The 62990-nt window shown below is 39.1% G+C and overlaps 1 protein-coding gene and 1 long non-coding RNA gene across 3 annotated transcripts; one reads left to right on the top strand and one right to left on the bottom strand.

Annotated features, from left to right (window-relative positions):
• Positions 1–13403: 13403 nt before the first annotated feature.
• Rp2 (RP2 activator of ARL3 GTPase) lies at positions 13404–61534 on the bottom strand. Its single transcript, XM_038317422.1, has 5 exons — positions 61271–61534; positions 46914–47579; positions 42067–42181; positions 15938–16023; positions 13404–15595 (listed from the first exon to the last, which is right to left on the bottom strand). The coding sequence occupies exons 1-5, from the start codon at positions 61370–61372 to the stop codon at positions 15512–15514; spliced, it is 1053 nt and encodes a 350-aa protein (XP_038173350.1). The 5' UTR covers positions 61373–61534; the 3' UTR covers positions 13404–15511.
• Positions 39613–51741, top strand: LOC119805455. 2 transcript variants are annotated; one of them, XR_005283905.1, is made up of 4 exons: positions 39613–40037; positions 47522–47635; positions 48065–48176; positions 51687–51741. It is a non-coding gene; the product is annotated as an uncharacterized LOC119805455 (long non-coding RNA). The 2 variants fall into 2 exon arrangements; XR_005283906.1 differs by having other exon boundaries at positions 48061–48176.
• Positions 61535–62990: the final 1456 nt, after the last annotated feature.

Below are 62990 nucleotides of genomic sequence, written 5' to 3'. Positions count from 1 at the left end.
ACCCAAACATAGAATATGGGCTTTGACCTTACATCTTAATAGACCCACCCCTATTATCCAATTTCAAATATGTGAAACTGAACAAAGAGGGTATTTGACCTAAGTTTCACTTTCTTCATTTGTCAAAATGGAACCAATCATATAGACTTTACACAGTTGATGTAAAGGTTAAGTGACAATGTGTGCAAAACACTAACACAGTGCCTAGCTACCATACAGGTACTCAATAAAAAGGTGTTATGTTACCGCTATTGCTGAGTACAGTATAATGTTTGAAAGTAGAGGCTTTGGAGTTAGACTGTTCCCTCTTTGACCTTGGTCCAGAACTGGTTGAGCATTTTTGTTTTGCCACTGGTAAATTAACTAACCCCAGTTTCCTTAATCATAAAAACATGTTTAAGTAGAACATCTTATTTATGCAGATTTCATTTGTAAGGTGCTTACCACTAAGCCCAACGTCTAAGTAGCTCCTGTACCTTAAATGCACTTTAAAACCCAAACCCAACTACACTTAGATGATTTCTGCTCCTTCAGTTAAAGTAGGTGGTACCTCTGCATATATTTTTTTTATAGCAATTTACCCAAAAAAATGCATGTGCAGTATGGTACATTTGAAATGTGTTGAGAGTAAATCTCATGTTGTATTTTTTCCTCAAAATTTAAAATCTGTACTCATGGAAGAGTTTTTATAAGGTATCATTCTGAGCATGACATGTCCTGAGGCTTATATTTTTATTTGTCTTTAACATTAACATACAAATCAGAATAGCACCTATACATAGTGCTGTCTATCAGATGCAGTGTGAGCAGTACCATATTGGACTCAAATACTGCCCTATCGAGACAGCACTGCTCTAACCTTTGATCATATATTTCCTCTATGAATACATGTGAACACGAAAAAATTTACTATGCGCCTGACTAAAGACGTGTAAAGGATGGTAAGCATTTTTTTTCCTTTTGAACAGCTGAGTCCTGGCTCAAGTCAGAAACATCTGACTCCAGATATAACCACTGCATTTGTGCACATGGTTCTCTTTTCTTTCTGTATTATGCTGTTTTTAAAATAGTAATCAGAAAAGGGTGATCATATGCCTTGTGGATCCTGGTCTATTACCACTGACTAAATGTAAGCACTTTTAAATAAAGCCCAAGACTCAGATAAAGACATAAATGTATTTATACTAAGTAATGGGAAGAAAAACTATCAAAATAAATAGAAGTAAATTATAAGTTTGGGACTTTAGTTTTCTTTTAATGTTTAGACTTACAGCTAAACCTTCACTCTAAGAAAAAAACAAGGCCACAAATATGGAAACACTGAGCTTTCCTGGACAATCATACATATTTTACAAATGCCTAAGCTCCTATCTGAACATCTGAAGTGGAAAGATGTTAAAAGATACAGAGAGTGACAGAGCTGAGGGTACCAAGTAATTAACTTCTCCCTTAAGTCCAAAGCCAATAGCTGTTCTTTAATTCAGCCCAGCATCAAGAAATCACCTAAGCTTCAACATAAAAACACATCAGATAAAAAATTAAGTCAGAAATGTCTGTGATCTTGTTTCTAGTGAACATCACTGATATTCTTAAAGTGTCCCAGGAACCTCTGTGAGCAGAGATGGTAGTTACTACTTTAACACAAAACAAACAAAACAAGTTTAATATTGAAAAGTGTTTTTAATTTCCAAGCCAAGGAGAGTACATGAAGAGAAGAATTAATTACACAAGAAACTAAAATTGCATAATAGATGGTGGATAATCTAATCAAAAACACTTATTAAGCACAGATCACAATATTGAATACTAATGTACTCCCTATGAACATAATGACTTCTGAGCTTTGATTCTAGAGCTTGGGGTCAAATAATACAGAATTAGTTTCTCATATATTAGTATAAATGCACATAAACACCTGAATTGCCTGAATAATATACTCATAGATGTTTAGTGAACAGATCTAGAGTGGGGCTTATTCTAACCAGTTCCCAGGTGATCAAGATGCTAGACTAGAAATACAAATAGCCAGACAGGCATAGAAATGGGTTCTTGGAAATCTGAATGGAGCATTGTATGAGCATCAAGCAGGGACCAGGCCTTTGTGTGATTGTTGGAAAAGGCTTCACATAGGAGGTTGGAGTAAGTCTTGTTCCTCTAGTAACCACAAGAGGACAGCAAAGAGGGCTACACTGCAGTTCAGTGATTGAGCTGGTATGAGCTGGATAGGCCATCCAAACTTTCTGACCCTGTTTCCTTTTTCACCTGTAAAATAAAAAACTGAGAATATTAGATTCTTCACAGCCCTGAAACTAAGACTAATGAGAAATAAGGATGGCATGTAGCTCAGTGGTAGAGCATTTGCCTAACATATGCAAGGTCCTGGGCTTCATCCTCAACACTTAAAACTATCTGTAAATCACTATCTGCTTATAAGTTAAAGAAAAATAGTATAAAATGTTCTATTAATGAGACTAACAAAGCACACTTTACAATGGAAAGTGTGACATGCTGTAACAAAACAGCACTTAAGTCCTAAGTGCCACTTATCCTTTTCTCCCCTACTCAACTGCCTAGTTATGGTGAGGTGTATGGCCCTTACCACTAAACTATTTTAAAAAGCATCACATCCACTTTGTTCAGCACAATGATACCTAACGTTTATAAATTACTTTTCACTTCCAATGGACACCACAAGCATCAGTTAATTAGTTGTCACACAACTGAAGTTAGTTTTTCATTAGTTTAATTACAAGTGGGCCAGATTAAACTGAAGCAGGGAAGGCAGGTGACAGGAGGATCAGAGCCCGGGTGAGAATGCTGAGGGCTCTACCAATTATGTTCGCCATTTGTAGGTAAAAACAAACCTTTACCAAAGTACAAAATCACTAAAAAAGGAAAAAAATTTAGTTTCTGAACATCTTCCTACTAAGAGCCACAGTGTCATATAAGGAAAGAGATGAACTACAATGGCTTATCTCTACTCCTCCCCAACTTTCTGTATATACCAAATAACAAAAACAAGTCAATAAACAGTGAAGTAAGTATTTCACTTATCAAAAAGGTTTTCACTATTAAGATTTATGGTGCTCTTCCAAATACCTGAGAAAAACCAACTTTTAAGAAGGAAACTTTATTTCAGTTCGTGTTCTCAAAGGTTTCAGTACATGGTCAACCGATTCATTGCTTCCAGGCCTGTGGCGAGACATCTTGGCATGGAACTGGAAATATAGCAAAGCTGTTTACCTAATAGTGCTTGGGAAGCATAAAGAGAGAGGGAAGTGTTGCTGCTCCAAATATCCCTTTGAAGGGCATACCAGTAATGACCTTCACTAGACCTTGTTTCCTCAAAGTTCCAACATCTCCTGGTAGCACCATGGGCTGGTGACCAAACACATGGACTTTAAAAAATTATGTATAGCTGGGGGGTGGTGGTGCACACCTTTAATCCTAGCACTCAGCAGGCAGAGACAGGTGGATCTCTCAGAGTTCGAGGCCAACCTGGTGTACAAAGTGAGCTCTAGGACAGCCAGGGCTGTCACACAGAGATACCCTGTCTCAGAAAACAAACAAAATATTCTTTTGTAATTAATACAATGTATTTAGATCATATTCACCTCCCAATTCCTCCCAGGCCTCCCATCATATCCCCTTTTCAACAGTTAGGGGTAGTCTCAGAACCTTACCCTTATCTATGTTGGAGTGTTGACCCGACTTGGCTGATCTTGTGCAAGTATCAGGCAGGCAATCACAGTGTTGGAGAGTTGATTGGCTTGATCTTCTGCAAATGCTGGGCAGGCAACTACAGTTGCTCAGTTTAGGAGTGTAAGGACTCTGTTATGTTCAGAAGACACTACTTCATAGTAGTCTTCCCTGACTTCTGGTTCTTACAATCTTTCTGCCCCCTTCCTCAATGTTCCCTATGCCTTGGGGGAAAATATAATACAGATGTTCCAAATATGGACCTTCTAAAACTTTTATTATTGTGAGAGGCCTCACATGTCATGGCACATGTGTGGAGGTTAGAGGACAACTATGTGTAACTGATTCTTTACTTCTACCTTTATGTGGGTTCAAACATAGGTTGCCAGTCTTGTACAGCAAACCCCCCCCCTTTTTTTTTTCTTCTCATGGTTTATTTTTTTATATTGAAAAATTTCCATCTCCTTCCCTCCTCCTCCCCCCTCCCTCCCCTCCTCCTCCCCCTTCCCTCCCCTCCTTCTCCCCCTTCCCTCCCCTCCCCTCCACCCATACCTCCCCTCCCTCCCTCTCAAGGCCAAGGAGCCATCAGGGTTCCCCACTCTATGCTAAGACCAAGGTCTTCCCAACTCCCCCCAGGTCCAGGAAGGTGATCGACCAAGCTGAGAAGGCTCCCACAGAGCCCGTCCATGCAGAAGAATCAGAGCCCAGAGCCACTGTCCTTTGCTTCTCAGTCAGCCCCCGCTGTTGGCCACATTCAGAGAGACAGGTTTGGTCGCATGCTCCATCAGTCCCATTCCAACTGGAGTTGGTGATCTCCCATTAGTTCTGTCCCACCGTCTCCATGAGTGAACGCACCCCTCTCGTTCCTGACTTTCTCCCTCATGTTCTCGCTCCTTCTGCTCCTCATCAGGACCTTGGGAGCTCAGTCCAGTGCTCCAATGTGGGGCTCAGTCACCTTCCCCATCTGTCGCCAGCTGGAGGTTCCCTCACGGTCCTGACTTTCTTTCTCATGTTCTCTCTCCTTCTGCTCCTCATCAGGACCTTGGGAGCTCAGTCCGGTGCTCCAATGTGGGGCTCTGTCATTTTCTTCATCTGTCGTCAGGTGGAGGTTCTATGGTGATATGCAAGAAATTCATCAGTATGGCTATAGGAACTGGCCTTTTCAGGCTCCCTCTCCTCAGCTGCCCAAGGAACTAACTGGGGGCGTTTCCCTGGAAACCTGGGAACCCCTCTAGGGTCAAGTCTCTTGACAACCCTCAGGTAGCTCCTTAAATTAAGATATATGCTTCCCTGCTCCCATATCCACCCTTCCTATATCCCAAGCACTCCATTCCTCCGAGCTCCCCCCGTTCTCCCCTTCACACTTTTCTCTCCCCATCTTCCCTTGGCCCAGTCTTCCCCAACCCTCAAGTTCCCAATTTTGCCTGGCGATCGTGTCTACTTTCAATATCCAGGAGGATTACTATATCTTTTTTTGGGGAGTTCACCTTCTTATTATCTTCTCAAGGATCCCAAATTTATAGGCTCGATGTCCTTTAATTATGGCTAGAAACCGATTATGAGTGAGTACATCCCATGTTCATCTTTTTGGGTCTGGGTTACCTCACTCAGAATAGTGTTTTCTATTTCCATCCATTTGCCTGCAAAATTCAAGATGTCATTGTTTTTTACCGCTGAGTAGTATTCTAGCATGTATATATTCCACAGTTTCTTCATCCATTCTTCCACTGAAGGACATCTAGGTTGATTCCAGGATCTGGCTATCACAAACAATGCTGCTATGAACATAGATGAGCATATGCTTTTGTTGTATGATTGGGCATCTCTTGGGTAGATTCCCAATAGTGGAATTGCTTGGTCCTGGGGTAGGTTGATCCCGAATTTCCTGAGAAACCGCCACAGTGCTTTCCAAAGTGGCTGCACAAGTTTGCATTCCCACCAGCAATGGATGAGTGTACCCCTTACCCCACAACCTCTCCAGCAAAGGTTATTATTGGTGTTTTGGATTTTAGCCAATCTGACAGGTGTGAGATGATATCTCAAAGTTGTTTTGATTTGCATTTCCCTGATAGCTAGGGAGGTTGAGCATGACCTTAAGTGTCTTTTGGCCATTCGAACTTCTTCTGTTGAGAATTCTCTGTTCAGTTCAGCGCCCCATTTTTTAATTGGGTTAATTGGCATTTTACCGTCTAGTCTCTTGAGTTCCTTATATATTTTAGAGATCAGACCTTTGTCAGTTGCAGGGTTGGTGAAGATCTTTTCCCAGTCAGTAGGCTGCCTTTGTGTCTTAGTGACAATGTCCTTTGCTTTACAGAAGCTGCTCAACTTCAGGAGGTCCCATTTATTCAATGTTGCCCTTAAAGTCTGTGCAGCTGGGGTTATGCGTAGGAAACGGTTCCCTGTGCCCATTTGTTGTAGAGTACTTCCCACTTTCTCCTCTATCAAGCTCAATGTGTTCAAATTAATATTGAGGTCTTTAATCCATTTGGACTTGAGTTTTGTGCATGGTGATAGATATGGATCTACTTTCATTCTTCTACAGGTTGACATCCAGTTATGCCAGCACCATTTGTTGAAGATGCCCTCTTTCTTCCATTGTGTACTTTTGGCTCCTTTATCAAAAATCAGGTGTTCATAGGTTTGTGGTTTAAGATCCGGGTCTTCTATACGATTCCATTGGTCAACTTCTCTGTTTTTATGCCAATACCAAGCTGTTTTCAATACTGTAGCTTTGTAATAGAGTTTGAAGTCAGGGATGGTAATGCCTCCAGAAGAACCTTTATTGTATAAGATTTTTTTGGCTATCCTGGGTTTCTTGTTTTTCCATATAAAGTTGATTATTGTCCTCTCAAGATCTGTGAAGAATTTTGATGGGACCTTGATGGTGATTGCATTGAATCTATAGATTGCTTTTGGTAGAATTGCCATTTTTACTATGTTGATCCTCCCAATCCACGAGCAGGGGAGATCCTTCCATTTTCTGGTATCCTCTTCAATTTCTTTCTTCAAAGACTTAAAGTTCTTGTCAAATAAATCCTTCACTTCCTTGGTTAGAGATACTCCCAGATATCTTATGCTATTTGTGGCTATTGTGAAAGGTGATACTTCTCTGATTTCCCTCTCTGCTTCCTTATCCTTGTGTATAGGAGGGCGACTGATTTTTTGGAGTTGATCTTGTAACCTGCCACGTTACTGAAGGAGTTTATCAGCTGTAGGAGTTCTTTGGTGGAGTTTTTGGGGTCACTTATGTATACAATCATATCATCTGCAAATAATGAAAGTTTAACTTCTTCATTTCCAAATTGAATTCCCTTGATTCCCTTATGTTGTCTTATTGCTATTGCTAGAACTTCAAGCACTATATTGAAGAGATAAGGAGAGAGTGGACAGCCTTGTCGTGTTCCTGAATTTAGTGGGATAGCCTTGAGTTTCTCTCCGTTTAATTTGATGTTAGCTGTCGGCTTGCTGTAAATAGCTTTTATTATATTTAGGAATGACCCTTGTATCCCTAATCTCTCCAAAACTTTTATCATAAAATGGTGCTGAATTTTGTCAAATGCTTTTTCAGCATCTAATGAGATGACCATATGGTTTTTTTCCTTTAGTTTATTTATATGATGGATTACATTGATAGATTTTCGTATGTTGAACCAGCCCTGCATCTCTGGGATGAAGCCTACTTGATCGTAATGGATAATTTTTCTAATGTGTTCTTGGATTCGGTTTGCCAGTATTTTATTGAGAATTTTTGCGTCAATGTTCATGAGTGAGATTGGCCTGTAATTCTCTTTCTTGGTTGAGTCTTTGTGTGGTTTAGGTATCAGGGTAACTGTAGCTTCATAGAAGGAATTTGGCAGTGACTCTTGTGTTTCTATATTATGAAATACCTTAAGGAGTATAGGTATTAGGTCTTCTTGGAAGTTCTGGTAGAACTCCGCATTGAAACCATCTGGTCCTGGGCTCTTTTTGGTAGGGAGGTTTCTGATAACAGTTTCTAATTCTTCGCGACTAACAGGACGATTTAGAGCATTTACCTGGTCCTGGTTTAACTTTGGTACATGGTATTTATCTAAAAAACTGTCGATTTCTTTTACATTTTCCAATTTTGTGGCATACAGGCTTTTGTAGTAAGATCTAATGATTTTCTGAATTTCCTCTGTGTCTGTGGTTATGTCCCCCTTTTCATTTCTGATCTTATTAATTTGCGTGTTCTCCCTCTGCCGTTTGATTAGTTTGGCTAAGGGTTTGTCAATCTTGTTGATTTTCTCCAAGAACCAGCTTCTTGTTTCATTGATTCTTTGGATTGTTTTCTGTGTTTCTATTTTGTTGATTTCTGCCCTCAATTTGATTATTTCCAGTCTTCTACTTCTCCTAGGTGAGTCTGCTTCTTTTTTTTCCAGAGCTTTCAGGTGTGCTGTTAAGTCACCAATGAGTGCTTTCTCCGTTTTCTTTAAGTGGGCACTTAGTGCTATGAACTTTCCTCTTAGCACTGCTTTCATTGTGTCCCATAGGTTTGAGTATGTTGTGTCTTTGTTTTCATTAAATTCAAGAAAGACTTTAATTTCTTTCTTTATTTCTTCCTTGACCCAGGTGTGGGTCAGTAGTTGACTGTTCAGTTTCCATGGGTTTGTGGGCTTTCTGGGGGTAGCATTGTTGTTGAATTCTAATTTTAATCCATGGTGATCCGATAAGACACTGGTGGTTACTAATATTTTTTTGTAACTGTGGAAGTTTGCTTTGTTACCAAGTATATGGTCAATTTTCGAAAAGGTTCCATGAGCCGCAGAGAAGAAGGTATATTCTTTCCTATTTGGGTGGAATGTTCTATAGATGTCTGTTAAGTCCATTTGGTTCATTACCTCCATTAAGTCTTTCAATTCTCTGTTAGGTTTCTGTCTGATTGACCTGTCCATTGGTGAGAGAGGAGTGTTGAAGTCTCCAACTATTAGTGTGTGTGGTTTGATGGCTGCCTTGAGTTCTAGAAGTGTTTCTTTTACATAAGTGGGAGCTTTTATATTAGGGGCATAGATATTCAGGATTGAGACTTCATTCTGATGGATTTTTCCTGTTATGAGTATAAAGTGTCCCTTTCCATCTCTTCTGATTGATTTTAGTTTGAAGTCAACTTTGTTGGAAATTAGTATGGCCACACCCGCTTGTTTCTTAGGGCCATTTGCTTGATAAACCTTTTCCCAACCCTTTACTCTGAGTAGGTGCCTGTCTTTGTGGTTGAGGTGTGTTTCTTGTAAACAGCAAAATGTTGGATTCTGTTTTCGTATCCAGTCTCTTAGCCTGTGCCTTTTTATAGGTGAATTGAGTCCATTGATATTAAGTGATACTAATGACCAGTGGTTGTTAACTTCAGTCATTTTTAGTAGTAGAGTTTGTGTGTTTCCCTTCTTCTAGTTGTGCTGGTGAAGGGTCGCTAGATGCCTGAGTTATTGTGAGCGTTGTTGGACTCCTTGGTTTGTGATTTTCCTTCTATTACTTTCTGCAAGGCTGGATTTGTGGCTGCGTATTGTTTAAATCTGTTTTTGTCCTGGAATATCTTGTTTTCTCCATCAATGGTGAATGCAAGCTTTGCTGGGTATAATAGTCTAGGCTTGCATCCATGTTCCCTTAGTGTCTGTAGCACATCTATCCAAGCTCTTCTGGCTTTCATGGTTTCCATTGAGAAATCAGGTGTAATTCTGATAGGTTTCCCTTTATATGTTACTTGACCTTTTTCCTTTGCAGCTCTTAATATCTGTTCTTTATTCTGTATGTTTTGTGTTTTGATTATTATATGGCGTGGGGATGCTTTCTTTTGATCCAGTCTATTTGGTGTTCTGTAGGCTTCTTGTACCTTCATAGGAACATCCTTCTTTAGGTTGGGGAAGTTTTCTTCTATAATTTTGTTGAATTTGTTTTCTGGGCCTTTGAGTTGTAATTCTTCTCCTTCTTCTACCCCAATTATTCTTAGGTTTGGTCTTTTCATGGTGTCCCAGATTTCCTGGATGTTTTGTGTTAAGAATTTGTTAGATTTGTTTAGTTCTTTAATCTGTGAGTTTATTTCCTCTATAGTATCTTCAGAGTCCGAGATTCTTTCTTCCATCTCTTGTATTCGGTTGGAAATACTTGTCTCTGAAGTTTCTGTTCGTTTACTCAGAGTTTCCATTTCCAGTCGTCCCTCAGATTGTGTTTTCTTCATTACCTCCATTTCATTTATCAGGTCTTGTACTGTTTCCCTTACCTGTTTGATTGCTTTTTCTTGATTTTCTTGGGTATCTTTGAGAGATTTATTTATTTCGTCTACCTTTTTGTTTGTCATCTCCATTTCTTTATGGCAGTTTTTTACCTCCTGTTTAAGGTCCTCTATTATTTTCATAAAGTACTGTTTAAGGTCGGTTTCTTCTAAATCTTCTGGGGTAGGGTGTTCAATTCTTTTTGTTTCGTGATGTCTGGCTTGTGGTGATGTCATGTTGCCTTTCATGTTGTTGGAGGAGTTCCTGCATTGGCGCCTGCCCATCTCTTCCTTCAAAAGGAGCCCGGAGGCGTTTGGTGTCCTAGACCAATCTTTGCTGTGACTGAAACTGGTTGGATCTCCCCAGTGCCAGAGGAGGACCTATTCCTTGTGTCACAATCTGAAGGAGCCCGCACTTCCTTGCAGGAATCCTCAGACCTGCCTGGAGGCCAGAGTCTGACTCCTCTGGGTGAATGGCCTTAGAACAGGAGCAGGACACCTGAGAACACTAGGGAAAGCTTGGGAGACACAGGGACGGGAGAAACCGACACAAGCCTGCAGAGGGAAGTGGGGGTAGGGGGTCTGTGCTCTCTTCCAGGGCAGGTTGCCCCAGGGTCCGCATTCACTCACCAGTTCAGATGGAATGTCAGGGCACAGGATCAGGGATTCCAGGCAGCCCAGGGTCGCAGCCCAGACAAAAGGGCCAAGGTGGGGGCAGGGCGGGATGGAATACCACACAGCGAACCTGGCAGCACAATCTGAAGGAGCCCGCACTCCCTTGCAGGAATCCTCAGACCTGCCTGGAGGCCAGAGTCTGACTCCTCTGGGTGGATGGCCTTAGAACAGGAGCAGTACACCTGAGAACACTAGGGAAAGCTTGGGAGACACAGGGACGGGAGAAACCGACACAAGCCTGCAGAGGGAAGTGGGGGTAGGGGGTCTGTGCTCTCTTCCAGGGCAGGTTGCCCCAGGGTCCGCATTCACTCACCAGTTCAGATGGAATGTCAGGGCACAGGATCAGGGATTCCAGGAAGCCCAGGGTCGCAGCCCAGACAAAAGGGCCAAGGTGGGGACATGGCGGGATGAAATACCACACAGCGAACCTGGCAGCACAATCTGAAGGAGCCCGCACCCCTCCGCAGGAATCCTCAGACCTGCCTGGAGGCCAGAGTCTGACCCCTTTGGGTGGATGGCCTTAGAACAGGAGCAGGACACCTGAGAACACTAGGGAAAGCTTGGGAGACACTGGGACGGGAGAAACCGACACAAGCCTGTAGAGGGAAGTGGGGGTAGGGGGTCTGTGCTCTCTTCCAGGGCAGGTTGCTCCAGGGTCTGCATTCACTCACCAGTTCAGATGGAATGTCAGGGCACAGGATCAGGGATTCCAGGCAGCCCAGGGTCGCAGCCCAGACAAAAAAAAAAAAAAAAAAAAAGCCAGCAAACCCCTTTATCGCCTAACACATGGACCTTTGAAAGATACTTCAGACTGAAGTTATAGTACATGACCATCATTCACATGACAGCTGGCTTTTTCAGTGTTGTACTTTAAACAAAACTGTTTTAAGGATCCTGTGCTGTTTTTGAAGTAGTACAGTATTTATGGACACAACAGAGAAATCAGAAGATTGCAGGAAACACAATACCAATTCATACATCTACATACCTCCTGCATCTATCTTTTAAACATTCATTCTCTGGGAATTTCATGTGACACATTTTGAACATATTTACCGTTTTCATTAAACTCCTCCCATAACTACCTTCTCTATCCTCTCATTCCTTCTCATGCAGTTTTGAGATTTGTTTTTCTTCCATCAAGTACAGTTTGTGTTGTTAGCTAGTCTGGAAGTGTGGCCTGTCAGAGCCTATGGTCAACCTACCAAGGATCATGTCATTAAAGAATCCTGATTCTCTCTCAGCAGTCATCAAATGCCAGTAGCGTCTTAGCTAGTGGTGGGATTTTGTGCCTCCTTTCCCCTTCTGTGCTGTGATTTTTTTTTTTTATCTGACTGGAGCCTGCACAAGTCTTGTGCATGGGGTTACAATCACTCTAAGTTCATGTGTACAACTGCCCGTTTGTATCCAGATTATAGTTCCCTTGATGTGATCCACCACCTCTGGATCTTTCCAAGTCCTCTTCCAAAAGATCCCTGTGCTTTGTAGGGATCAGTGTGATGCAGATATCCCATTTAGGGCCGAGAACTCACCAGTCTATACTCTGCACATTAATTGCCATCAACTGCAAAGGAGATGCTTTTCAAAGATATAATGTTTTCTAGAGTGGGTTTTTAAAAAAAGATTTATTTATTATATATACAGTGTTCTGCATGTGTGTATGCCTGCATACCAGAAAAGGGCACCAGATCTCATTATAAATGGCTGTGGGTCACCATGTGGTTCCTGGGAATTGAACTCAGGTCCTCTGGAAGAGCAGTCAATGCTCTTAACCTCTGGTCCATCTCTCCAGCACTACAATGGGTTTTGAAGGCATCTTGATTCTAGAGCTTGGAGAACTAACAGTATAGAATGAGCTTCTCAAATTTTAATGTGCATCAAAATCACATTCCCTTTTATATAGAAAACCTAAATATATCTTTTATGAGAAAAATGAAGTTTAGACATGAAGAATTATTCAACAGGAAGTAATTTTATTATTGTGTTGTCATTTCTGCTTGTTCCCAATGCTCCGAATGTTCTTATTGTGTTTGCAGAACCTTTATAAGTGGAAATAAACATAATGTTATATCTTTTAAAACTAACTTGCACTTTCAGTATTTGTTTTATGAGCTAGGAAAGGAGTATAAAAACTGGCAAATTTGACAATTAAAAATATCATCTACTTTTATAAATCTAAAAGAAAGTTTATCACAATTCTTTATTTTTTGAGAGGCTCTCACTATGTAGCCCAGGTCTGCCTGGAACTCAATGCATAACCTACGCTGGCCTTGAATTTCCAAGTGCTGGGATTATAACTGTATATGCTACACACAGCTTTTTTTTAATATTGAAGAGAAAGATGCCTAATCTTAGCAAATAGTCATAATAAAATATGACTATTTTACCAAAGAAAACATTATGATAGAAATTCCTTATATTAAAATATGTTGCTTCCTTTTCATTTCTTCAGAGTACCTTGCATATATACATCAAACACATATACACTCACTCAGCATACAGTTCGTTTCTCATTAATATGACACATAGATTAGACCACTTTATTTTGTTTTTAAAATTAAAAATTGTGTAACAAAACACCCAAAAGGAAAATAAAAACTGTATCAAATTTTGATGCATGTATAAAAATATAGAAGTACTCTTCAAAAAGTTAGTGTTGAACCATTTTAATTTTAACATTTATTGCAAAGCACATTTTATAAACACTAGATAAATTTACATATAAAATCTACACATAAATATACAGACCCAAAAGAAAAATAGCAAGTAAACTAACAAGATGTTTAAACAAATATGACAATAAAAATAATTTTCAATGCTATTTATTTTTCATAAATTTAAAAACTACTCAGAAATGAAATGTATATCATGAATACTATCAAAGTTTAGAATTACAGAAACAACACAGAACTACTTATTTTAAAAATCTTTCAAATATTCAATAGCCAACTGACAATTATTAATATCCGTAAACAGTCAACATCAGTAAAAGTTCTTATCTAACTGGATAGAAAATTTTAGGCTTTGGTTAACAGGCTAAATTTGGTGGAAAAATCTTAATGTCTTCTTTACATTATATTCCTGAGTTTTTGCACAACGTTACAGATAAGATAAAAACTTAATGTATAGCTTTGTATAACGTTGCATTTTAGTTCTGAAAAAACAAGTATTGAGATTATTTTAAATGTGAATAATAACATTTAATAACCAAGACAGAAAAGAATGCATTTACTTTAGCTTAGCTCAGGGAAATGTTAATGCCTCTGACCACAATTTGTAAAGATCATTTGTAAAATATGACAGAAATTCTATTATACCTGCCAGAAGTTTTTATTTGTACCTCATGAGATCATATTGACTTTGTAGAACACAATGTTTTTATAAAAGAAATGCTCAAATGATGACAGTCAGCACAAGGGTAGGCACAGTGTAGGTGTTCGGTATTATTAATTTAGCATAACAAAGTATTATTTCTACACATTAACAGTTCAACAGGTAGTTGTAAGTTGATTTAAAGCATTTTAAACATGAAAATACACTTTTAGTAACAACCATAAGAGGAATTTTTACAAGTGGTCATTTTCAGTCTTAGTTTTATAAAAATAGAGTTTCAGATTCCTTTAAATAGGCCTAAGAAAGCTGCCCCTGTTTGCTGCTAAATGTGCTAAGACCAACCTATTAACACCTTCAGAACTGATTAGATGACAACCCTCCCTAAAGCAGTTTCCCTTGAAAACAATCTGTGCATCTGAAGACTGGACCCACCAATGTGTATTTCTGAACAATTCCCATACCTCCTGGAAAATTACTATGATTAAATGGATTTGAGAAATAATGATTTCAGGTTACCAAAATTTTTATCATACTTGAACATTACTTTACATGAGTAAAAAAAAATGTATGGAGATCTTGAATAACCTGCCTATTTTATCATCAGACCTTACCCAAAAGTATTTCTTATCTAAAAGTCACAGGTTTTGCTCTAGGTCTCTGGCTAGTCACAAGAGCTATCAGACAGTGATCACTTCTGTCAAATCTGCTGGTGATTGTTGTTCTATAGTTTTATATTGCATAGGCTTTTTATTACTAGGAAACAGAAGAATCATCTGGCAGTTGTATTTTAAACAGAGCAATACAACTTATGAAGAAGTTAGTTCTTAAAATGGCAATGTCAGCATCAATAAGAAGTATTTGCAAAGCTGATTATCAAATATCTTAGTTTTTTCTTTCTTTTAAAATAGGGTCTCACTATGTTGTCAAGGACAGTTTTGAACTCCTGAGCTCCAGAGCTTCTTCCACTTTAGCATCCCAAGTAGCCTGGGACTACAGACGGCACTACCACATTCAGCTTTCAAATTCCTATTTCTTTAAAAATTTTCAATTTACAAAATAGTATGTTGACTCCATGTACAAAATCTCATTAGTCATATAATGCAAGAAGAAAATAATTATTTAACTGGATATGCATTTAAAAAGTACATAAGTTTATTTAGTTATTACCTAGTAACAAATTCCTCTAAATAAAAAGAGAAAGTAACAAAACATACTATCAAATGAATTCCATAGAGCACTAAGGAAAGTTTAAATTATCAGAGATTTGAAAGCATTTTTAATTAATATTAAAATTGTGAACTGGTAGCCACTTCTGTTTTCTAATAAGAGTATTATATAAAAAGAAAACTGAAAGCTCATTGAAAAGGTTAAATAGTTTATAAGATGACTAAAATTACTTAATTTAAATGAACTATTTTAGATCTTCAAGTAAATGATATGGTATTCAAAGAGTTATTTAAAAATAGCCTTTAACAATTTTAGAATTAGTAAAAATTACTAATGGCTTAAGACTAATATACATAAGTATTTTATCAAACTCTCTATATAAAGATTAGAAAGGGCTTAATACCACAGTCTGCTTCAAATCCCCATCTGTATCTCAGCAAAGTTATAGAAGCTGTCAACATCTCCAGATGCTGTCTCCTTCTTTTCTGATACAAACATCTATTTAAAATACAAAACAAACACAAGATTAGTTCTGTGGTCCTTAAATACCAAAGGCCACATATTTATAGAACAAAGTCATAAGCTTAGGGTTTTATCTTTAAGAAGTTTTTAGATTTACTTTTTATGTGTATGAATGTTTTGCCTGCATGTGTGTATGTGTACCATGCACATGCTTGGTTTCTTCAGAGGTCAGAAGAGGGTACTGGACCTCTGAAACTGGAGTTACATATGGTTGTGAGCCTATGGGTTAAAGAATATACTATAGATACAAGTACTATTTGGTTGTAAGGGAAAGGAGATAAAATGGAAAATTAGATTAAGATATAGTAAGATCTATACCTTTGTCCCGTTGAATATCTCGTTTACGATAAGGTGACATCCTTCTACAGCACCATCTCCATTAAATTCCAAGGCAATCACAGGACCTAAAATGAACCCCAAGAAGGTTTTTTCTCACCACGAATATAAATATATTGTAAAGCTTATTCTTGAATTTCTTTTTAGATTTTTGACATAGTTCACTATGTAGCCCTGAAATACACTACGTAGACTAGTCTGCCCTTGAACTTTTCTCCATCCTTCTGCCTTTACAGGTATGTATTAAACCCAGCATTCATTTTTTTGATTCTTCTCTGAGAAATTTCCAGTATCTTCATCAGGTGAGAAAGAAGGATGGAGATAAAAGGGCACATCATTTCAACTTTTCCCTATCCCTATCATACCCTATCATAAAACAAATAAGCTCTGAGTCTCATCCTGGATGACAGCTCCCGTACTATTACACAACTGTGTCACATTTTTAAAAATTATGTATGTGTGTGGGTATGTGTGCATGTGGAGTGCAAGTGCCTTGTGGAGGACAGAGAGGTCATTGGACTCCCTGTAGCTGGAGTTATGGACAGTTGTTTTATGAGCATCCAGGTTTGGGTCCTGGTATCTGAATTCCACTCTTTTGCAAGAACAGCAAGCATTCTTTAACTGCTAAGCCATCTTTCCAACCCTTACTGTCACGCTTTCAACTGTTGAAAATTGTCTGGTTTCTTTGGCTTTTATTTTTCTTTTTAAAACAAAACAAACAAACAAAATCAAAGAATCTCCACTAATTTAGCAGTACAAAGACTAGTGGGCAAAATACCAAACAAGATAAAAACAATCCAAGTCAACACACAAGTCTTACCAGGCAGCCTGCCCTCCTTCCAGCTCTCCTACTTAACCAGCCAAGTTCTAGTTCACCAACTATGGAAATAAATCAAAAGGGAATTGTGGCCAGGCACCAAAGCAATGCCTCTTTGAAAGAATTTTCCTTGAGTGTGTTTTAAAGTTACATTCTAAAAGTAAATATCAAACTTTTATTTTTAATCCTCTGAATAGAAAGATTTGTGCCTCCTTTCCCATCCATTAATTTGAATGCTTTTAAGACCCCCTCTGACTTACATTTTAAGTTAAATATTCATGATTTAATCTTTGGTAAACCTGGAATGTAGCATAGATTTGTTGGCAAGCATGACCAAGGCCAATGAGACCAAAAATATGTGTGCTTCAATTAATGTGTATTCAGCTATCAGTATAAAACAGATCAGCATTTTATTTCCGATCATGATGGAGAAATTTTGACCTCAAGGAGTTTACAAATGAGTCTCAAAAATAGATATAAACTGATTAAACAAACATAAAACAATATAGAATAATGGAGTACTACATCTGAAAAACCAAGGTAAACAAATATGAATGCTAAGCTTAATGTAGTTCTGAGTCCTGGACAAAGCACAAAAATGAGAAAGATCTCATTATATTTGGCACTGAAATAACTGGAAGGTTGAAATTTAATACAGAAACACACAGGAAAGGCAAGTAATAAAACAGACAACTGTACCCTCACATAGACCTAGTGAACAAGCTAAACTAGGAGTTTACAGCACATAGTATCTATAGATTATGATAAGTACTGAGTCAAAGAAGAGGCAACTACTTACATTTTCTTATTCTTGGCAAAAAGGCTCTGTGGAAAATGTGGCTGATAAGAAGAGGAAAGAGGGTCATGTAGTAGCATGGATGCAGGTGAAAATTGTCTCAATGTACCCTTTTATATAACTTGATATTGGAAAGCATGTCAGTATCTCAAAGCCAAAAGTAAATGTGGGGGAAAAAGCAGTTCTAAAAGTTAAAAGCAAACTAAAATAAATGAGTCTATCAAGTTAGTGATATGACCATACAAAGACTTAATCTAAGCAACCTTAGAAGGCAATGCCTTATCTGTATACCTTCAGTGGTATATGGCCTAAGTATAAAAATATAGAAGGTGAGCCGGGCGGTGGTGGCGCACGCCTTTAATCCCAGCACTCGGGAGGCAGAGGCAGGCGGATCTCTGTGAGTTCGAGGCCAGCCTGGTCTATAAGAGCTAGTTCCAGGACAGCCTCTTAAAAAGCTGCAGAGAAACCCTGTCTCGAAAAACCAAAAAAAAAAAAAAAAAAAAAAAAAATTGGAGGTGATCAAAAGCCAGTAACCTAGGCCAAAGTAGGCCTGAGGCAATGAACTCCACCTTGGGCCAAGCAGGATTGAGGCAACAAATTCCACAGGAGTGAGACTGAACCAGCTACCTAGGCTGTAGTGAACCTGAGGAAGCAAGCTCCATGGGAGCAGGAGCTGTGAGCCAGTCCAGTCCTGGGACACAGGTGGACCAGGATTGAACCAGGGTCCTGGTCCAGAGACAGCACACTCCACCAGAACAGGTACAGGGGAGTAACTGCTGAGTGAGTGAGCCAGAACCAGAGACTATTGAGGGTCCGGATGTGAATTTGGGGCCTTCAAGGGAGTAGACCTAAGCCAGGATCCCTGTGGGTCTAGGACCTCCCAGGAACTAGGCCTGAGCCAGGACCTCTGCCAGTCTGGGCGTGAATCTGGGACCTCCGAGGGTGTAGGCAGGAACCAGAGATCTCTGTGGGGCCAGGTGTGAGTCTGGGACCTCTGAAGGAGTAGGCCTGAGCCAGGTCCTCTGTGGGTCCTGGCATTGGTCTGGAACATCAAAGGGAATAGGCAGGAACCTGGAACCTCTGTGGATCCTAGTGTGAGTCTGGGACCTCCGAGGGAGTAAGCCTCTGCGGTTCTGGGGGCACCTGAGCCTGGGACCTCCAAGGCAGTAGACCAGAGCCAGAGACCTTTGCAGGACCAACTCCATGCCAAGGACCTTTGCAGGAGTGGATCCAGACCAGGGTTTACAGAAACAGGTCAAAGCCAGTAACCTAGGCCAAAGTAGGCCTGAGGCAACAAACTCCACCTTGGGCCAAGCAGGATTGAGGCAACAAATTCTACAGGAGTGGGACTGAACCAGCTACCTAGGCTGGAGTGGGCCTGAGGAAGCAAGCTCCACAGGTGCGGGAGCTGGGAGCCAATCTAGTCCCAGGACACTTGTGGACCAGGATTGAGCCAGAGACCTGGTCCAGAGACAGCGAACTTCACCGGAACAGGTACTTGGAAGTAACTGCTGAGCGAGTGAGCCAGAGCCAGAGACCACTGAGGGTCCAGATGTGAATCTAGGACCTTTAAGAAAATAGACCTAAGCCAGGACCCCTGTGGGTCCAGGCGTGAGTCTAGGACCTCCCAGGAACTAGGCCTGAGCCAGGACCTCTGCCAGTCTGGGCATGAATCTGGGACCTCTGAGGGAGTAGGCAGGAACCAGAGATCTCTGCAGGGCCAGGCATGAGTCTGAGACCTTTGAGGGAGAAAGCCTGAATCAGATCTTCTGCAGTTCTGGGCACACTTGAGCCTGGGAACTCCGAGGCAGTAGACTGGAGCCAGAGACATTTACAGGACCAAATCCAAGCCATGGACTTCTGCAGGAGGGGATCCAGACCAAGATTTTCACAAACAGGTCAAAGCCAATAACCTAGGTGAGACAGCAAACTCCAAGGGAGTGGAGCAAAGCCCAGGAACACGGAGTAACAAATGGGGTAACTGGAACTGTGGCACTGACAGTACCATGAGGAACAACCATCTGAGCTTTGGATTCACTGGCACCTAGAAGATTATTCAACAGAATCTCAGACAGCCCCAACCACACCTATTAGAGGAAAAGATGAGTAGAAAAGGTTGCAACACTGCAAAGAGCAACACAACACCAGTAAAACTTACCAACAAACACATGGAAATTAAACTATGCTCACCTGAATCATCAATGGGTCAAGGAAGAAATAAAGGGAGAAATTAAAGACTTCCCAAAATTCAATGAAAATGACCAGACAACGTACCCAAATTTGAAGGACACAATGAAAGCAATGTTAAGAGGAAAGTTCATAGCACTAAATGCCTACGTAAAGAAGCTGGAAAAATCCCACACTAGTGAATTAACACAACATTTGAAAACTTTAGAACAAAAAGAAGCAAACTCACCTAAGAGAACTAGATGGCAGGAAAAAAATCAAATTGAGAGCTGAAATTAACAAAACTGAAACCAAGAAAACAATACAAAGAATCAATGAGAGAAAGAGTTGGTTCTTCAAGAAAATCACAAAATAGACAAACCTTTATCCAAACTAACCAAAAGGCAGAGAGAGAATATCCAAATTAACAAGATCAGAAATGAAAAGGGGAACATAACAACAGACACAGAGGTAGTACAGAGAATCATCAGCTCATATTTTGAAAACCTGTGCCACCTCACCACGCTCTTCAGTCTACTTTTGTTTTTCCCCAAGACAGGGCTTTTCTGTATAACACCTCTGGCTGTATTGGAACTCACTCTGTAGACCAGGCTGGCTTTGAACTAACAGAGATCTGCCTGCCTCTGTCTCTTGAGTGCTGAGATTAAAGGCATGAACTACTACTGCCAAGCACTTCTGTCTTTTTTGTATGTAAAAATTTTCCCATTAAAATAAAAGATCTGAGAGGTGTAGTTAACACATGCCTATAATCTTATCACTCAGGAAGTAGAGGCAGGAAGATCGGGAGTTTAAGGCCAGTCTCAGCTACATAGTGAATTTGAAGCCAATGTTTTGTCATATAGTCCAGAATGGCTAGCAACTCACAGTCCCTCTGCCACTGGTGTAGGAGGTCCTTCTGTTTGTGTGTTGCTTTCATTGGTTAATTAATAAAGAAACTGCATGGCCTGATAGGGCAGAACTTAGGTAGGCGGAGAAGACAGAACTGAATTCTGGGAGGAAGAAAGGAGAGGAGAACCGCCATGGAGCTGCTAGAATCAGACATGCTAAATCTTTCCTGGTAAACCACGATCCCGTGGTGAACACAGGTTAATAGAAATGGGTTAAATCAAGATGTGAGAGTTAGCTAATAGGAGGCTAAAGCTAATGGCCAAGCAGTGTTTTAATTAATACAGTTTCTGTGTGATTATTTTGGGTGTAAGCTAGCCGGGCAGGATGGAACAAGGGGCTCTGCGCTCTCTACAACATGCTGAACATTGGGATTACAAATGTGCACCATCATTCCCAGCCAAAATAGCTTACTGAGCCAAAAAGCACTGAAATTATCCAAGGCCAAGAGAATGTGTTAAAAGAATACAGAAGACAGCCTGAAGGGCTTACCAATAGCTAAACATGAGATATGGTGAAATCAGAAGAAATAATTACATCTTATTAAAACACACTGAATATATATATATATAAATACCATTCATAATAACATTTAGACAAAAAAGGAACAAAACTCACTAGACACTACTTGGAGTTGCTAGGGTACCAATTCATTACTCTGAAAATTGATGCTTATTTTTCCTCTTTATTCTGCTTTTCTGATATGAAAGATAGTTCAAGTCAACCAAACAGTGCTGTGTACAAGGTGTTCTCATAACATCTACTAATAAATGTAGAGGTGGTGATATCATCAGAAAGTAATCATTTTGCACGTCTTATTAAAATAATTGGTTCAGGCAAAACTCCTGTGGTTTTGGAATCCTACAGGGAACTCACATTGCAAACATAATTGCCACCTAAATCTGCTGATGAATCTTAGCATGATTAAAAATACTAGTCAAGTCAGGTGGTGGTGGTGCATGCCTTTAATCCTATCACTTGGGAGGCAGAGGCAGGAAGATCTCTGAGTTTGAGGCCAGCCTGGTCTACAAGAGCAAGTTCCAGGACAGCCAGCAGTGTTACACAGAGAAATCCAAAAACAAACAAGCAAACAAACAAAAAAATCCTAATCAGACATCATGGGTATTTGCATTTAAAGCAACAAGAGACAGTGCCACCTATGAAGTATTCTTGCCAAAGGGAAAAAAAAGCCTAAATGTAAACAAGGTTTTTCTTAACTCCTACAAGAAACATAGTGGAACAAGTTAATTCCATGAACACTAAAGGACAACTGACCAAACTTCATTCATAAGACAGAGGCATGAAACAAAAGTGGGGGAAAATGCCTGTTCTTAAATTATGAGATACAAGATATAAAAAAAACAAATTACAACAAGTGGGCCAACTTTTAGACCTGGATTAAATTAACTACAAAAGGACATTAAGAACTTGACAAGCCGGGCGGTGGTGGCGCACGCCTTTAATCCCAGCACTCGGGAGGCAGAGGCAGGCGGATCTCTGTGAGTTCGAGACCAGCCTGGTCTACAAGAGCTAGTTCCAGGATAGGCTTCAAAGCTACAGAGAAACCCTGTCTCGAAAAACCAAAAAAAAAAAAGAACTTGACAATGAAGATAATTTGCATGTGAGTACATATTAAAGTATCTTTAAGAAACTACTGCTAACAGTTAGGTCTTACAATGCAGTTTGGTTACTCAAAAAAGTATGTTGTAAATTTTGCTTTATTTGAGATACAAAAATATTTGGGAATGAAATGTCAAGACAAAATAAAATTGTATTAGAATATTGTAGTAAAAAGGGAACCTAAAGGTTTTTTGTTTGTTTGTTGTTTTGAGACAGTTTTAACTCTATAACCCTGGCTAGCCTTGAACTCACCGTAGAACCCAGGCTGCCCTGAACTTTGTGGAAATATTATTTTCTCTCACCTTCCAAATGCTGAGATTACAAGCACAAGTCACCATACCTAGCAAGACATTTTAAAAGTCTGACAAAAGTTGAAGAAAATGGAGAATGGAACACATGGGTTCATTAAATTTTATACTTATTTTAATGAGTATTTTGCATGTTTGTATGAGATGAGGGTGCCAGATCTTCTGGAACTGGAGTTATGGATGATTGTGAGCCAACATGTGGGTGCTAGGAACCAAGTTGCAGTTATTTGCAAGAACAAGTGCTGTTAACCACTGAGCCATTTCTCCAGCCCCAAATTCTACCTTTGATAAGGTAGTATGTATAGAAATCTACAGAAGATAATTTTATTATTCTCCCTTATTTTTGGTATTGGACATTGAATCCAGAGCCCTGGGATTGTAAGACAAGCATTCTACCACTGAGATGTGTCCCTAGTCTCTGCTCCTCTTATATGAGGGATTTATTATTGACAATTCCTGTTTTTGGCTAAGAGAATATAATCTAAAATTTTGAGAGAACTTATTAACTCAGCAGGTATGTTGGTTGATATTCTTTACTAGATTATTGTGAACTTCCAATAAGTGGCTTAATAATTTTTAGGACAATAATAGCAATAAAACAGGTATGTAAATGCATCAGTTTACACTAGGATAATCCTAAATGTAAGAAAATACAATAATGACAGTGTATTCCTTAATTATCCCTATTTGTCTAATGATGCTTACTAAAATTACTGTGATTATTTTAAAGTGAAGTTTGAGGTCAACATGGATACTGGTCATGTTTTAGTGTTTCAATGTGAACTTCATATTCAAATACTCCAAAATAGCTTTAAATCTAGGCATCTCAGCTGTCATGAACAATTAGACTAGAGCCTCAATTAGATTAGAGCAATATACTATCTAGTCTCTCTGCTTGCCCCCTACAATAATAGAGTAATAATAATAATTGCATTTTAAAAGGACTATGGCATTCCTCTGTTCTAACACAGCCAAGTAAATATGATCTCTATTTTTCTTATTTTATATTGCTCTACAAATACGTGACAATTTAAAGCAATTACATTAATAATCCATTATAACATGCATCATAATAAACATAATAGTAAAAGAAATGATAAAAGACACAAGATGGGAAAGGAGATCTGAAAATATGTTAGCAGGTTTTTATACTATAAGTGAAGTTGGATAATAGTAGACAGTAGATGCAAATTATCTACATTATAATTTACTTCTATGAAACTAAGTTTTAGAAAAACATATACAACTAACAAGTCACTAGAAGGGTAAGTGGAATTGTAAAAATATTCAGTTACATGGAAAAAGGTAACAAAAATGTAACAGAAAAAGCTAGCAAGATGATAGACTTTGATCCAACTATATCAATAATTCTCTTTTAGAATGGTCTAAACACAGAAGTTAAAGGAAAGACTGAACTGAAATACAGAAATCAACTATATGCTAAGAAAAATTTTTTACCTTGATTATATAGACTTGATAAAGAAAACCTGACTCTAGAAAAATTCCCAGGAAGCCACAAGGATGACCCCAGCTAAGACCCTAAGCAATAGAGAGGGTGCCTGATCTGGCCTTGCCCTGTAGTCAGACTGATGATTATCTTAAAATATCACCATAGAACCTTCGTCCAACAACAGATGGAGACAGAGACAGAGACCCACATTGGAGCACTGGACTGAGCTCCCAAGGTCCAGTTGAAGAGCGGAAGGAGGGAGAGTATGAGCAAGGAAGTCAAGACCATAAGGGGTTCACCCACTGAGACAGTTTGCCTGATCTAATGGGAGCTCACCAACTCTAACTTGACTGGGAATGAACAAGCATGGGATCAAACTAGTCCCTCTGAATGTGGTTGACAGTTGGGGCAGACTGAGGGGCCAATGACAATGGCACTGGGATTTGTCTCTACTGCATGCACTGGCTTTTTGGGATCCTATTCTCTTTTGATGTATACCTTGTTCTACCTAGATGTAGTGGGGAGGTACCTTGCCCTCTCTTAAGATTGGAGGGGGTGGGGGAGAGGAGGTGTGGTAGGGAAGTGGGAGGAGGGGAGGAAGTGGAAATTTCGATTGATATTATTTTTTAAAGTAATAAAAATAATAAAAATTTTAAAAAGATACAGAATGAAATATTAACCAAATTAAAAAACAGTAACCTTATTAATTTCAGATAAAATTGACTTTAAAATTGATTTTAAAACAGGGAAGATAATCAGAGCTAGATGGCGTTATTATATAACCAAGGGTTTTCCAAAGGAAAAAAATCTATCAATTGTAATGCATATGCCATTAATAGACCTTCAAAGTATACAAGGTGAAGCCTCAATAATTAGAAAAGAGAAATACAAATCCTCAGTGACACCTATAGAGTTCAACATTTCTCTCATTAATGTATCGAATAAGTAGGCAGAAAATAAAGGAGAGAGATGACTTGCACATTATTATCAATTAAGTTGGCGTAGTAGATATTTATATAGCATTTTATCAAGCAACAGATTTTACATTATTCCCACATGAGCATGAAATATAAACAAAACAGACTGAGGCCTGTGTCATAAAAACAAGTTTAACTAACTGTAGAAAACAGCAAGTTTGTCTTTTTTAGGGTATATGCACTTGAGTGTAAGTGACCATGGAAGTCACCAGAGGATGCACTAGAGCTTGAGTCATAGGCATTTCTGAGCCACCCAACATGGGGTACTGGGAATTGAACTCTAGTTCTCTGGAAGAGTAGCAAGTGATCCTAATGACTGAGCCATCTCTCCAATCTCCAATTTTTTGTTTTTCTTTTCTTTTTCTTTCTTTTTTTTTTTGAGACAGTATTCCAATAGGTAACCCAAGTTGATCTTGAACTCACATATAGCCTATGCTGGCCTGATACTCATGATCGTGTCTCAGGAATGTGCCACTATACTGGCTTTAAAAATACTTTTCAGGGGGCTGAGAGATGGTTCAGAGGTTAAGTTCAATTCCCAGTACCCCATGTTGGGTGGCTCAGAAATGCCTATAACTCAAGCTCTAGTGCATCCTCTGGTGACTTCCATGGTCACTTACACTCAAGTGCATACGATTGTTCTTCCAGAGGTCCTGAGTTCAATTCCCAGCAACCACATTGTGGCTCACAACCATCTGGTGCCCTCTTCTGGTCTGTAGGGATACATGCAGGCAGATGCTGTATAAATAATTAATAAATAAATCTTTAAAAAAATAAAAATACTTTTCACTAAATTAAATATTAAGTTACTTTCTCTATGAAGGACTGGATAAAAAGTATTTTAGCCCTTGTGGACTATACATTGCCTGCCATGAAACAAATCTTTGGTGTGGTTAAAAAAAACCCAGCAGAATAGATAGAAGAATGAATATGACCATAATCCCATACAACTTCATTTTGTTTTGTTGGTTTCAGGAGACAGGGTTTCTCTGTGTAGCTTTGGAGCCTGTCCTGGAATTAGCTCTTGTATACCAGGCTGGCCCCAAGCTCACATAGATCCACTTGCTTCTGTCTCCCAATTAAAGACATGTGCCACTACCACCCAGTCAAAACTTCATTTTCTAATGCAGGTTGTGGGCTATATTTTGCCAAATCTTGAATTGAATAAATATGAAATACAATGTGTTGAAAGTTGCATGATATGGCTAAAGTCATATGTATAGGGAAAAAAATCAGTATTAAATATATATGCAGTAGATCCTTATTTGCATACTTGTTAAAATTCTCCTGTAACTACCTCTACACTTAGGTGTGTACTAGTCCTCTCCCCATCAATACTTGGCTCTACTTTTGTAGCTATTCTCAGACATGCTTGTTCATGTTCCTAGATAAGTGAAGTTAGCCTTCTTGTTTTATTCCTCTTATATATGCAAATATCCTTTCCACCATCTGAATTGTGCCTTATTTTTCATATTTCTGAGATCCCTATTGATTTTGGTGTTGACATAGCCCCCAAACTTGGTGTCCATTGTACCTAACTGAGGAAGGCTATTCTGTGCTTCATGAGAACATGTGTGTACATATGCTTCACGCAGGCATGCTGTTAGCTGTAGTTCTCAGATCAATGTCAAAAATCATACTTAAATCTGTAACTTATGCTCAAACTTTAAGAAACTAGAGAAAGAACAAATCATACCTAATGTTAGTGAAAGTAAGGAAATAATAAATACGAGAATAGAAACCTAATGAATTGAAAAGAAAATTGAAATACAAAGCACTTCTTTGAAACTATCAGTAAAATTAGAAACATCACATGAAAAGGTACTGAATGTCACTAATCAAGAAAATGCAAATCAAACTCATGATGAGATAGCAACTTCACATACATGTTAGGCTATTATCACAAAGAGAAATGTGTTGCTGAAGATGTGAAGCAAGAAGAACAAGAACCCTTGTGCACCACTAGTGGGAATTTAATTGTTATATATAGTCATTATGATAATACTTCTTCAAAAAAATTGAAAATAGAGCTGCCATATAATCCAGCAATCCCACTTCTGGGTATATATTCAAAAGAAATCAAATCACTACCCAGAAAGAATTCCTACATTATTGAGGCATTATTCACCCTAACCAAGAAATGGAATCAAATTTAGGGGTCTTGTTGACAACTGAGTGGACAAAAAAAGTATGGTATGGACTACTCTTGGTGGCATATGTCTTTAATCCTAGAATGTGGAAGGCAGAGACAGGCAGATCTCTGTGAGTTCCAGGTCATCCAGGGTTATGTAGTAAAGCCTTATCTCAAAAAAGTCTCAGTCTCCTTTCTCTCTCCTTGTCTCTGTCTATCTCCCTGTTTGTCTGTCTCCCTCTCTCTGTCTCTGTTTCTGTCTGTCTGTCTCTCTGTGTCTCTCTGTCTGTCTGTCTGTCTCTGTCTGTCTCTCTCTCTCTCTCTCTCTCACACACACACACACACACACACACACATACACACACACTCACACTCACATCTATTCTGCCAAAAAAGATCTTGCCATTTGTAACAACATGGGTGAGCCACAAGGCAGCATGATTAGTAAAATAAAGATAGATACTGTATAATTTCACTTATATGTGTAATCTTGAAAATTTGAATCCACACAAATAAGATAACATGGTGGATCCTAGGGCTGAGAGGCTGGAGAAACTGCAAGATGCTGGTTACATTATATAAATTTGTGTAGTTATATGATTAGCAAGTTGGGGCTGCATATATAGACTGAGCTACCTCCTGTTTAAAATGCATGGGGTTTAATCTACAACACAACCCTCTCCCACATATTTAAGACAAGTTCTTAGGATTTAATGTATAGTATGATGGCTATAGTTAGTAATACCATATTGTATACTGGAAAATTGCTGAGACTTTAAATGCTTTTATCACAAAACAACAATTATGGGCCATTGAGATGACTCAGTGGGTAAAGTTTGCTGCACAGCATGGAAACCTGAGTTCAACCCTCAGAACCCAGTAAAAGCAGAAACAGAGAACTTAACAGAGTTGTCCCTAATCTCCACAGTTGTGCCACAGAACATGTACCCACAAACATACATATAATAATAATAGATTTTCAACAATAAAATTTAAAGACATAACTGTTTGTTGTAATCATTTATAATATATATGGATAGGTCAGGTCACTAGATTATATACTTTAAAATGTAATATCTGGCAATTATATATAAATAAATCTGAAAAATTTTAAAAAGTTACCAAATAAAACATAAATTTTAGACTGATGGAAAAATGAGAGTAAAAGCCTGACGCCCTGCGTTTGATCTTGAAACACACATGTGAAGGGGAAGCCTAGCCAAAAACCTTGTTTTGTAAGGCGTGTCCCCCTTGTTCTAAAGGCGTGTCCCCCTTGGTCTAAAGGCGTGCCCCCCTTAGGCGTGTCCCCCTTAGGCTAATATTGACTTATAAAATCTTGCGGGCCTACGGCCTGCCTGCTCTTTGTTTTCCTGCCCTCCTCGCTGGAACCTTGGATTTGTAAGTACCCTTTCCTTTCCTTTATTAAAACTGAATTATATATATTAAAGCTTGTCTGGTGAATCATAACTGCTGATCAACCACGCACCTTCATTTGGCATCCAACTCGGGCATTTGGGAGCCTTCAGCTCCAGTTCCCACACTGCGTGGCAGGGATTCGGCCTTGGGCTCTTGATTGCTTCAGAGCAGTTTCCCAGACTAGCCTGTCCCAGCCCCGCTTGTATGGAGCAAAGGACGTGTGTGTGCGTGGGTGACTCAGTCCGAGCTCGCTAACCCCTCAGGCAGCACCAGTCCCGGCTGAGTTCAGCCTGGGCCCTGACCTGCCGGAGACTAGCGGTTACTGCCGGAGTCCCAGCATTCGAGCTCCGCTGGTACTGCAGACTCGGTTTGGCCAAGCGGTTACTGCCCTCACCACCTACTGGCAGGGAACGGTCATTACAGGTAAAATTTCTTTTGATTAAAAAAAAAATGTCTGACCATATCACCGTTGAAAGCTTCTGCAGTCTATTTAATTATACTATGGTAGAAATATTACAGGATACATATGATATTCCCATAACTTGGATGTTTATAGGGCTTGCAATTTTTCTCGTATTTGGTTTCTCCCTTACATGGTTTGAAAATAGAAAAATGATAAAGTCCTTACAGAATGAAACCAGGATTCTTAGGACAGAGGTTGAATGCTTAAGAAAGGGCACAACTGTTTTGAGTGACAACTTTAAGTCGGTTGAGGTATTTGCAAAAACAATTCAGACTGACACCAAGAAAGAGTTTGAAGGTCTCAAGGAAGGGAATAGGGCTTTGTCTGATATGACTCGGTCAAATGAGCAAAATTTAGAAAAACTACAGTCTGATATTAAGGAGAGATTCATTGCTGCGGAGGAGAGAACAGCTGATTTGGATCGTAAACTTCAGTCCCTGTCTGAAACATTATCAGAGAGAATTAAAACTGCTGAATGTGAAAATCGGACTTTGTCTAAAGGATATGACAGATTGGCTGACAGATTGTCAATACAAGAAGGCACAATTCATGCCATGAAAATTCTATCCAAGGATGAGATACTAACTCTACTGGACAAACTTCATGTTTTGGAATCCTCCATGAAGGCCTTGGAGCATAATTCTGGACAGGAGATCCAGGCCTTACAGAAGGCAATAGTAAGCAGATTAGAAAAGATTGAGGAAATTATAGACTGTGATGAACAGGAGCAAACGGTAGAAAGGCGAAATTTAACTCCGTCAATGAGTAAAACTCTCCGGGATAATTTCCATAAAGTTCTACCTGCCTTTCCAATAATAACGTCAGAAAAGGTGACTGGTTCCAAAAACCCTAAGGTCATCAAGGAATATACATGGGAACCCGTCCGTATGAATGATCTCAAAGAAATTAAACAAGCCATTATGAACTTTGGGCTACATTCATCCTTTGTTAGAGAGATGCTCAAAACTTGGTCTATAAGCAATAAGGCAACGCCCCATGATTGGGTACAATTAGTATCAGCTGTTCTAGAGAGTGGGTCACAATTAAATTGGAAATGCATGTTCAGACAAGAGGCTAAACTTTTAGAACAGCAGGAAAGAGCAAAGGGAATTGAGATCTCCCTAGATCAAATTCTAGGTGAAGGACTTTTCTCCGATCCTCTGGAACAAGCTAATTATGATGAACACACCTTATCCATATGTACTACAGCAGCCTTAAAGGCTTGGGACAGAGTTCAAGACCCAGGACAGAGACTGGAATCATATATCAGAGTTAAACAGGGTCAGAGAGAACCCTTTAGTGATTTTTTACAAAGGCTAACTAAAGCTGTACAGATAGGGATATCTGACCCAGAAGCAAGACGTATAATAATTGAGTCTTTGGCTTATGAGAATGCCAATGTGGAGTGTAAAAGGATCCTGGGGCCTTTAAAGATGAGATCAGCGCCCTTGGACGAATGGGTTTTACATACAATGAATGTTGAATCATTTGACTATGGCACTGAAGCATGGGTAGAAGAAGCAATTTCTAATGCAAAAAGGAGACATCAAGTTACCAAATGTTTTAATTGTGGCAAGATGGGACATATTAAAAGAAATTGCAGACAACGGATTTTCAGAAATAATAATAATAATAATAATAATAATAATAACAATAATAATAACAACAATAATAATAATGCCTCTTCTAGAAATAACAGACGTAGGAGGACTCAGCCTTCAGGTATATGTAGGAGATGTGGAAAAGGCAGACACTGGACAAATGAGTGCAGGTCAACAAGAGATAGACAAGGCAACCTGTTGCCACTGGGAAACTCAATGGGGGGCCTCTCGCAGGCCCCCATGGCGAATGTGGTCCAGTCATTTCCAGTTACTGCTGAGAACATGCCTCGTCAAGAAAATTAGAAAGCCCCATGCCTGCTGTTAAAAGCAAAAATGGCCTGAAAGATGAGTTACGTGTATTTTGGCAGACTTTTATAAATGAACAAAGACCAAAGTTAAGAGTGTGTGTAAATGGCGTTTTTATTACTGGCCTACTGGACACAGGTGCGGATGTAAGTATCATTACTCCAGAATCTTGGCATCCGTACTGGCCTCTTCAGGATGTAAATGTTCAGTTCCTGGGAATTGGAACCCTATCTCAAGTAAGGCAGAGCACGAGATGGGTTGAATGCATAGGGCCAGAAGGACAAATAGGAAAATTAAGGCCATATGTAACCAATATTGCAGTGAATTTATGGGGCCGTGACCTGTTGCAGCAATGGAATACCCAAATTAACATTCCTGCTGCTTCTAGAGCCTATATTACTGAAGGAAATATTAAAAGATATTACAGAAGGCGGAAACCGGCTGTTCGGGCTGTACAAGAATGCAAAGCAATTGATGGCCCTTCAGAGATACGAACAGCACTGCCTCTAAAATGGTTGACTGAGAAACCAATATGGACAAAGCAATGGCCTTTAGCTGAGGAAAAGTTGCAGGCTTTAGAACAACTGGTACAAGAGCAATTAGATGCTCGACATATAGAAGAATCTACCAGCCCTTGGAATTCTCCTGTATTTGTTGTTAAGAAAAAATCTGGTAAGTGGAGAATGGTGACAGATCTCAGGGCTATCAATAAGGTTATTCAACCTATGGGCTCTCTGCAATCTGGAATTCCTCTGCCATCTTTATTACCAAAAGGATGGCCTCTCATAGTTATTGATTTAAAGGATTGTTTCTTCACTATACCTTTACAAGAAAAAGACAGAGAAAAGTTTGCCTTCACAGTGCCTACTTATAATAACTCTCAACCTACAAGGAGATACCAGTGGACCGTCCTCCCACAGGGCATGTTGAACTCTCCCACCCTGTGCCAATATTTTGTAAATCAACCATTGCAAATAATACGCAAGCAATTTCCCAAGTCTATAATTTATCATTACATGGATGATATTCTGTTATCTGATTCAAACATGGCTACTTTAGAAAGACTGTTTGAAGAAGTAAAAATACTTTTACCTAAATGGGGATTGCAGATTGCTCCTGAAAAAATTCAGAGAGGAGATTCTGTTAATTATCTAGGTTATAAAATAGGTTTACAAAAAATTAAGACACAAAAAGCACAAATTAGGAGAGATCGGTTACGGACTCTCAATGACTTTCAAAGGTTGTTAGGAGACATTTCCAGCTTACGACCAGCTGTTGGCATAACACCTGATATGATAATGCATTTAAATAAAACCTTGGATGGTGAAAAAGACTTAAACAGTCCCAGAGAATTAACAGCTGAAGCAGAAAAGGAGCTGAGAATGATTGAGGAGAAATTACAAGAGACACATGTGGACAGGGTGAATCCAGAGCTCAGTTGTATTCTCGTCATATTGCCTTCCAAAATTTCTCCTACAGGAATTTTAATGCAGAGAGATGATATTATCTTAGAATGGATCTTTTTACCACATAAACCAAGTAAGCAAATAAAAACTTATGTGGAAAAAGTCTCTGAATTAATTATAAAAGGCAAATTGAGACTTCGTCAACTAGCAGGCATAGACCCAGCAGAAATTATAGTGCCTTTCACTGCTGATGAACTAAAAAAGTTGTGGGAAGATAACGAACCATGGCAAAGAGCTTGCGCTAATTTTTTGGGAGAAATCAATAACAACTATCCGAAAAGCAAGAGGCTTAACTTTATAAAGAGAACTTCTTGGATTCTCCCTCGAATCATCCGTGATGCTCCGATAACTGGAGCACGTACATTTTATACTGATGCTAATAAATCAGGGAAAGCAGGTTACAAATCAGAAGATTTGAGTAAGGTGGAACAAAGCCCTTATGATTCTGTCCAGAAGGCAGAATTATATGCCATTCTTATGGTGGTAAGGGATTTTAAAGAACCGCTTAATATAGTTACTGATTCACAATATGCAGAAAGAGTAATCTTACATATTGAAACTGCTGAATTTATACCTGATGATACAGAACTAACCTCATTGTTTATCCAGGTACAAGACATGATCAGGAACAGGCTTTGCCCTATGTATATAACACACATCCGATCCCATACGGGTCTGCCAGGTCCTCTAGCACAAGGTAATGCAGAAATTGATCAATTGTTAATTGGTAGTGTGCTGCAGGCCTCTGAATTTCATAAAAAACATCATGTCAATAGCAAAGGCTTGAAGAAAGAGTTTTCTATTACATGGCAACAAGCTAAGGAAATTGTAAAGAAATGCCCTACTTGCTCTTTTTATAACCAAACACCACTGCCCGCAGGGGCTAATCCAAAGGGCACTCAAAGGAATGAAATCTGGCAGATGGATGTGTTTCATTTTGCAGAATTTGGCAAATTAAAATATGTACACCACACCATTGACACTTATTCAGGTTTTCAATGGGCAACTGCTTTAAGCTCAGAAAAATCTGATTCAGTAATCACTCATTTAATAGAAGTTATGGCCATCATGGGTATACCTACACAAATAAAGATGGATAATGGTCCAGCTTATGTCTCTAGGAAAATGAAATGGTTTTTGGCTAATACAATATTAAGCATGTTACAGGTATACCATACAATCCTACAGGTCAAGCAGTCATAGAAAGATCAAATAGAACTATAAAGGATATGTTAAACAAACAGAAAGGGGTGGAAAATACCCCTAGAAATAGGTTACATAGTGCTTTATTAACCTTGAATTTTCTCAACGCTAATGAGAAGGGGACAACGGCTGCAGAAAGACATTGGATAATGGAAAAGTCTGCTGAATTAAATCAACCAGTTTATTTCAAGGATGTGCTGACCTCGCAATGGAAGCCAGGAGATGTGCTGCGTTGGGGAAGGGGTTTTGCTCTTGTCTCCACAGGAGAGGAAAAATTGTGGATACCATCAAAATTAATAAAGGTTCGGTTTGAAGAGAAGAAGCCCCTTGGAAAAGAAAAATAATTCATTCACAAGGATGATGATCATACTGATGGTAAGAAAAGCATATAGGTTGGGGGCAGGGTTCTTTTCTTATCTCCACAGGAAACCACTCATCTTCAAAGAACTTAAGGGACCCTGGATATTTAAATACTGATGCATGGACACTAGTTACAACCTAATATGGATCAACACAGAACCCGAATATGTTTAGTAAGTATAAAACATTTTTTTACATATATACTGTGCTTTTATTTATTTGTATATAAAGCTGGTTTTGGAGTTGGACTATGGCTCAGTCCCTCTTCAATTCCAAGCCTGTTGATAAGAGGTATCTCAGAGATTCTGTCTCAGGTCAGGAGCCATGAAATGGGACAGAATAATAATAATAGTAATAATGATGATGATGATGATGATGATGATACTTGATAAACTTTCTTTGCCTTTCTTCATATCTATGTCTGTCTTTATTATACCTTCCATCAAATATATATGTCTGTATATGTCTTTGTAGATAATGTTTACCTTTCCTGTAACAAACAACAAATTTTCCTTCAGTAATCTTTGAAGTTTCCAGGATGAAGATGGGGCCCCACAACATCAATTTCACCTGGTTACTATGACGTCATGTTTTTAATAGCGCTAAAATTAGATTTTTTTTTTTTGGTACCAACTACACAAGACAGTTTCAAATGGTGTACAATTTTGACAACACTCTGGCCGGACCTCCTCAAAACACTCAGAGGCTAGTTACAATTTCCTCAACCAAATGTTATTCTGGGAATTTTACCATCATTTGCTTTCATGGGACCCCCTGAGAAGAACGTCGCCCTCATGTCAGCTAGAAGCAATCTTAGAGGACGACGCCCCCTCTCCCAACAGAGTTTGCCCTCTGGTTTAGGGACATCATTTAGTAGTTGGTATAGGGTTGAGGGGATGGGGAGGTATTATATGGACTCAGGGGTATTTATGAAAAAAAAAGGGGGGGGAATTACCTGGTTTGATGGGATGATTGGTATTTGTGAATTATTGTTATTAGAAAATTGCATTGGTGTTGATTCTTGTATACTGAACATTGTATATGAGTATGCTTCTACCTCTATTGTATGAGAGTATGCTTCTACCTCTGTTTAAAACAATTGTTATATTGAGATATTTATCATATTGCAATGTACATTTCTACCCCTGATATTATTTGTATAATGACATTGTTTACGTTTGGGGATATTGTCCTCATTTATTGCACAGTTGTTTTTCAGGTTTTTTAGATACATAGAAATTATATTTAGTATAGATAGTATAATCTCCGACCTCTTTGAAGAGCTGTAGAACATGGCCTTTAATCTAACCTAGAGTTTGGTACTTATGAGACACAATCACTCCTGGCAACACCACTCTACTCCCGAGAGAATGTTGAGCACCAAAGACACTCCACTGGGAGCTTGTCTTCTTCTTGGCAGAAGTGGCCTTTAGGCAAAGAAAAAGCCCATACCTCGACCACTGACAGAGTTTCAGAGTATCTGTAAATGGATAAAAACAGGATTGTCTTATCTTGCCAAGACAGGGTAGGACAGTTCTACAAAAAGTTCCTTGCCTTTGAAAAATGTTATGTCAGTTGTGTTAGGCCTTAGCCAAAGTTGGTTGCCTCAACATTGCAAAACGAAACTTTGGGTGACTGCCCAGGTAGTTAGTTGTCTCTGTCATTTGTTGCACATTTTGGAAGTTTCTTGTTTGTACTTCCTGGTTGCTTAAGTAATATTACTTCCCTTCTCAGATCTTTGATGGGGTTGAAGATTAGATAATTGTAGTTACCCTCTACATTATTTAGACTCCTTGAAATAGAATGCTTAGTAAAACTTTTGTTATATGTTTCTTCTTAATATTGTTTGTTGTTTGTAATTTTATATTTATTATTTGTTCCTATTGAATATAGTTGTATTTGGTTTGGTTCTGTCTTATTTAGACAAAAGGGGGAGATGAAGGGGAAGCCTAGCCAAAAACCTTGTTTTGTAAGGCGTGTCCCCCTTGTTCTAAAGGCGTGTCCCCCTTGGTCTAAAGGCGTGCCCCCCCTTAGGCGTGTCCCCCTTAGGCTAATATTGACTTATAAAATCTTGCAGGCCTACGGGCCCGCCTGCTCTTTGTTTTCCTGCCCTCCTCGCTGGAACCTTGGATTTGTAAGTTCCCTTTCCTTTCCTTTATTAAAACTGAATTATATATATTAAAGCTTGTCTGGTGAATCATAACTGCCGATCAACCACGCACCTTCACACATGGTAGAAGAAGAGAATCAGCTCCTACAACTTATCCTCTGACTTCTACATTTGCCCTGTAGCACAAATGTGTCCCCACCCTGCCATGATGCAAGGTAAGCACAGCAGATACCATCTCAACTTCACCTCTTCTACAAAACCTATAACCCTTTCTAACCTGAGAAAAGAGCAGATGATCCTCAACAGAACAACATTCTTCAGACTAACTGGAGGTGATGAAAAGCAAAAGTAGGTTGACAACTGTCACAGAGTTGGCGAGATCCAGGAACCACAGCAACTAAAGTCAACGTGGGATCTAGAACTCAATTTTGGACCTGAAACTTGCTGATAAACATCTGGTGAAATGAGAACAGACTGTACAAGTTAACATTTTACCAATGTCAATTTCTTGCTTTTGACAAATGTGCCTTCGCTATGTTAACATTTGGAGAAGCAGGAAGAAGATATACAGAAGCTCTTGGTACTGTCTTCGCAAAGTTTCTGTAAATTTAAAATTATTCTAAAGATTTATTAAAAATAAAAAGCACGAAAATTCAGACTAAACTACCAAACCTGGCATGGCCTACAAAGCACCATTTTGTCCACTACTGCTCATAGCTCATCTACTGTTTCTGTTGAAGAAGATGAGCCTCTCAAACAAAGAAAAACAAGTCTAATTAGTGCTCAAGACCATCTGAGAAGCTACCAAAATGTTGATTCCAAGGACATATAATAAAGACTTCTGAGAGACTAGTTGGAAATTTATATTTTTAAAACCATCCTACATAGTTTTGAGGATTAGTATTGTTTGGAAGTTCTAGGATAGAAAACAACAGATTCTCTTATTAATAGTCAAATAATAATATTTATTAACTAAAAGAAGATAATTGTGATTAAAGACTATTTAGATTCAGCTATGAATTACAATAAAGCTAAATTTCCAAGAGTGTTGGGAACAGTGAGACCCCAGATCTTGAATTTCTTGTAATCCCCTGATCTGCCTACAGCTGCTCTGAGCATGAGACCTTCAGGAATTGCAGATGGCAGGAGAGTGGTTTCTGGTGGGTTTGGCTGGGGCGTGGCTATCTCTATATAATCTGCCCCTGAACACAATTAAGGGGGCATTCTTGGGGAATTCAAGGATGACCCGTGTCATTGTCTGTCTGTCTGTGTGTGTTTGTGTATTTTAACCTTCAGTCCCTTGCCTGAATCTTGTGAACTGGGTTCAAGCGCACTGAGTGCAGACACAGGGGTGCGGTGTGCGGAAATTGGAGGTCCCAGCTGAGATATCGGGAACTAGGGAACACTGAGAGGTCGCCCTCAGAAGGTGAGGGTGGACTGGGATATATGTGTTAGTCCTGACGTCCTTTGCTTGGTTTGGCAGCAAAGGGAATTCCAACTGAGAAAGAGGGGTAAGCGAACAGGGTTGTCTCCGGCCGGAGGGGACGTATGTATTGAGAAAAGATAGAAAGAAAGTATATAGCTTAAAAAGATAAATGTGTACAGATGTATATGTTGATTGTGTTGTCTTTTGTGTTCTGGACTGGAGAAAGACATTTGATTCTAGGAACTGCTAAGAAAGGTATCTTGACTTTAAAATATGGGCTTAAGAATTTGATGTTTTGGAAAGGAGGTTCTGTTTTTGTATCCAAAGACGAGAGCCTAAGGATTTATTTGATATTCATGTGGTTTGAATCCCCGAGACCTCCTGAAATGTTGCAGTGGAGTGTGAGAGGCAGCGGCTCCAAGGCCAAGCGCTGAGGGGCTGCAACGCCAAACCCGGGGACCTGCCTGGAGGACCGACAAGGCAAGAATGCTAGGCCCGCTTCCAGCGCAGGCCTCAGGGCGCAGAGCAGCGTGACCGCATCTGAGCACAACTGGAAAATGGCAGTAAATTGCTCCTAAGAATACCCCTAAGAATGCAGCGTCCCCGCTCAGCAGGAAGTAGCTAGACAAATTGACAACGCCCAAATTCCCTAAGCGGGGCCGCTTCAGTGGTTGCAGAGCAAGTTCCGCTCCACTCTATGCACCAGTTTGGACCCAGAACGAATGCAGCTGGGGCTAGAAGGCAGCTGGAGCAGAGCTTTGCTAGGTGGTGGAAGGCACATTGCCTCAGCCCAGTTGGTGCCTAGCCTGGCAGATGCCACAGCAGTGCCCGAAGTACATGTTACCTGGAGATACTGACCCCTCATCCCCCCGAATACTTAAGATCAGACACTGTTTTATAAAAAATTTAGGGGGGAGATGTTGGGAGCAGTGAGACCCCAGATCTTGAATTTCTTGTAATCCCCTGATCTGCCTACAGCTGCTCTGAGCATGAGACCTTCAGGAATTGCAGATGGCAGGAGAGTGGTTTCTGGTGGGTTTGGCTGGGGCGTGGCTATCTCTATATAATCTGCCCCTGAACACAATAAAGGGGGGGCATTCTTGGGGAATTCAAGGATGACCCGTGTCGTTGTCTGTCTGTCTGTGTATGTTTGTGTGTTTTAACCTTCAGTCCCTTGCCTGAATCTCGTGAACTGGGTTCAAGCGCATCGAGTGCAGACACGGGGGCACGGTGCGTGGAACAAGAGTAAGCCTATTATTTAAAAAAATGGTTTTCAACTGACAACTATTTCAAAGGACATCAGGCAATGTCTAAAAACATTTTTCTTGTTGTTGCCACAACTGAAGAAATGTGTATCGAGAGGGCAGGAGCCAGAAATGATGTTCAGCATTCTATAATGCACACACCAGCCCTACTCAGGACAATTACCTGCCTGAGAATGACTATTGGTCACCTTAAAAGAAGGCCCAGTCCACCCTGTTAGAATATTAGCATCAAGTCAGCTTGCTATTCCACATGACCTAATAAACTCACTATTGGGCAGACTAAATTATTTTATCCATTTTAGGGGATTTTGAGGATAATATATATAATTTTTAAAAGTTTTTATTTCACTTTTTATGTGTTATGGGAGCTTTGCCTGCATATATATGTGTGTGGACCATGTGCATGCAGTGCCTTTGGAGGCCAGAAGAGGGCATTGGATCCATAGGAACTGGAATTACAGCCAGTTGTCAGCCACCAGTGAGACTAGAGAACCTGGGTGCTCTGGTGGAGCAGCCTATGAGTGCTCTTAACTGCTGAGACATTGCTCAACCGCTCCAATGTTTAATTTTTTTAAAAAAACACACACACTACAGAAACACTGAAAGAACAGCATAAATATCCACCTTACCTTTAACTATAGTCACCAAGAGTCAAAATTTAGCCACATAGTTTTTTTTTAAACAATTATTTGTTTGTTATTTTTATAGATATAGAGGTGTGGGCACTCATGCCATGACACACTTACGGAAGTCAGAGGACAACTTGTGGGTGTAAGTTCTCTCCTTCTTCCACATGGGACCCAGGAACTGAACTCAAGGTCATCAAGCTTGGTGGCAAGTGCTTTTACTCATTGAGTCATTTTGCTGGCCCCTACATACTATACATTACGTGCACAAACATGTTTTATTCTTGTTTTGCTGACACCATGATACTCAGCATGCATTTCCTGCCTAACCACAATACTATTTCCATACCTAAGGGCATTAAACAACTCCCTATCACCTTCAAACTCCTAGCTAAAAAACTATCAATCCCATATCAAGTCAGGGTTCTCTCTTTGCACTAATTGTTATATCTCTTTAGATTATTTTAATCTAAAAGATTTCCCTCACCTGAAGAAAGCTAGCTAGTTATATTATAGAATGTCTTGTATTTTGGGCTTAGTTCATTGTTTCCTTGTGTCATGTAACTTTCTTTCCTATCTTGGTTCAGTTATCAATAGATTGAAAGATTCCCTTTCTCCAGATTTAAAAAGAAAGGAACAAAGACAGAAGAGGTTGGAGGCAGAAAGAAGGTAAGAGACACAGCCTGTAATCATAATGTTCACCTGCTTTTTTTTGAGACAGGGTTTTTCTATGTAGCCCTAGCTATCCTAGAACTCGCTCTGTGGACCAGATTAACCTCAAACTCACTGAGATCGGCTTGCCTCTGCCTTCCCAGTCCTGGGATTAAAGGAGTGTGCCACCATTGCCCCTTCCCTCTTTTTTTGAAATGGTCTCAAGCAGCCCAAGCTGGTTCCGAACTCCTTATATAGCTGAGAACTCCTAAACTCCTCTTGCCTCTACCTCCCAATTACAGGGATTACAGGTGTGCACTACTTTGCTCAGGCCTCTACTTTTCCACAGGTGCATAACAGTTGTTAAATTATCTATCTGCACTATTTTTTGAGATAGGGTTTCTTTGTCTTGGACTTGCTCTGTGGACCAGCCTGGCCTTGAACTCACAGAGATTCGCCTACCTCTCCCTCCCGAGTGCTGGGATTAAAGGCATGCATCACTACTGTCCAGCCCCTGCATTATTCTTTGTGAGGTTTATTTGTTTATTTATTTTAGTGCTAGAAATGGAACCCAGGTCCTCATACTATTCAAGCACTCTTACTACTCTTACCCCAACCTCCATTATTCAATGGTCAAACTGCCCCCAAATTTTTCCAATGCAAACTCCTTCAAGCAAGTGCTTCAGTCTTTAAGTACTTCCTGAAGACACCTCTGTTTTTTTCAATTAATTATTTTATTTTACTTATTTTTATTTTATGTGAATTGGTGTATTATCAATGGATGTCAGGTGCCCTGGAAGTGGAATAATAGACAGCTGTGAGCTACCATGTGGATTCTGGGAATCAAACCTGGGTCTTCTGGAAGAACAGTCAGTGCTCTTAACCAGTGAGCCATCTCTCTAGCCCCAGAATCTCTTGTTTTTTTAAGACTTGATTGTATGACATTATTTCCTGAAATTCTGGTAACATCTGCTCATTGGTTTTAGTTCTACTTTTTCCAGAAACAAAACATTTTACTACTTCCATGTGAAATGTTGTATTATTTAAAGACAGGTACTGTTTAGGTTGAAGCAATTTTATAAGACTTCTTTATTAATATTATACAAATACATAAACCCTTGATTCAGATTACTGAATTCAATACTAACTCTTACACTTTAGGATATCCATTAGACTTATTGCTTAATTCCATTCCTGGAAGTTGATGAGAGTTTCAAGGTTCATTTCCAAGATTTCATTTGAATGTTCCTATGTCAAAATATATTCTGAGGTAGACTCAAGCACTGGATTGAGTAAGTCATTGCCACTACCACAATAAGAAAAATATGAAATATTATGCTAACACTTAGCAGCCCAATTACATAGAGCATTATTGGTTAAAATTATCTTAACAGTCCTTCTATGCTTTTTTCATGCACAGTTTCAGAGTTCATTATATTTTATTTATACATAAAGAACACACATACAGATGTGCCCTGTCTGTAGAGTATACATAATTAGCATTCCATATTGCTATTCATACCGGCTGGTAGCCTTAAGCAAACAATGTCCCTACTCCCAACAGAAAGGTAGACTTTGGCCTCCAGAGTCAATATGCCTTTAAGAAAATATAGGCAAGCAGCATCTATTCAGCAGGGCAAGCAGATTCCAGCTCCTCTCTTTTGCATATTTCTTCACTATCTGAAACTTATTGCTGGTATTCACTTGCTAGGGAAAATTATAATTTTCACAAAAAGTTAATTATATGAAAACAGAAAATTAGTGACTATAATTCTTCTTTTTCAGCAGAGCCAAAGCATATCCTTATTATGTGCTTTGTAACAGTACAAAGGTAAAATAGTAATAAAATGACAACTGAACTAATACAGAAATGTGACCATTTAAGTACTAAGAGAAAGAACAGGAGAAAAGTGAGTTCTACAGCGCTTCTTGGGTTTTGGGGAAAACCAAACAAAAGAGGAAGAGAAGGCAACATGAAAGAAGAGAAATGTTAAGAGAGTCAAAAAAGAAAATAACCACAAAAGTACCCCAGTCACCCAGAAAATACCTTTGTTCAGAAGAAGAAAAAAGTCAGATGCCTTTTCTCGGAAAACCCTTTGAGCATCTTCAGCTTTCATTGACATTTCCTTTGTCTGCACTAGGAGAAACCCTTTACCAACCATCTGTGGAGAATAAAACTTCATTCAGGTTGGAAAATGAACTTTTGGGATGAAAACAAGGTTTTGTTATTTGAACATTTTTCCATATATAATGCAACCCAACATTCTGATTTTTGTTTTAGTTCTGAGTAATTCAGACTCCGCTGTCACTACTTTACAACTACTAACCAGAAGCTTAGTTTGATGATACAGAAAATGTTCAATGAAAAATAACACAGTTCATTACAATGAACATAATTTGTTAATAAAGATGTTAAAATAAAACAGAAAAATACTACATAATGTTAATTTAAAAAGCCATCACATCAATTTGTATAGTAGAGTGCAAGAATGATAGACCACACATATGGGACCATTTGAAGTTTTCTGAATGTTATACATACATACATACATACAAAATACATTTAACCTCTCATGAGATGGGTACCACCACCATCTTCCTTGTAGAGATGAGACAATTAAGATGTGACATGGTTAAGAACTTGCCCAAGGTCTATAAATTAACAGAGCTTTGATTTTAATTCAAGTTAATGAGATGGTGGATTAAAGAATTATTTTTTAGGATGGGTGATGGTGGTTTGTAGATGGAGGCTGTTTGTTCATTTTCCGGCCACCCAGACCCAAAATAATCACACGGAAACTATGTTAATTGCAATACTGTTTGGTCAATAACTTGTGTTTCTAGATAAAACCTATGAACATTATTGCTAGATAACTATAAAGACTTAAAATATCAGAATCAATCATCACTGTTTCAAATTTTATAGACTATTTTCACTCATCATTTTATAATCAGATATATAAACTAAAAAAATTATGATTAAATAGCCAACCATGTTCTCTTACATCTTAAAGTAACCCATTTCTATTGTTCTGTGTATTACCACGAGGTTGTGGCCTACTGACTACTGGCAAGGTTCTGGCAGGCTCCTGCAGGAGTCTTTCTCCTGTGGAGGCTACATGGCATCTCCCTGACTTCACCCACTCTCTCTCTCTATATCTCTTCCAGCCGGGCTATATTCTGTTAAGCCATTGGCCGAAAACAGCTTCTTTATTAACCAATAGCAATAAAACATATTAACAGCATACAGAGGGGAATACCACATCAGTGGCTCGTGCATTTGATCATAACACTCAGGAGGAGAGGAACTGGGAGATCAAGGCCAGCCTTGTGTAGAGTGAGTTCCAGGATAGCCAGACCTACACTGAGAAATCATGTCTCAAAAAAAAAAATTAAAATACTTTTTTTTAAAAAAATCAGTTAACTAAATATTTTTATAAATTTTTATTTACTTGATTGCAAATATTTTCTAAGTTATTCTATAAAATCGGTGGTAACAACTTGTTATATTTCATGCTATAGTTCTATTACTGAATATCATACAATAAAATTGAATGAAATGCAAATCCTATTTCAGAACTTTCACTCAGTGTGACCTCAGACAAGAAGATACATTAAAAATTACAAGAAACTGGAGCTGGAAAGATGGCTCAGAGGTTAAGAGCATTGACTGTTCTTCCAGAGGTCCTGAGTTAAATTTTCAGCAACCACAGGGTGACTCACAACCATCTATAAGGAGGTCTGATGCACTATTCCTGTATGCAGGCATACATGCAGGCAGAACATTGCATACATAATAAATAAATCTTTAAAAAGCTTACAAGAAAACCTATGAACATTATTGCTAGATAACTGTAAAGACTTAAAATATCAGAATCAATCTTATCACTGTTTCAAATTTTATAGACTATTTTCACTCATTTTATAATCAGATATATAAACTAAAAAAATTATGATTAAATAGCCAACCATGTTGGATCATGCCTATAATCCTAGCACTCAAGAGGTGAAGGCCAGAGTATCAAGAATTCAAGGCCATTGTTTGCTACATACCCACCTGCATAAGACATTTTCTTAAAAAAAAGATTAATTGAAATGCCATTATCTAAAACAAAGCATGAACTATGAAGCTGTATCTTAATATTTTCACGGAAGATATTTAGAGACTCTTTTACATGAAAATCATATTTCTGAAGACTTTTAAGTTGTGGTAACTAACTAACTTCAATTATACTGAAATAATTAAAGCATGTTACTCTAATTTATCCTGTAAATACATGTGATTCATATAAAAGCAAAAAGTAATTTTGGAGGTGAGAAAACAAAGTCTCAGTAACTTTCCTTAACTCCCTATGCAGTGTTTTTTCTACTTTAGCCAGCCTTCTAGAACATCCAATCCTCTCAAGTTTCATACTCCCTATATAAGAAAATAATTTGTGGAAACAATATAAAATGTGATTTTATGATGTTCCTCAGCAAATCAGAGTTGGTAACTGCATCTCCCAGTCTAAGCTGTCCTAATATAGCTGTGCTGTGAAAATACTTAACTTTTATTTTTTCCAGAACTAGTTTCTTTGCTAACTCAAGTATAATTTAAATAATATATAACCTCTCAACATAACATTTAGGTCTTTCCCTTTTCTTAGCATCAGCTTTCTTTCAGCACTGGGACAGCACAACAGCTTTATGTTTAAGGGTTAATATACGGGAAGAGTATCAGCCTGCATGTATGAATCACAGCTCTGATGTTTACCAGCTAGCTGAGTGACTTTTGCCAAGTTATTTACCCTGTCTGTAGGTCACAAGGTTATTTTGAACACTGAGTTAATTCATGTAAATCTCTTTTACAAGTACCTGACTGGTAAAAATATATAAGAGTAAGTTACTATTATTATTAGTGTAGGATTGTTATTTTGCATTCCAGAAGGACATTTAAAGAACATCACTCTTCTAAGTCATATTCTTGCAAAGGCCATTTCACACATCAGATACCAAAAGTCAAAAGGTTCAGAGCATTGATGACTCACAAATAGACTGTGTTGATGGCTTTTTTTCTTTAAACATGTTAAAATATCCTAATTATCTAACAAAATGGAGTTTAACTTGAATGATTAATCTTTGAAAATTATATGTAGTAAAAACTCACATACAAAACAAATTTGTCATACACAATAATGAAGATATTTACTTCTCAGATGTTGAATTAATATGTGACTATATAGTGTAAAGTCTACAAGCATTTTTTTTACATTTTAAAAAACTTAACAGCATGCTTCTTATCGTACTCGCACAACAAAAGAAAATATCAACATCTTAAGCCAGGCACAATAGCCTAAACCATTGGGATGCAGAGGCAGGAGGATTGCTGAAGTTCAAGACATAGGCCTGGTCTACATAGTAAGTTTTAGGCCAGGTAGGGCTACACAGAAAGACCCTAAATCAAAAAAAAAGAAAATACCAAAGTCTAAAATTTATACTTTAGCTTCTATAGTTTTAAAAGCTATACCTCAAATATACTTTGTAAATTCCAGACATGGATTCTCTGCATTACAGATGTATAGCTATCAAGAGGTATTCATTTTTACTTTTTGTCAACACACTCACTCCTTTTGGTGTGCTTCTACTTTAAAACAGTCCCTTCAGAAAGACACTTATTCACTTCTGGAAGCTTGAGTTTTTAACTTAAAATAGATTGTTATTGGCTAAATTCTGATCAATATATCTTTCTACCAACAAAGGAGCTACTGCTTCTGGAGCCTAACCTCTCCCTCCTCACATGCTTTTCAAGGGGAAGCTGTTGTACATTAACTCTTCTCTACCTGATGAACTCACTGAAAGGCACCAGTCATGAGTCTTGGAGATTCTGCCATTCCAATTCCCATGTTATTCATATTATTTGTAGATCCCCACTTCCTACCAATGGCGATGGGACAAGAGAAAATAAGGAGCCCAATGTGGAGGACACTGTCAAAACAGGGTCTAAAAGTTGTATTCTTAAATGTCATTTCCATCCTCTAAACCAATTAAAACTCCCAAAAAATTTTCCTCATTAGAAAAATCATTAGCAAAGACTATGCTTCAATATGCAGTACTGTTGTGAGCGTGTGTGGAAATTGTTTATAATGAAGAATGGAAAATCTTTGAAGCAAAGAAATGTACCTGTACGCCTTAATTTCCAGCATCACCTAGGTTCTATTATTTCTAAGTTGCAACTAATTACAAGGTATTTAAGCAAAGATGTGGAAAACAAACATGTATAATATAATGAATGAAATATGATAACAGCATAACCTGCATATAATTGGTGCTAACAAATGCTTACTAAATTAAATTAGATTTAAAAGTTGTATTGAGAAAGGATTTTGTGGACCAAGAGATCTGCTTCTAAGGTAAACTTTGTAGAGCCAAGGAATTAGAGGACTATAACTTGAGGGTTGCCAGTATTTCTAATAATTAATTTGTAAATAATTGATGTGGGATTTCCCTCTGTATGCTGTGAATACCACTGGTGAATAAAGAAATTGCCTTGGCCTGTTGATAGGGAAGAACTTAGGTAGGCAGAGAAAACTAAATGGAATACTGGGAGAAGGAAGGCGGAGTAGAGAGAAGCCATGTAGCTGCCAGAGACAGACACTGGAACTTTACCCAGTAAGCCACAGCCATGTGGCGACACACAGATTAATAGAAATGTGTTAAATTAATATGTAAGAGTTAGCCAATAAGAAGCTAGAGCTATTGGGCCAAGCAGTGATTTAAATAATATAGTTTCTGTGTGATTTTTTGGGGCTAAGTGGCCAGGAACAAATAAGCGGCCTCCCTCCTACTACAAATAACAATAAGTAAAACCTAGAACAGTCCTATCTATGTCTATTTCTCTTCTCTCTCTCTCCTTACCTCATCAATTAATTTCCTGGCATTTGCAGTTGTATAATCATCAGCAAATAATACCACTAGGCATGACTCATCGCTGTCCTTCTGTCTCTGACCCCGGGATATGGGAACAATGCTTCTATTGGCTTCTGTAGAAATTCGTACAGCTTTGAATTCTTCAGTAGTTGGAATAGGAACATAGTCTTGAACTACGGCATTTTCTGGAAGAAGGCTCCAATTGAGTTCTCCTGACACAGGTGTAAAATCATGAACATGGCTCCATATATTATTGAAGATACTGAGCCCTGCATCTTTGAATTGGGCTGCTAATTCAGGGTAGTACCACTGAAAACATCCAAACTTGATATTTGTAGAAGATTCAATAATGGGCTGAGTGGCACAGCACAGAAAGACTTCCAACTTTCTACAATCCCTTACACGAAATTGTTGGCAAGCTAATGTACACCTGCAGTCTCTACAATTTCGGAAAAATACACTGCCTTTCACTGGTCCCAAAAAAAGTATGCAGTTGGTGCAGTCATCAATGGTAATAGTAGCTGAGTGATCAAAAATATAGATGTTACAGTTTTCACAGTCTTGAATGACAAATTGTTGTCCTGCCACTTTTCCAGGTAAGCGACCTACTGTTTCATCCTTCAGTCCGCTGAACATGTAATCTTTTGGATCAACCTGCAGGGACAAAGCACAAGACCTTGAGTATTGTTAACATTATTCACCAAAAACAAGTAAGTGCCTATGGGATGCCAGACACAGTTGTTAATGTTAAAGCTTAAGTTTCCAATTTCATTGACTTTGCAATAAATTAGAAAATTAATAGGATATAACTTTTTCCCCCAGTAAATAAAAGGAATGAGGAAGGAAAGGGGGAAGGAAACCAAAGTTCAAGGACACAATCACCAATTGCTTGGATCTTGTTCCAACCATTTCAGTTGTAAAACTTTTTAGGCAACTAGGGATATTCACACACATACACAAAGCCTATAACCTCAAGTACTTTTTTTTTCATTTTCTAAGTGTGATAACAATACTGCTGTTACAAGAGAGGTGAACTTAGCAATTTTAATTAATATAAAGTTTTTAACCTTGGTTAATATATATCTACCTCCTAAGAAATGGATCTGCTCTTTTTTTTTTTTTTTGGTTTTTCGAGACAGGGATTCTCTGTGGATCTGCTCTTTCTGCTATCAAATTTCATGCCTGGGCATGCAAAGCTAAAAGAAAGCCTGTGTGACTCTAAGATTTGGGTCTTCCTGCGAGTTAACCCAGGTGACATATCATCATTGCTACTATCAACAGCCTTTCAGTTTATTTGGAATCTGTGTGACCACAAAATTAGTATGGAGTGCAATGGTAAAGAATATATTTTTAAAAACAATTATTCTAACAGAGTAGCTATATAAGTCAGACATGAGAGTACACACCTGCAATCCCAGCATTTGGGAAGCTGAGGCAGGAATATTACTAGGAATTCAAGTCCAGCCAGGGCTACAGAGCAAGAGTCTGCTGCAAAACATTGCTAAGAAAGTAAAGCTTATATCCTCTGCATCTATCCTAATCAGAACATACTATTTCAGCTGGAATGTAGCTCAGTATTAAAATGTGTGTTTAGAATGTACAAGGCCACCCAATCAAAAAAAAAAAAAAAAAAACAAAAAAACCCAGGACCAGATGATTTCAGTGCAGAATTCTACCAGAATTTCAAAGAAGAACTCAATACTTCTCAAATTGTTCCACACAGTAGAAACAGAAGTAACAAAGTAAAAAGAACCAAATTCTTTTTACGAGGCTACAGTTACACTGATATCCAAACCACACAAAGATGTGATTAAGAAAGAGAATTACAGACCAATCTCCTTCATGAACATTGTGCAAAAATACTCAATAACACACTGGCAAGCTGAATCCAAGACACATCAGAAAAATTATCCACAAATCATCCACTATGATCATGTAAGCGCCATCCCAGAGATGCAGGGATGGTTCAACATACAAAAATCCATCAATGTAATCCACCACATAAACGGAAAGAAAAAAACCACATGATCATTTCATTAGATGCTGAAAAGCCTTTGACAAAATCCAACACCCTTCTTGATAAAGGTCTTATAGAGATCAGGGATACAAGGAACGTATATAAACATAATAAAAAGCAAATACAGCAAGCCGACAGCCAACACCAAGTTAAATGGAGAGAAACTCAAAGTGACTTCTCTGAAATTAGGAATAAGACAAGGCTGTCCACTCTTTCATTTCATTCATTATATCTATTCAACATGGTACTCATGGTTCTACCTAATGCAATAAGACAACAAAAGGAGATCAAGGGAATACAAATTGGAAAAGAGGAAGTCAAACTTCCACTATTTGCAGATGATATGATAGTATATATAAGTGACCCCAAAAGTTCTACGAGGGAAATCCTAGGGCTGATAAAAACCTTGAATAATGTGGCAGGTTACAAGATCAACTAAAAAAAAATCAGTAGCCCTCCTATATACATATGATCAAGGGGCTGAGAAAGAAATCAGAGGAATATCACACTTTATAATAGCCACAAATAACATAAAATATCTTGGGGTAACACTAACCAAAGAAGTGAAAGACTTGTATGAAGAACTTTAAGTCTTTGAAGAAAGAAACTGAAGAAGATATCAGAAAATGGAAAGATCTCCCATGCTCTTGGATAGGTAGGATTAATATCATAAAAGTGGCAATCTTACCAAAAGCAATCTATAGATTCAATGCAATCCCCATCAAAATCCCAAAACAATTCTTCACAGACCTCAAAAGAACAATATTCAACTTCATATGGAAAAGCGAGAGAGAGAGAGAGAGAGAGAGAGAGAGAGAGAGAGAGAGAGAGAGAGAGAGAGAGAGAGAGAATAGCCCAAACAATCCTGTACAAGAAAGGAACATCTGGAGGGATCACCATCCCTGACTCCAAGCTCTATTAGAGAGTTAAACTTGGTATTGGCATAAAAACAGACAGGTGGACCAACAGAATCAAATTGAAGACCCTGATATTAATCCATGCACCTATGAACAACTGATTGTTGACAAAGAAGCCAAAATTGTTCTACGGGAAAAGAAAGCATCTTTAACAAATGGTGCTGGCATAATTGGATGTCAACATGTTGAAGAATACAAATAGATCTATATCTATCCCCATGAACAAAACTCAAGTCCAAATGGATAAAAGACCTCAATATAAATCCAGCCACAGTAAACCTGATAGAAGAGAAAGTGGGAAGTAGCCTTAAACACAGTGACACAGGATACCACTTCCTAAATATAACACCAGTAGCACAGACACTGAGAAAAACAAAAAATAAATGCGACCTCCTAAAACTGAGAAGCTTCTATAAGGCAAAGGATAGGGGCTGGAGAGATGGCTCAGTGGTTAAGAGCACTGACTGCTCTTCCAGAGGTCCTGAGTTTAATTCCAGCAACTACAGGGTGGCTCACAACCATCTGTAATGAGATCTGGCGCCCTCCACTGGCGTGTGGGCATAAAGGGAGGCAGAATGTTGTATACATAATAAATAAATCTTTGTCTCGAAAAACCAAAAAAAAAAAAAAAAAAAAAAAAAAAAAAAGAAAAAAATTATTTAAAAAAGGCAAAGGACACAGTCAATAAGACAAAATAGCAGTCTAATGAATGGGAAAAGATCTTCACCAACCTCACATCAGAGGATTGATCTCCAAAATATATAAAGAACTCAATAAACTCGACATCAAAATACCAAATAATCCAATTATAAAATGGGGTACAGATATAAAAAGTGGATTTTCAACAGAAGAATCTCGAATGGTCAAAAGACACTTAAGGAAATGTTTAACATCTTAAGTCATCATGGAAATGCAAATCAAAACAACTCTGAGATAGCATCTTTTACCAGTCAGAATGGCTAAGATCAAAACACCAATGATAGCTTATGCTGGAGGGGATATGGAGTAAGGGGAACACTCCTCCATTGCTGGTGGGAGTGCAAACTTGTACAGCCACTTTGGAAATCTGTATGGCAGTTTCTTAGAAAACTGGGAATCAACCTACCTCAGGATCCAGCAATACCACTTTTGGACATATACCCAAAAGATATCATACTACAAGGACATTTGATCAACTGTGTTCATAGCAGCATTATTTGTAATAGCCAGAACCTAGAAACAACCTAGATGCCCCTCAACTGAAGAATGGAAAAAGAAAATGTGGTACATTTACACAATGGAGTACTACACAGCAGTAAAAAAAATGACATCTTGAAATTTGCTTGCAAATGAATGGAACTAGAAAAAACCATCCTGAGTGAGGTAACCCAGACCCAGAAAAAAAAACACAGTATGTACTCACTCATTAGTGGATATTAGATGTAAAAACTAGCCTATAGTCCACAACCCAGAGAAGCTAGGTAACAAGGAGAATCCTAAGAGAAACATAAATGGATCCCCCTGGGAAGGGGAAATAGACAAGATCTCCTGAGAAAATTGAGAGCGTGGGGGCGGTGGAAAGGGAGAAGGAGGGTAGAAGGGGAGGGGGAAAGAGATCATGAGGGAATGGGATGCTCAAGAAAGGGGAAGGACAGAGAGGGAGAGCAAGGAAATAGTTATCTTCATTGAGGAAGCCATTATGGGGCTAGTGAGAAACATGGCACTAGCGAAATTACCAGGAATCCATAAAGATGACCCCCAGCTAAGACCCTAAGCAATAGAGGAGAGGGTGCCTGAACTGGCCTTCCCCTGTAATTAGATTGATGACTATTTTAATTGTCACCATAGAACCTTCATCCAGCAACTGATGGAAGATGCAGAGATCCACGGTGAAGCACTGGGCTGAGCTCCCAAAATTCAGTGGAAGGGAGGGAGGAGTGAGAATATGAGCAAAGGAGTCAAGATCATGATGGGAAAACTCACAGAGACAGCTGACCTGAGCTAATGGGAGCTCATCAACTCTGGATTGACAGAGGGGGAACTTTTATAGGACTAAACTAGGTCCTCTGAATATGGGTGACAGTTGTGTGGCTGGGGCAGTTTGTGGGGTCATTGGCAGTGGGACCAGGATTTATCCCTAGTGAGTGCTTGAACGGGCTTTTTGGAACCCATTCTCTTTGGAGGGACACCTTGCTCAGCCTAGATATAGTAGGGAGGGCCTTGGTCTCAAAGTGATATGACAGACTTTGCTGACTCCACATGGGAAGCCTTACTCTGAGGAATGGATGGGGGCAAGGGCTGGGGGAAAGGTGGAAGGAGCAGGAGGAGGGGAGAGAGTGGAAACTGGGATTGGTATGTAAAATAAGAAAAAGATTGTCTTAAAATCAAATAAATTTAAATAAAAATAAAGATGCATACTATTTCAGCTTTCTGGTACTTTGCTTTTCCTGGTGCTTTAATTTTTAAAACTTCCACTTCTTAAGAAACATTTTAAATTGAAAATCTTTACCCCACTACAAAATGATATTTAGGTATAAATTTAGGCCTAAAATATGTCACATTATTTTTTTTATTTTAACTGTGCTGTCAAAATATAGTCAGAGGCTAGACATATAATTCAGTGATGGAGTGTGGTTAGCATGCCTGCGTCTCAGAGTCTGATCTGCAGCACATAACCCCAACACACTAGACATAGACAGACAGACAGACACACAAGAGGCAGGGGGAGGGAGGAGGAAAAGAAGGGAGTGTGTTAATAAAAGGCCAGTCTGACGGTTTAAACAACAGCTGAAATGTATTACTTTTTAATTTATTGAAACTATTTTACTATTTTAACTGTTTATAAATATAAATATTTCATGCAAAACTATACACTAGAAACAGGTTCCTTTAGATACATTACACATATTGTTTACTTACAAAGTAACTTGTTAGCATGTTGTTATTAAACTAGCTTGAAGTAAGTTATTCCATCATATACAATATTATATTTATCCAATTTTACACAATGTTCTAGGATGAGCACTGGTCTATAGCATGAAGCAATAAGTGGTACTCATTTTCCAGACTCAATTTTTTCACCTATGAACAACATGATCTTCAAAAAGTCACTTTACCTTTCTAGATCTTCATTCACTCAACCAACATTTGAATACCCCAAATTAACTAGACACTATTTTAGGCACTAAAAGAGAAGTAGCATATGTCTAAATAGACCATTTAAACAACCTGACTATGTAGTGAGAGGTGCTGAGAATAATTTAGAAATACAGAGGAGGTATTTCACATAGCAGGCAACACGACTTACTGTACAAAGTGAGCACGAATAAGTTGGAGTTTATTGGAAATACTAGGAAAGAAAGACCATTCCAGAAAAAGGTATCATATTGAACAAGATAAAATTCTTTAGTTATCAGGAAGAAAATGGAAGGGGGCCTGGTATTACCAGAGATACTGAAGTAGTAGTAGATGAAACTAGAAGATTAGGCAGGATCCTGGTATAAAGTTAGGAAGCTATGGACAACAGAAGCTACAGAACAATTTAAACATGCTAAACATACATCTCAGAAATATTAATAAGAATGTGGAAATATGGAGTGTGAATCTGAGAGGCTTAGGCAGAAAGGACTGAAGCAGTTAGAGGGGAAGAGAACGATGGGATAAACTGAAAAATGTTGAGGAAATAGAATCAGCAGATGTGCTGAGGCAGGAGGTTGTCAGTGTGAGGCCAGCTAGGGCTATACAATGAGACCCCACCAAAACCAACCAAACAAACAAAAGACAAAACTATTTAGAAGAGGCTGAGGCACTGCTCAGTTATTGACACTCACCTAAGGTTCACAAGGCCCTTGGTTGTATCCCTAGGACTTCCAAAGGAAGCCAACTAAAGTAGAAAATTAAATCTAAGAAATATTTTCTAACACTACTACTCTGGATTACTTATAGGTAAAGAAAACCCCCAAATTAAAATCTAGACATACAGGATTGGGGGGTTGCATGCACACTCACGCGCAGATGAAATAAATAGGCTGTTGCAGGAAAACAGCTCAGATCGAGGCTATATTAAATAGCAAGACCCTACCTCAAACAGGAAAAACAAAACAATCCATGTATGAGAACACAAAAGAGCCTCAAGAAATAAAGATAACTACCACAGAGACCTGAGTTCAATCCAGGTTATGTAAAAAGCTGGGTGTGGTGGCATAAGTTTATCACCCCCAGCACTGCAGTCAGTGACTGGCAGATCCTTGTAGCTCACTGGCCCATGGCCTAGCATACCTGGAGAATTCCAGGGCATCTGTTTCAAAAGAGGGTGCATGTGTGGATGATGTCTGAAGAATGACACCCAAGGATGTTCTCTGGCTTCCATAGGCACATGCATGTGTATGTGTACCCCCCACACGTACAAAAAGTAGATAAAATTAAAAATACAGAAAACCTGTGTGTAAGTGCACCCACACAATGCACCCACACATATATACATATATGTACAAAAATAGATAAAACTAGAAATACAGAAGAATTGAACTCATAACAAATAAGCTTGAATTGTGCATCTAATAAGAGTAAAATTACTTTGTCTATAAGCACACACACTGCAAGAAATTATAAATGAAATTAGGGGACTGGAGAGATGGTTTTGTAGTTAAAAGCACTTGTTGCTCCTGCAAAGGAGCCAGATTCGATTCCCAGCACCCACATGGCAGCTCCAGTTCCAAGGGATCCAATGCCCTCCTTGGGCACCAGATATGCATGTGGTACATAGACACACATGCAAGCAAAACACGTGCACACATAAAAGAAATACATTTAAACTTTTTCTTAAAAAGTGAAGCTGGGCCTGGGCGGTGGTGGTGCATACCTTTAATCCCAGCACGCAATAGGCAAAGGCAAGTGGATCTCTGTGAGTTCGAGGACAGCCTGGTCTACAGAGCGAGTGCCAGGACAGGCTTCAAAGCTACACAGAGAAACCCTGTCTCAAAAAACCAAAAATGAAAGAATAAATGAAGGGAGGGTGTAGTGATGTGGCGAGCAGGCCTGCTTTTCATCCTGCCCAGATCCCACACAGCTAGCTTTACACCCGAAATAACAACACACAAACTGTATTCATTTAAATACTGCCTGGCCCATTAGTTTCAGCCTCTTACTCACATCTTGACTGACCCATACCTAATAATCTGTGTAACACCACGAGTGGTGTCTTACCAGGAAAGATTCAGCACGTCTGACCTGGTGGCTGGCTTCATGGCGACTCTCTCAGAGAGGAGAGGCCTGGCATCTGTCTGAGCCATCTACCTCACTTCCTTCTTCCTGTTCTGTCTACTCCACCCACCTAAGGGCTGGCCTATTAAATGGGTCAAGGCAGTTTCTTTATTAACGAATGAAATCAACACAAACAGAAGACTCTCCCACATCAGGAGGGAGGGAGGGAGGGAGGGAGGAGGGTGTGGTGGCAACACACACCTAGAACCTCAGCACTTGGGAGGCTCATGCAGATCTGAGTTCAGATCCCCAGAATTCACGTAAAACCAGATATGTGGAATCCTGAAACAAGAGACAGCAATAGGAGAATCCCTGGAAGCTCATAGGCTGACCAGCCTGCCCTGTGCAGCATCAAAGACCAAAAGGCACTGTCTCAAATTAGGTGGAAAGCCAGGGCTGACACTCAAGGTTTTCCTCTGATCTTTACAAGCAACCAAGGCAAGTGTGGGTCCACACCATGCTCAAATGAATTAACACACACGCACACACACACACACACACACACACACCCTATATAAATCATTATTAGGAGTTAAGATTTCTTGTTACAAATACCAACATAAGATCTATTGCTAAATTACTGAGCTATTTATTTTCTTAATAGGCTTGAGTGTGCTGTGGACTTATGTTCATATTGCCCCCATTTTTAATGCTATTGAGGACTGAACCCTGGAGATCATATATGCTTGGCAAGTGTTCTACCACTGAGTTGTATCTCCAGCCTGTCTCCCCAGATTTTTACATGGAAGATCTAGCCTTTAATATCATGGTATTTGGAGGTGGGACCTTTGAGAAGTAACTAGAGGCCTTCATAATGGGATTACTGATCTTATAAAATGTGGGAAAAGCCAGGCAGTGATGGCACACACCTTTAATCCCAGCATTTAGGAGGCAGACAGAGGCAAGTGAATCTGTGAGTTCGAGGCCAGCCTGGTCTACAGAGCAAGTGCCAGGACAGGCTCCAAAACTACACAGAAAAATCCTGTCTCGAAAAACCACACACACACACACACACACAAAGTGGGAAAGGGGCATTCTGGAGCTGGAGAGTATATAGAAGCAAAGTCATATAAAAGGACACAGCAAAAAGATAGCTATCTGAAGCCAAGAAGAGATATCTCACCAGACAACAAACCTGCCAGCATCTTGCTCTTGTGAGTCTCAGGCTTTAGAACTCTGAGAAATAAACTTGTTTAAGACATCCAGAATATGGCAATTTGTTATGGCAGCCTGGTATAGTTGGCTCCAAATGAAAAAGCCCTTTTAATCCCTGTATTTGTATCTTCACCAGCACTTTCCGCTATGTGGAGTCAGGGGACACAACTGTGCTTCCCTTCTGATGACTCTTCTAGTCACTAATCCTGTAGGATCGGAATTCCATCCTTAGGAATCTTATGTGACCTTTTTTATTTCTTTAGTGGCCCTAACTCCAAATATAAGGGACTTAGGTCTTCAACAACATTTGATTAATACACATTTTATAAGAGCCCCCAGTGCTGAAGTGTTCAATGTAATTTACTCCTCTTAGTCTTTCCCTAGACATTCCATTTTTACAAGCTCATGAGAAATTAATCCTGTAGCTAAAGATGCTATAGCTAACTTTACAGTATAAAATTATTTGGATTATTAAACAGTATTCAAAGGAGAAATTTAGGATGTGTTACTATATGTTCTCAGAAATTTCCAAAAGTATTTCAAAACAAAAATTAATAACAAATATGTAGTTTAGAACCATAATAATTTTATAAAAGTTACTAGTTCTTAATACGTCTAAAATTATAAGCATGGATAAGTTGTAATCTAAAACAAGAGCCTTGATGAAGTGAGCATAGTTTATTTTTATATTTATTACCTATAGCCTGTGCTGTCTTCAAACTTGCTATGTAGCAGAAGCTGGATTTAATCTGATATTAGTATCCAATAGGTATTAGGTATTATTTTCTTAACAGAAAACAAGTGAACATTTTATTCCTTTACTAAGAAGCAAGCAAAATTTTCATTACATTTTATTTTCATAGTTAACTTCAGTAATGATATTCTGAGATATAATAATGGAATTTGCTCAATATAATAGAAATCCAGTTTACAAAAGAAAGTCTTTTTTTAAAAATACAGCTCTTAGCAGATAATTATTTAAGTTTTAATATGCACATTAAACATTTTCTCTTAATATATATGTAATGAGGGGCCAGTGAGATAGCTCAGTCATTAAGAGTACATGCAAAGGACCTGAGTTCCCAGCACTCAGGTGAGGTGGTTCATCACTGAAGGAAACTCCAGCTCCAGAGAACCTGATTCTGCCTTCTACAGTCATTGTACTCATGTGTCCAAACCCACACTCAGATACTCACATATACCTATAATTGTAAAATAAGCAAATCTTAAAATATATATGTAATAAAATATTGACATCAGAAAGTTATTTGGGGGCAAAAGATGTACTAGTCTCACTGGAGTCACTGGTCCTTGGACCTCTTCACCGTGTGAGGAAGCCCAGACTACACATGGAGAGTGCTTGGCCTTCAGTCCCAGATGAGCTCCCAACTGAATGCCTTTTATCAACCTGACAGCCGGCTTTAGGGCTAAGCCATCCTGAAGGTGATCCTTCAGTCCCTACTCAAGTTGCCACAGTTGATGCCACATAGAGTCAACCCTGCTTAGCCCTACACAAAGGGCAGAGTCATAAACAAAACCAGTATTGGCCAGTGTTTGAAGGTATTAAGTTTGGGGCTGGTTTAGTTCACATCAATGGACAACTGAGTTACCTCACATACTTAGAAGATGATGAAAATAGCATCTAGCTTCCTAGCCACTGCAGACACTTTTTAGTAGGTCACCCATCCAACCTCTCTGAAGGTTCTAACATAGACATTGGCTCCTCACAAAGTCACCCCATCTATTGATGAAAATTCTGGGGATTATGATCTCTTATAAGTTGTGCTCAAAGTATTATCTCTGGAGATAATCATTACTATCAATTAATGTCTCTTCTTCAGGACAGACCTTATTCACCTTGCTAAACTGTGCAGAACTCTTAACACTAGCCAACTTTATATCTAAGACACCTGAAATGCACAAATTGGTTGTTTTACCCAAAGATGCACAACAGACACTTGAATTTCTAATGATCATGAGACAAATACAAGTGTGTTCTTCATACTCAAATCACAAGTTTCACACTTAGGCTATCATTTAGAGAACTTTTTTTTTAGGAGTCGAGATCGCAGTCTCAAAATGACCACACTCACACACAGCAGCCTGAAACCCAGAAGGCTGGCCCTGAACTCATAAGCACCTATCCTCCAGGGTTGCTAGGATTATAGGTGTGTTCCACCATGCCTGGCCAAGAAAACTAGTTCTTATTTCTATTATTTAGGAGTTTTAGCATGAGTAACTGGAAATTTAAAAATACTTTTCTATGCCACTCATCCTCATTTTTGCTTCAATATTTCCTATTTTAACTCCAAAGGACCAGTAAGCTCTTGGAGGTCAAGAATAATAATTTTGGCTTTTCCTTGGTGTTTGAATACATATACATGGAATAATTTGCTTAGCTAATGAATGCAGCATACAAATAGTAATGAGAAAAGCATTTCTTTCCAAATTATTTATTTATTTATTTATTTTGGTTTTTTCGAGACAGGGTTTCTCTGTAGTCTTGGAGCTTGCCCTGGAACTAGCTCTTGTAGAACAAGCTGGCCTCAAACTCACAGACATCCACCTGCCTCTGTCTCCCAAGTGCTGGGATTAAAGGCATGCGCCACCACCGCCCAGCTCCAAATAATTTAAACAGAGATCTTGCAACCCAAAAATATTTCTTGTCATGTCAATTCAGTAACTATGTAGTAGGCTTTTTTCCCCTTTTTCAAAGTCAGCAGCAATGGAAAATGAGTTTCTTCCACTGTTGACTGCAGTATGTAAGTTGCCATGACACTACTTAGTCCCCAAACATTCTTTCTAATTGAGACAATTTCTCCTTGCTTTAGTCCCTTAAGGCTGACCCAATTACCCAATGCAAAACCCCAAAACCCTGGGGTGCCTGTCAACTCTTATTATGCAACCTAACAAAATTTTAAAAACTACTTTTCCAATGGTAAGGAAATTACAGGCAACTCATTTTTAAAAAGTCTTACAGGCTGACTAATTGCTTGATCTAACTTTAAACCACATAGACTTAGACTCTATGACATTCTGAAAACCTAACGCATCTCAGTTTAATGCACATTCACATGGTGGGGGAAGGGGCACTTAGATGCTAATATCCACTATGCTCTTTTTCTCAGTACTTAGACAAAGATCACAAGAAAAAAATCACAAAACACATACACATGAAAGATCCCAATTATCAGGGTGTGGTAACACAAGCTTATAATTTCAGTACTCAATAGGCTAAGGTAAGTGAATTGCCAAAAGTTCAAGGTCAGCCTGGCTATAGAATGTGTAACAGGCTAGCTAGAGGTACATAACAAATCATTGTCTCTAACCAGAATTGGTGATGTATGCTTGCAATTCCAGCAATCAGGAGATAGAGGCAGGAGGATTAGTCAGTCAGCCAAGGATATCAAAATTACATGAGTGAGACCTTGTCTCAAAATATAATAAAGAAAATCCTGTGGCAAAAATATCGTAACATAGTACAACAAAACGAACAGAAGATCCCAACTAACCAGAACTTTGTCAGAAGAAGTTAGCTGTAAGGCAACTGTTGTGAAAATATGAGCCATAGCCAACCCAAGACTACTGCAAAAATATAAAGCACACTTTTAGTTTTAGCCTGTGACCTTAAAACAAAAAGTTGAAAAACAAAACAAAAACAAAAACAACTCCCTGGAGCAGTAAGTTCAAGTTTAAAGAGTATTGTTTAGCTAGGGATGCCACTCAGTGGTAGAATGCTTGCCTAGCATAGTTCAATCTCCAGTACTGGGGAGAAAAAATTTAAGCAGCACTGTTAAAAATCCCAAGGCTGTCGAAAATGAATATTTAATAATCCACCAACCAAATAACTTTGATAGGCACAATCTTTTTATAAAACAGAAAATAGACCACTTTCCTACATGACAAAATCCTGCTATAAGAGAAGGGAAACAAAAAGCCACATGGCCCAGGAAGGGTTTCAGAATCAAAGGCACAAAACTGGGCCTGAGAAGTCCAGCAAAATCTTTGATTTTTTTTTTAAAGCCAACACTTTAAAAGAGAATCTCATTTATATGAATACCTAAATTCTTCTGGGGATTTTAAACGATGCAGGATGATTTATTATATCAAAGCGTTAATAACAGACTTACTATAAAGTATATTTTGGTCAAAGATGTTGCATTAAGCAATAGTTAACCAACACCCATTTAAAAAAATAAGATCTTTCATTTTGTTTGGGAAACCAAAATAATAGGTGCCTATCAAACTGTTTTACAAGCAACTATACTAGGCAGAAATGAAGAACTATGTAGAAAGAGGAACCATTGTGAAATGTATGTCTAAGTAAGTGTGTTTTGTGCAAGAATAGGAGACTTTTTCGAAACTTTTTGGGGTTTAGCTATATATAATATAAAAATAAAGGGTGTTTTCATTCATATAAAGCAACAATAATAAACTACTTCCTGGTTTATGTTGGGGACTTTCACCTCACACAATAATATATTCCAAGACTGCCTTAATTTTCATTATTTATTTCCGGTAAAAGGAAGAGGAGGGAAAGCAAAGGTGAACATGAAACAATCCACTGAGTAACACCATGAGGTACCAAAAGCGATTTGTCAGGACGGGCAGACAAAAGAGGAACAGCTCAGGAACACAAGCTGCAGAAAAGATGAGAATCAGTCTGGTGTGTGAAATTCGAACAAACCCCTTTGGCCGCTGCTGGTGAAAGGAGCTAATTGGAGATCCAGCACCCTCCGGGCTCTTTACCTCCCCGGAAGTCCATCCTGGGATGGGGAGTCAGGGTACAGAGCCAAGGATGAGGCCCTGAGGGTCTAGCTTGGCAGACCACCAACTCCTTTGAGCCTTTCACAGCCAGACCCCAAAGTTCTGCGTACCGACTTCAGCTCCCCGAGCGCGCGCGAGAAAGGCAGTTGTGGGCCACCCGCCTCCCTGTCCCGTTTTCGTCTGCTCCTTCGGGACCCGCTGAGGGGCAGCCGGGGAGGACGCAGAGTAGGGAGCCCTCAAAACATCACCTTTTCCCGCTGGTCCCAGCTGTAGAGCTTGGGCTGCTCCTCCTCTCCCTCAGCCTTCGACTCCTTCTCACTCTTCCGTCTCTTAGAGAAGCAGCAGCCCATGGCGCCGTCCTAAGGGTTTCGCTAGTGGACCCCACGCGCTCGGACAACTCCCAGAGGGTGGCGGAAGCCCAGGGCGACAGGGCGACTCGGCCAACAGCTCCTCGGACACCGCCCAGGAGAGCAGCCCAGCCGCCCACAACCTTCAGCACTCCCGCCAGGCCAAACACCCTTCTCCTTTTTTCCGCCCCTCGGTCGCCTAGACGACCTACCACAGCCAATAAGCGGTCAGCAGCCACTGAGCCAATCAAAGCCCCGCAAGCCGCTCTGCACCTATGAGCTCAGACAGAAGGACTCATTCACCAATCCAAGTCTGGCTCCTAACGTCAGCAAACCGGGCTGGCCTGGCCGCTGGGGCGCACTCACAGAGGGCCCAACCTCCCGGTCGGTCCTGCCCCGCCCCCAACCCCTCCTCTCCGGGCACTAGGCTGGGCTAGCTGACTGTTAAGCTACGTTGAGTTCCCTTCTCCTAATGTGGTGCTCAAGTTTCCAAAGTTTCTAAATTCTAAGCTCTGGAGGGGATGCCATGTGGAATAGTAGACTTGTTTTATGACATAAATCTCGAGAGAAAAAGAATTCTTTTAAAAAACCTATTTACTGGGCTGGAGAGATGGCTCAGCGGTTAAAAGCATTGCCTGCTCTTCCAAAGGACCTGAATTCAATTCCCAGCAACCACATGGTGGCTCACAACCATCTGTAATGAGGTCTGCTGCCCTCTTCATACACACAGACAGAATATTAGATACATAATAAATTTTAAAAACTACTTACTTTTATTTCATTTGCATTTTGCCTGCATGTATGTCTGTGTGAGGGTGTCAGATCTTGGAGTTAGAGACAGTTGTTAGTTGCCATGTGGGTGCTGGGAATTGAACCCAGGTCTTCTAGGAAGAGCAGTCAGTGCTCTTAACCACTGAGCCGTCTCTCCAGCCCCCAAAAGAATTCTTGTTGCCATGATAAGACCTAAAGTTTGTGTCCTTCACTCCTCCCCTCAGCACCCTTCTCATAGACCCCACAAGCTTCTGGTCAAGTTGTGCATGTCTGGTGTGTCCGTGGAGGTTGAAAGGGTTCAAATCTTCTGGTTACTGATAGTTGTAAGCCACCAAGTGGGTGCTGGAGACCAAACCTCTGCAAGAGAAGCAAATGCTCTTAACTACTGAGCTATCTTTCCAACCCCTTGAGTTTTCTAAAATCTACTTATCTCTTCAAAATTGAAAAAGTATCTAGTAAAATAACTGAGTATTGCCTCCTTACTAGAACTGTGAGTTTGAAAGCAAAAGAATATTGTGAAGGGGCCTGTGCCTTTGGCTCATTCAGTCTAGGTGCTCAATAAAATGTTGAGCAAGTGATTATATGCATCTAACGATACAAACACATATAACCTTTCCTCTATATCTTCCCAAAGAAAGTGACCCAATTGTGGAGGTGGGGGAGGCATGCGGAATTAATTACTACAAAGGTATTTTTGGAACTCAAGCAGTGCATAGTCTATTAGAGAATATAAACCCTACCACATAAACAATCTGATCTGTTCAAAGCAAGTGGTACAAAGTTTGCCTGGATTTAAGAATATACACAATTATTGACGTTTGTTGTATTTAGATGGACTTTTAGTACAATA

The sequence above is a fragment of the Arvicola amphibius genome, chromosome X (genome assembly GCF_903992535.2).
Source record: "Arvicola amphibius chromosome X, mArvAmp1.2, whole genome shotgun sequence".
Classification (NCBI taxonomy): Eukaryota; Metazoa; Chordata; class Mammalia; order Rodentia; family Cricetidae; genus Arvicola; species Arvicola amphibius.
The sequence above is the reverse complement of the archived record's forward strand: the minus strand, read 5'-3'. Positions and strand labels throughout refer to the sequence as shown.

Excerpts from the sequence above, each read along its gene's own strand:
- Rp2 (XM_038317422.1), bottom strand. The coding sequence starts at position 61,372 with ATGGGCTGCTGCTTCTCTAAGAGACGGAAGAGTGAGAAGGAGTCGAAG. Across the intron at positions 47,580-61,270 it reads GCTGGGACCAGCGGGAAAAG|GTTGATCCAAAAGATTACAT; the intron begins GTGATGTTTTGA and ends TTGTCCCTGCAG. Across the intron at positions 42,182-46,913 it reads CCAGGAAATTAATTGATGAG|ATGGTTGGTAAAGGGTTTCT; the intron begins GTAAGGAGAGAG and ends TATTCTCCACAG.